General features: G+C 43.2%; 1 protein-coding gene across 3 annotated transcripts; it reads left to right on the forward strand.

Annotated features, from left to right (window-relative positions):
* Window positions 1-22,948: 22,948 nt before the first annotated feature.
* Window positions 22,949-59,494, forward strand: LOC147889413 (uncharacterized). Of its 3 annotated transcripts, none has more exons than XM_087391440.1 (9): window positions 22,949-23,450; window positions 23,854-24,027; window positions 24,217-24,646; window positions 24,785-25,050; window positions 25,193-25,261; window positions 30,381-30,437; window positions 30,572-30,624; window positions 30,703-30,778; window positions 58,017-59,494. In XM_087391440.1, exons 1-9 carry the CDS (start codon window positions 23,410-23,412, stop codon window positions 59,272-59,274), a joined length of 2,424 nt encoding a protein of 807 aa, XP_087247566.1. In that variant the 5' UTR covers window positions 22,949-23,409; the 3' UTR covers window positions 59,275-59,494. The 3 variants fall into 3 exon arrangements, with proteins under 3 accessions (XP_087247566.1, XP_087247567.1, XP_087247568.1); XM_087391441.1 differs by lacking the exon at window positions 58,017-59,494 and adding an exon at window positions 54,861-55,275; XM_087391442.1 differs by lacking the exon at window positions 58,017-59,494 and adding an exon at window positions 54,878-54,978.
* Window positions 59,495-62,130: the final 2,636 nt, after the last annotated feature.

Consider the following 62,130-nt stretch of genomic DNA (forward strand, 5'->3'; position numbering starts at 1 on the left):
GTTGTCTTACTGACTAGGAGAGTACGATCCTCACTTTGTCATGGTATCAGAGCTTAGGTCTAGTTCTCCTAGATTAGTTTCAGAATGTTAGATTAGTTTTAGATCTAGAGAGTTCTTTAGAGTGTTTCTTGAGTTGTGAGAGAGATCTAGATTCATTCTTCTTGTGAAAGAATTCCGTCCATTGGGTGTTTGAGAGAGAGAGAGAGATTATCCTTGTTTAATTTTTGGTGGAGTATGAGAGAATGTGAGTGGTTTGTGAGCATTCTGTTGTGAGTTAACAGAGAGCTTGGCTCTCCCTTCTCTGAAAGTGGCTGCCGACTCTATCAACAAGCCTCCAAGCTTGAGTCTTTGTTACAAGACAGGATGGGAGGTAACGTTCCACTGCTCATGGCGGCTCTCTCCAACAGTAGCAAGCGGCTGCTCTACACTTGCATCTTCAGCAGCACAGCTACAGCCTCTAGCGCATAGGTGGTTCCTTCTTCTTCTGCCTCCATTGAGGACAAACCTCCTTCAGTGCAGTTAGCAAGCTTCTTCCACCGACGGACTGCACTTAGCTACGGGCTAGCTCCAAGGCCACGACGAATTGTGATCTACAAGCTCCTATAAGTCTGTCATGGCTCTAAGCCTAGGCAGCCTCGGCCTTCATGCACGCTGACCAACAACGCCTCATCTCGCTGCTGCTATAGATCTAAACGGTTGCCACGAGCTGCCTCTATTGTAGTTGACGAATAAGGCCCACCGTCCTCCACACAACCAGTCGAGCGCCTTTGGACAGGAGTGATCCAACCGAAGGCCAGCAGACGAGCAGCTCTCAACCATTCGACGTAAGCTTCTCCATCCACAGCATTCGGGCTTCCGTGAGCACCATGCAACGACCACTGAAGCCGATGAAGACACTCCAAGCCTGAGAGGCCTTGCAATTTTCGGCGCCTCGAACTGTCGACCAGCCTTGCTCCTGAGCTCCTCCGTCGCCATCGTCGCAGAAGGCTCCATGCTCTTCTTTCTTTCTTCTCCAAGGTCTCACCACAAAATGACATGTGGCAAGTAGAAACTAACCATGGTTGAGTGTCTATAACCTTGGTTGAGTACGTCTGGTTATGTTAACTCACTAGTCAAGTTTTTTTTAAGCTAGGTTAAGTCAATGGTTTAGTCAACACAGTGCCACCTAAGCATTGAGCCCCTGCTAAGCACAGTATGGAATTCTGCATGTGAATCCCTGTGCCACATTAGCAAAGGCCCCCCTCCTCTTCACAAAAGCTTCAACAAGCCATAACTTCCAATCCAGGAAGAATTTGTACACGCTCCAAAAAGGAAAAGTGATCGTCTTTTTGAGCTCTACGCGCCTGTCATGTCAGAATCATTGTATGCAATTAGACACTGCCAGATTTGAATATATCTTCAACTGGTAAGACCTTTGCAATGGCAATCCGCACACCAACTGTTGAGAAGTTCACCGGGGATGGATTTCACACATGGTCTACACAAATGAGATATCTTTTGATGCACCAAAAGCTTTGGAAGATTGTAAAAGAAGACATACCCACTGCACAAAATGATGCTTGGAAGGAAAAAGATGAAGCAGCACTATCACTCATCGGATTGCACTTGGGTCCAAACATAATTCATCATATAGACTCTAAAGATCATGCCAAGGATGCATGGGATGAGTTGAACACAGTGTTTGGTGCAAAAGCCAAAAACCAAGAAATCCATCTTAAGATTGAATTCTATGGTATGCACATGGGCTTCAATGAATCCATGGCACAATTTGTCAACAAAATCAAAAGCATTATGACTCAACTAGAGGGCATAAATGCAAAAGTAGGAGAGAAAGATGCACTTGCAATTCTCCTTAAAAGCATGCCTGCAGAGTATAGTGCATTGACAACCACTTTGAAGAATTTGCCAGATCCAAAGTTTGAAGAATGTGTATCCTCTCTTCTCGAAAAAGAAAGAGAGTTGAAGGCATCGACATCAACATCGACATCAACACACAATAGCTATAATGAAGAACAAGCACTATTCAGTAAAACATCAGTGAAATGCTACCATTGCGAAAGGATGGGTCACTATCAAAGTGACTGCAGATTGAAGAACAAACCAAAGTGTCACCATTGCAAGAAGCTGGGACACAAGGAAGAAGATTGCAGATTGAAGAATCAACAAGTCAACTACGTGGAGTCATCATCAAGCCATGAGCCAAAAGGTGACATCAATGGAATGTATTGAGAAACAAAGAAAACCTTGCCAACCTTGCCTATATTTTGTAATCAAACCTGACCACCTGAGAGTAGCTATGAAAGCACCCAGGGGAGGTATTGACATGTAAAAACCACACTTGACCACCTTAAGTAACAATGCATGCACTAAGGGGAGGTGATGGATTTGTAACTCACATCTGACCACCTTGCAGTAGCCAAAGGATCATGGCACCAAGGGGAGGTGTTGAGATATGGTGCCATGAGCACTTGTAGAGCAAAGGTATGGGCAAAGGATAAGCTGCCACATGGCATGGAGGAGATATCCCACATGTGAGCAAGCAAATGGATGTAAGTACCCTCACCTATAAAAGGGAGGTTCATTTGAAGTAATATCAATCAAGCACTTTGCACTATCTCAAGATTCTCTTTATGAGTCCAAGCTAATCTATCTTGGAACCTAATTGACTTGAGATACATGTCATGAGCACTCTCTTCATCATCTTTGCACTTAGGTTGCATCCTCCTTAGATAAGTGTTGTATTAGAATGTTGTCTTAGTGACTAGGAGAGTACGATCCTCACTTTGTCACACTCTCCTATCAACAACACCAAAGATTTCAGTCTCAAGATCCAAATAGCTAGGCCGCCCACTTAGTTTCTTGTAGTTGCAGGTAAGCAAGCAAAAACTACTAGGTGCAAAATACCAGCAATAACATAAAAGGTTCTCATTATATAACCAATTGCAAAATAAAATACACTCAAACTATTCCTATGGACTCATGAATTTATGCAATGCTAATTAAACTGAATAAGTAGAGACAAAACCTCCTCTATCAAAAATTCTTCCTTCTTTTGGGATGGCCCTTAAGATGTCCTTGGAAGAGGGTGAGATTTTGGGTAATCGTTCACATGGAGGCTCAAAAGAAGCTCTGCCCCCATGATTACCTCGGCCTTCACAGGCGTGTGCTTTTGGGACCACAACCAAAAATTTGGGTGGCCCCTCCAAGATCTTGTCCATTCAAATTATTGCCACTACTTAGACTAAACCCTCTTTGTAGATGTCTTTCTACCTCATCCACTCTTACTTGTAGCTACACCTCTCTTTCCACCATGACTAATTTATGGCATGCGTGACAACACTCTTTCTTCTTAGATGACAATGGAGTGTAAAAATAAAAAAACTACAGTAAAAAGTAGATTCTACAACTCTCGTGTTGTGAGCATGGCTGCAAATTTTGAAGCAAACTGTAATATCTTAGAAAATTCTCGTGCTATTGTGAGCATGGTTGCAAATTCTAAAGCAAATTTGTAAAACCCTAGAAAACTCATCATCCAATAAAGCCTCTATCAACTTGCAAAAGTATTTGGCAGACTTTGAGTGGATTTCTCTAGTATGAGAACTTATCAAAGCTCATTGGATTTATGATATGCCACTTGCTCATTGGTGGGGCAATAAATGAAGCCAGTTTCTGTAATAAGTATCTTCTCCGATGATTCACCTCTATTTGTTTGGTGTGAATGAAAAATAGGCTTTCTAGACATGTGTATGTGTTCATGTTGGAATAATATATGGAGTTGGATTCCCATCAAACAAGTCTAACAAGAGTCTTTAGAGGCAATACAACTTCATAAGTTGTGTTTATTGTAGCATGACAGTTTCTATAGAGGACAAAGAACTGCGGGCTGCTTCTTACTTTGCCATAAGATAGCTACAGAAGCAAAGAGAATGTAAAACCCTTGGTAGATCTTCTATCATCAATGCTACTAGCCCGATCAACATTTATGAATGCTAAAAGCTTAAGTGTGTAGCTCTCATACTTCAATCCATAGTATATGGTTCCTTTCACATATTTGAGTACTCTACATGTTGCATTATGATAACTCTTGGATTTCTCGATGTACCCATTGATTATCATTAGCATAACTAAGATCAATTCTTGTGATTATCAACTAGATGAGACTTGATTCTACATTCCATTGGAGTCTGAAAGGATGCTTGGCATCTGTCATATAGACCTAGTGTAAAATTTTCTTGGCATACTTGGATTGTCAATATAATCTAAGAATACAATCTCTAGATTTCAATGGCAAGAAAGTATTGCAAGTGAAATAAAATTTTCACAAGGATTTGAATTGTCATGATCATCAAGTTGGGCATAATCTCTTGATTGATTGATTGATTGATTGGATTTATGTCCCTATGATAAGTCTCTTTGCCTCTTTCAACATTTGGTTCCCAATGTCCAAGGACTCTAATGTAGTTGCGATTCCCTAACCTCCTTGTTGGTGCATTTGCATTGATGTTCAAGTTTCTAAAATTAATTCCCAATTGGCTATTTCTCATGGCATTATTTCTTTCTTGATTGTTCCATGCATTCCTAGGCACGTCCTATCAGTTTTGTTGACCAAAGGTCTCTTATTGAAATTCAGCCTCTCGTTATCTTGGTCTTAGCCTCTCTTAGAATTGATGGCTGATTGTAATCTCTTGCATATCTTATGCCTCTTTAGGCATTAAACTTGCTTTCTCCTTCTTTGACAACCATAGCCTCTAGTTACAAAAGCATCTTCATGGATTTTATTGCTATTAGAGATATCAATACGAATTTTCTCCTACATAAGTACATTGTCCATTATCTCAAATATTGGGGGTTTCTCCATTGTATTCTCTACCCAATCCATTTAAATAAATTTGCACAAGCCTTATATTGTCAAAATTTGTCACTTGTTTCTTGTTGGTTTGCTAGATCGTTCAACTTTAGCGAGTCATTTGAGGTACTGGACAATATACTTATGTAGGAGAAAAGTTGTATGAAACTCTTTTGCAATATTCTATTTGTTCTTTAAGCAAGATAATCCTTCACATATTTTTAGCTGCAAATCTATTGGCAAGTGAATTCCAAGATTCAATTAGGAATTTTCTTGTCCCAAATGATGGGAATAATCTCATCGTTCACATTAACTTTGTTCATGTGTAGAGCATGATCTGCTTTTTCATCTCATCATCATCAATGGCACGACATGCAACAATGCCATTACCAATGCCCCGAAGTGTGTTGACAATTATATTTTCCATTTTAAACTTCTAAGTATCAAAGTTGTTGTCATCCAACTTACTTTTGTGGTTAAGGAAGATTATGTCATCATGTTCAATATACTACTATCGGCTTAACTATTACTTGATGAACAATCTTATGGAGTTTTCAACGAAAGCAACCAATTCATTCAGCTTATAGTGCTATATTTGCCCTTTGATGTCGTTCAATTCCAAGTTGTAAATAGAAAACCACCTATTTGAAACTTAACACTTCATTTCCATGAGGATCCTGATGTTGACTTTCATAATTTTTGACCCATGTATTATTTGGATGAGTTTAGAATTTTACCTCGAATTCTCATTGTGGCCTTGAAATTTGCAAATTATTACCGAAATGCATGTTCTAAAAATCCAAGTTTGGGAGAAATTAGAGGGTACCTTGATTATTGCTTTCCAAATCTTTGACTTTGCAGTTTTAAAATTGCCTAGGAGAGTTTGAAATTAAGCTACTCAAATTCTATAAATTTTATCTTTGACCTTTTTTAGTTTTGACACTCATTTGCAGTTTAAAATTAAGGCCTTCTAGTTCTTGGAGATTCCATGTGTTAGTTGAAACTTACTGATGTGCTCCCATGTGGATGCATGAGCTAGGATGAAGTGGCAATGTTGATGTGGATGTTGATTTGATAACTAACCTACACATAAGATCTTAACCAAAATATTTGCTTTTTGCTAGACTCCCACAAAATACACATACGCTAGGCTTAACCACACAACGAACTCACATTGGCATCTAATGTGTAAAAGGCAATATAGCCTTAATTGTAGCAAATTACCACATGTTGTGTCTATGCTCTCCTTCCTTATCACCTTCATACTTGTTTGCTTAGAGCTTGTTTGAGCTAAACTAATGTCTTCTAAGGTGTCAATTGCTTTTTGGGGAAGTTGTCCTTGCTATTTCTTATTACTCATTTCCTCTGAGACTATGCAAGGTGTCAAATGGCCATTGGTTGAGCAATGCAACCTCTATAGAATGCTTGATCTTGTTTCTTTTTCTAAAAAAGGCTTGAAATCCCTAAGAGCTATGGTGAGGCTACTATGAGCATGTAGATGCTTATTGCAAGTCATAGTGAAGACCATAAGCATTCTATCCCCTCTTAAACCTATGGAAAGCTCATGAAAGTAACTCATCTTAACTGACACAAAACTCACAAAAAAAGAGGGGTTGACACAAAAATGTAGACTAGCAAAGAAAATTCAAAGTATTGGCACAACTGATAGAGCCTCTCACAAAAAACTTCACACCTCAAACTTGTAAACACTTAGAATTACCACACTTAGAGTACACTTTCTTCCACACTTAGAATTGGAAATTCTAACCTAACATAACTTAAGCTGCAAGACTCCATTTGAGGAGCACAAATACTAAAATGTTTAGGAAAAATAGATCTACTATAGATAAGTACACTTAGCAAGCAGCTATTGCTTGAAAATTAGCAAACCAATGTTAGCTATCGAGGGTAAAGTGGTAAAGAGATAATCATGGCACTATGATACCATGTCAAGAGAATTGAGTGATTCATTCATTCCTAGTGATGGGAGCACACCCGGTTCCACTTGCGGCCAATCAAGTCACCATCTGGTAGGACATCTATACCTTCTGTGCCACATGGGAGTGCAAGACATTTGATTCTAAAGTGACCATCAAAAGGTGGGAATGTTTCTGCAAGGCTTGGCCTACATGCAATTTTCGTACTATACACAACGAGGGATTTGCTGGCTATATAGTCCTCCTTGGTTGTTTGCCCTTGTTCCAGAGATACCCTAGGTAGTGAGTTGGGTTCTTTGGTGACAAGGTGGTTTTCTTTCAACCACTTTTTCTGTTTGTATTTCCCATGGTCAGCACCCTAGGGATGATTGACTTGTATGGTTGATTTCTCCAAGCATGAATAGAAAGTTTCTTTTTTTGTAAAAACAAAAAAGCATAAAGTTAGGGTGTGGGAGAGAAGAGGATGGAGGAGAGCATAAGTAACCTCCAGAGAAATTCCTATTAATTAGTTGTGGAGTAAAGAAGAGGGGTGAAAAGGAAGAGAGCAAGGCCATGATTAACCTAAGGGATAAAGGGAGGAGGGAAGGAGTTCAATTAAACAATAATGGAGGGTAGGGGGCATGCTTTCTTGATCCCAAAAGTGTTCTTGATGCTTGAAGTTTTTTAAAAAATGCTTGATGAGGTTATAAATTGCACTATATGCATTAGGGGAAGTTTTTATATGAGAATGTTAAAAATGGTTATGCTCCAAATGTAAAGAACGATTGTAAACTCCCTAATAGGGTTTTCTAATTAAGGTTATGTATATAAACTTCTTTTTTGAACTGAGAAGTTTACTTTTTCCAACATCGTGGTGGGGACACTCTCCACTAGCTCTTGTTAGCGAAGCATGTGGGTCCCAAAATTTTTATGGCTATAGAGCAAGTGATAGCTAGTGCTTCATTCATTCCTAATTTCTACACAAAAAGCACAACCAAGCTATTTAGATGCAACTATCAAGGCCTAGTTTCAAATCTTCATAAAACCATTGTCGTATCACATGTGATAAAAAAAGGAAAAGGGAAAGGCTAGTTCTATTTGGTGAAAGCTTCATATTAAGAATGCATTTAGGCATTAGTAAGGAGCACCTGACAACCCAGATCTGCAATAGAATCACCACCATTTTTTGATGCCTTTTTGGAAAAATCTATTGTTGATTTGTTTCTTGGAGGCCACATAGATCTGCCATGACAAGTTATGCATGTACGATGCCCGTTTTGCTACCTGCTGCTTACTGCTATCCCATTCTTGGCATCTCCCAGTGTTGATGAGTGCTAACTCCCCTGTCCATTAGTGTTCATAGTTCATTTAGAAACAATTCCCATCACAAGCAATCGAATCAATACTACTCGAAGCTTAGAGTGGCCACTTGATTGCCATGGTTGGAATGTCTTTGCCCCCTGCTAATGTTTGGATTGCTCAACATCTGCCAATGGTTTTCTATCATTTATACTGTCTATTGCTGAATTTTTCCCTACTTTCATTCAGCCTCCTTCCCCTCTCCTTACACTCTGCATAAGGATTCCTATTGCTAGAGGACCTATGTACCTACTTCAAAGGGTGTTGCTTTATAGCCATAGAAACTTTCTTTTTGTTTGAGGCATAACCTGTTGAGCAATTTTGTCTATATTCTAGTTTGACATCAAGCATTGTTACATAAAACCCCACGCCAAATTACATAGCGGCTTCACGCCAACCCAAGCCAAAAATAAATTGGTTGTTGGTGGGTGCTGATGCATGCACTCTTCTAGCAAGTGGGTAGTAGCATTTTGATTGTGTGGCATCACATTGTGAGTTCAAGCCCCACATGTAGCATTCACATTTATTTTTGGGTGAGAAGAAACTCCCCACCCAAGTGTTTGGGTAGGGGGTCTTGCCCGCCCAAGCTTGGGCAGGATGTGAAAATCATGCATTCAATGGTGCCTCACCATGTGCAAGCTTGCCATAAATTTTGCAAGCTTGGGCAGGCAAAGCTTCGGTGTGTAAACGGCCCCACTTGCAACTTGTTTGCATTATAAGTCTTAATATATTCAGTCTTAAGCCTAATAAGCCTTACATATAATGCTTATTAAAGCCTTTGCAACTGTAAAGCTTCAATTTAAATACAAAAATACAAAATAAAAAGTTAGTACAACCCTCAAATTGGAGTTTTTTGAGTTAAAAGCAACGAATGGGCCTCAAATGTACATTCTTGAGAGTCATAAGCTAATGCCCCAAATTGTTGTTCCCATGGACTTCACTGACATTATCCTTTATGAGACATTCTTTCTAAGTTTCACCAATACATTCATAAAAAAAGTAGGAATGTGCACACTTAGTGCAAAGATTTTATGCTAGAATCAACTTCCAACTTGGGAGATCTTTTCTACAATGGTATGTTTTAGTCAATGAGGGTCCTTTGCCTTGGGTTGTCCCCCTAAAATGATTGTATTTTTTATTTATTGTATGAGACACTTTGTTCCATGCTTCTAAAAAACCTCATATTCATAGTAGATGACCATTTTTTATTGTTGGGTTTACTTCATTAAAGGGAATTTAGATGTATTTTAGAAGTGTAGAGAATATTCAAGGCCACAGTGCAATAGTAGGCACCAAGATGCTAAGATCTAATAGAGATCACAAGTCCATGTCATTAGAGAGAATAAATACAAGGTATTTCACATATGCAAATACACCATAGCAAAAAGGGAGTACAAGACACTAGCAAGAAATTGGTAGAGTAGTGCTGAATTAGAAGCATCTACTAAATATTGGTTGGAAGCCATAGACACTATCAATTATTTGTTGAATATATTACCAACCAAAACCAATTCATGGTATGACCCATATGAGGCATTCAATAAATACATATACAAAAATAGACATCTCACAATTTGTGAGAGCATATTGCCCATGAGTGACAACCATAGAAGAAAGTTAGTTCAAGAAAATGCATAATGTTAGGAAATCCTACATTGTAATTTGTATGACACAATATGAGGTATTCAATAACTACAAACTAAACATTGGAGAGCCCACAGTTCTTGTAAGCATAGCATATGCTCATGAGAGTGATGATCAAAGAAGAAAGATAATTCAAGAAAATGCACTACAATAGGTTGCAATTATATGTCTTTTAGTCTTTACAAAGCCACTTGGGCTTATTTTATCCAAAAATGGTCTATGTATATTTTGCCCAAGCTTTTACAATACAAAATTTGCTCTTGGCCATATAATATGCATAGTGTGAAACCTCAATTGGTACCCTTCCAATAACTCCAATCCTCGTCATTAGCTCCATCACCTCTACTCAAGCTGCCAATTACATAAGCTATTCACAACCAATCAAGCAATATATAGATAGATAGATAGATAGATAGATCGATACATATATATATATATATATAGACAAAGAGAGAGAGAGAGGGAGATTCATACATACATACATACATCCATGCATATATACATACATGTGTGTGTGTGCGCGCATGCGTGCATGCATGCGTGTGTGTGTGTGTGTGGGTGTGCGTGCATGCTTGCATGTGCATGCATGAATTTCAAGTATTATTCATGATCCCACACTAATCACAAGGGTGCAAAGTTTCCAAATATAATACATAAAGAGAGATGAGAAAATATAGCAACAATTTGCACAAAATTTCACATGGAAAGAAATCATGAACAAACTTGCATATTAATTCTTGTATGGTGCATAGTAATTCTTATATGGTACACCATATAAGAATTAATATGCAAGTTCTTTCATTATTGCCTTCATGTAGTTATTGGTGGCAAATTTTATAGTGTGACATTTTGTGCAAGTTTTTACTATATTTTGCAACCTCATTGTGCATGTAATATATGAAAACTTTCCACCATTGGGATCACGGAAAAGACTTGAAACCATAAGATTCATCAATAAGTCGCACTTTGCATCTCACCTTGCTTATAACATAGAAGTAATGGCACCCTTGGATTTCATGGAGTTGTGAGTTGTTGTTGAGCAGCATCATTTATGTGTGCCCAAGGTAGCCTAGCATTACTTGAGAAACTACTACAACTCAACAAGCTTTAAGCCAACCAAATTTTCCCCCATAGGTAATCAAGCAACAATGAAAGGAATGATATGCTCATTATCTTATACGTAAACAATGGATTAATAAATTTTGATCCCTTTGTATAAATTTTTATTAGTAAAATTTTTTCCTTCTTTTGTATAATTTTTTACTATCTTTGAAAGCCCCAAACTTAAGATGGATAGAATGTTTGCTATCAAGTTCTCAATCTTCACAAATGGGATGTTGTAGCTCAAAGACCTTCAAAATGATCTCTTAGGTGAGTTGGTAATGCTAGCAAAGTCAAGGTTACTGACTTGGTTGCCATCTCATCATCTCATTACATCCATCATTTCACACCCAAGCTGAGATATGCAAGCCATAAATAGATTCTAAATGTCTGGATTGCATGTATGATGATGTGATCTTCTTTACTAGATAATAAAGTTATAGGAAATTAGAATCCACCACAAAGCTACACCCAGGCTACACATGAACATAAGTTGGATCTAATTATGTAAAACTTGCCATTATATGGGACTTTGATGCTACATGTGTGCATTCCATGCATGATGATATGGCATTCTTTAAATCGTAGCACACTCAAACCCAACGAAGCTACACCCATAATAATATTTGTAACTTTGATACTTTGATGCATATGGGTGATCTTCGTGTAGAGAATAAGGCTATTTATACATTGCATTATACTTCAATGTACACTTTAGTGTAGCACTTAGTGGCACTTTGCATGTTCAAAATTTCTCCTTAATCGTTACAAATACTCTATCTCCTTGCCATTGACCAAATACAAATTGTCCCCAAGCATTGTTCCTCTATAGTCACCATAGCAGCTTGATAACCCCTTGGGAAGAAGCCATGTAGCCCTAAGATACAAGCTCCATGAAAATAAATTAGAGAGCAAAATAAGGGAATTTAGGAAAAAATTAGGGAGTGTTTGTGAGAGAAAAGCATAAAGAATTAGGAAAGGGAGAGAGGAAAAAACCCTGGAGGGAAAGAAGGCAAATAGGAAAAAAGGAGAATAATTAGGGACAACTAGGGAAGATAGATAGGAAAATAAAGGAAATGTAGAGGAAAAATAGGGGGGAGGGGGGTTTAGAGAATAGTAGGTCTTCTTTAGATGGACTCCCTAATGTTTCTTTAAAATGTACAGTTCTAAGGCTTCAACATGGTAGAGTCATAAAAGATAATTGATAGACATGATAGTAACTGCAACACAAATATGTATCCAAGGGAAGAAGGTAACCTTACCCTAGTCCTTTAGGTGTATCTCAAATTCTACATTGTAGGCTAAAAATGTTTGTCAACCCTATGTCAACAAGGGCTAGAAGTGCAGTCTAGAGCAACAACGATGAGATCATTGTAAAAAGATAGTATGATGAATCTTAAAGGATGAGGATATCCAAAATGCTCTCTAGAAAAGATCCAGTCATACTTGCAAAATCAAGATTTAGAGAGATAAAGACTAAATATAGAGAGAGAAATACTAAAAGTCTACACTTTTTGAGGTCCCCCCAATTTGTGAAGCGACCCAAAAGGTCCCCCCACTTTGTGTAGAGACCCAAAAGATCCCCCCACTTTTATGTAGAGACTTAAAGGTCCCCCCACTTTGTGTAGAGACCCAAAAGGTCATCTGAAAAAGTGGAGGGAGTCTTGTCCAAAAGGTCTCCTACAAAGAGGTCCCACCATGGAGGTACCTACGGATTGTGTAGAGACCAACATGTATAAATATGTCTCAATGGAATGAAGCTCCCACTCTTTGGGATTCAGTGTTAAATCTCACTATTGTGTCCATGTGATTTATCTCCATTGCATCCATGCTCTCTTATAATATCGTGTTCTAGCATGCCCTTATCTTTGCACTCCCTACCCTTGTACTCCCTCCTCCTCCTCTGTCCTCCTCCTCCTCCTCCTCCTCCTCCTCTTTCCCCCTCCCCCCTCCTCCCTCCTCCTCTTCCCTCCTCCCTTGTCCCTCCTCCTCAACCCTTACCCCTCGAAGTCACAAAGGAGACTAGCTCTCCACTCAAGACTCCTCCTAAACCCTGCAACCCTCTCTAAACCCTGGAACTCCTAGATAGCTCTCTCAACACTATCCCCTTTCAAACCGTGCAACCTCCTTCTAAACCCTTGCACTACTATGGAGGCAAGAGCCTCCATCCATCGTTGCGATCAAGCCTGCTTTCTCACCCACGTGCGCATGAGATCTGCTTTCCACGCTTTAGCCTAAACCTCTCATTGGAATATGACCTGAGGACCTATGCTACACTTGTGTACACCTATGCTACAATGAGCAATGACATGACTGTAGGTGACCAACACCCTCAAAACCTACACTTGGGAGAGACAAAGACAAAAATGTTGCAAATTTGTTCTACCTGTTTGCAAGGAAAGGGCATGGTTGGACTTTTAGAGTGGTACAAGTTCATGTGTGGCCTATTCTATAGAGTGGCCCAAGCTCAGCCAAGCTACCTCTCAAGAAAATATAAGGCATGATGCATCCCCTCAAGGACACTCCACCCTAGTTTCCATCTTGCCATCCTAGTTACCATCTTTTGTCCAAGGATAAATTACCGATAAGGAAATTTATTTCCCTAACAAATACATTGACATCATCTACAACAACAAAAAAGGCTTCAAATTTAGACAAAAAGACTTTTGCTAGATTGGCTAAGAGGCTAGCCTTTGCTTCTACAAAAGACTCACCTGTTGTTGAGGATTCTCCAGTCAATATTACTTCCCAATCCAAGAAAATTGATAGTCCCAAGTCACTTTCCCTTTCCTGGCTTGTCTCCAGTAGTATATTTCTAAGTCTTATTTTCCTAGCTTATAAACAAGGTCCCAATGGAAATAGATGCATAGATGCAAATAATTGAGCATGCACTTGTGGTGGTAAGCATGCCAAGTCAAAATGGAAACCCATCACAAAGAAAAAGTGACTCTTAATGTTACTAACATGTTAGAAAAGAATGAAGTAGGCCAAGAAAATGAGCCCATATTGCCTATGTTTTTTACCTTCTCATCATAAAGGACTATACATGATGATTTTTGTAGCAAGGTGTCGCTTGAAGGGATGTGTATAGGTTTTTTCGACTGAGGTGCAATACAAAAAATCTGGGGTGATGTGTAGTTTAAAACGAATAAATCCCTCTTAGTCATATAGCACATCATTGAAAATTAATTGCCTTAACATGTCACCAAGTACAAGGATGCTTGAGCTAATCACCATGAAACTAAGCTCAAGAACCTTGGATATCAAAATTATTTGCCTTAACAAGTCACCAACGATGTGAGGGGTGCATCATTTATACGAGCAAAAACCTATGAGCAGGTTGTCTGATCGTGTTTTTCAAGAGATTTTAAAAAAATGGTATTTCTTTAGGAAACATGGTTTTCACACTTTTAAAGTTCACTAGAAATAGATCTCTTTATCATAAAAATATACAAAATAGTCACTCATTCACTTTCACATAACACAAATTTTCTTGTTCATAGACATCCTTTGTACCTATATTATTACCTGAAAAGAGCATTGAAAAATAATTTCTTTAAGAAGCATCCCTCATAGTCACTCTCAATGTGATAATATTATACATATATAATTACTTAGTTATCAACACATTTATATCAATATGACAAGAGGTTTCTAATGTTTTTCTAGCATAAATAACAAGACATTTATGGATATATTTCTAAAGAAGTTAAAATTACTGTAAGTACGTACTAACTTGGGCTTACATATCTACTCTCATTAAATACATGTAGGATTTAAAACCATATATGTAAGATTTTGTAAAATATAACCATGTAAATGTGCTCAAATAGCCTTTTCCTGAGTGGCAGAATGATTATATTTGGACATCTTATTGAAAGTAGACACTTTTAAAAGTGTTATCTAAGGTAGTTTTACCAGTGAAACTACCTTAAAAGACCTACTTTGAAGGGGTTTTGCTAGTGAAACTACCCTCTATGGCTTGCTTCAATGAGGTTTCTTTGGAAAAACCCTTTCATGAAGATCGATTGAGAGAGGCTTTTCAATTTCACCCCCTATTAAGCAAAAGTTGTAAAAAGGATGATAAGGAAATTTTCATGGAGAAATCTACTCTACATGTGGGTTTCCTCAAAAGCCATCCCATTATGTTATTCACCATCCCAAAGATTCATGTAAAGATTTGTGTATGAAATAGGAATTCCTATAATACTTTGCATATTTCTAAGTGAAACTATGTTTTCTTCTGATCCATTTTTGCCATATTTTTACATAGTTGGAAGCTTTTTTCTTCCTTTGCTCGGACGCTTGGAAGGTTTCGCTCAAAAAATGCTCATCCCTGATGCTTGAGCATACCACCATGAAACTAAGATCAAGGACCAATTCCAAGGCCTATTACATAGACGTAAATAATAATATGAATCGCTTAAGTAGGTTTATAATAGTTACATCCCAACTTGAAACATGAATAGCATAGTACAAGGCCCTCAATTTGAGCTCAAGGAAAAAAAACTCAATGCCTTTTGATGGATGTTAGAGCTTGATGTGGTGAGAAAAGACCATGAGAACTCTACTAAACTAGTTTTGTAGGTTAATTTATGAGTTACACAAATATTGCAAGAGGTGCTAAATGAAAAGCTCAAATAACCCAAACTTGATTCAATAATCCAAAAGGATATCACAAGCGAGGGTAGATAGCCTCTGATTCAGATTCCTAGATTTCTATGCAAAGCCCTCCACCAATAGGTCTTTTTATTTTATAGTATGAAGCTTCTTTAGAACTACTTATGGCATTGCATATTGCATAAACCAAGTCATTGCCTCCAAGATTCATTTCTTCTAAATCATCTTCTTTTACTCTTGCACTCCTTTTCATATGCTCTTCAAACCCCTCTCCTTTGCTACACCTATTCTCTACACCCATTGATGTCATGTAAGTTAATGGAACACATACATCTGTGCTTGTAACATGTAGATCGCATTACTTTTAGCATAACATTCGCATTCATTACTCCTATTCTCCTCGAAGAGAGTTGGCCACCAGAGGCCTACCTATAGCACCTTACGTGCAGTAATGTCAGCGGCGGTGTGGCATGATGAAGTGACCACCTGCTATCCCTAAATGGGGGCTTCTTTGAGCATGTCGATATATTCATGGTCACACACATGCCGCGCATGATGCCATCCTTGCCCATGATATAGACTTGGCTTAAAATTAGTTGGTACAGCGCTACATCTTTAATGAGATCAACAAAAAAGACGAACTTGTTGGCTAGCAAGTAATGCTGAACTTCTTAACTACATAGACCATGGCCAGGCCTTCCCTCTCTGTTGTAGTGTAATTAACCTCGGCATCATGGTTGATCACAAAATCTGAGCTCTCACCTGATTGATCCATGATGGACCCAATTGCAATTGTGGATGCATTGACATGTACATGGAAGATCAAATTCTAGTCAGGCTTTCGGTGGATTGGGACTTTTATTTCCATCTTCTGCATGATTTGGAATGCTTCACTTCCATTGGCTTTGGTCCACTTAAAATTTGTATTTTCTCTTATTATTTGATGAAATGTTTTGGCTACTCCTATGACTTTTTGAACCTTGTATTCCAACATCATGTCTCAATGTACACCATGGGCCAATATTGACCCAAAGGCATACCCATTCCACTTGCTTCTTTTCAAAAGCTCCTAGGAAAATATTGAACTATTTGGTAAGATCTAGTCTAGCCATCCACAACATGTATCCCCATGTCTAGCTCCACATCATCCTTTAACATTGGAACCAAACTAGAACATAGGTACAAACATAATATCACTCTTGAAAGGCACTAAGGTCAACCAAATAGCAAGAGGCTAAAAAAGTGTTCCTTTGTCTAAATGCATAAATTAATTGTATCCTCTTTTGGGACTAGCCCTCCTTTTGCTTTGATCATACTTTTTCTTTAGACAATCCTTCAATGGATGTCTATACATTTTGCAATAGTAGCACACATTGTTCTTCTTCTTACTTTCCCCATTAGAAGAATGCCTATCCTTTGAAGCTTGTTGATTTGCTTTTTTTTGCTTGCCCTTACCTTACCTTTACCTTTACCATTGATAAATCCATTGAAGCTCTTTGGTCATGTACTGAGTAGGCCAATTTTATATTATCCACTTTCTAACCACACCTTCTGACCGATAATGGCCAATACCAAATATTCATTTACTTGACCACCTGCCTCCATCTTCAATGTGGAGATATGATTTTGTAGCTCCACTATATGTGCTATATTAGTTGCCTTTTAAATTGGCCACGCCTTGAACGCTTAAGGCTTGGACAAAATCACCAATGACATATGTGAAAGCATTAAATTTGTAGATGTTCCTATTGAGAATCTTTAAGCACCCACTCTTTGATTGCATTAGGTCTATAGCTTTAATAACCCTACCTATCACATCCATAAGATCTATAGGCTTCTTTACCACTCTTTTAGGATCTCCCATAATGTGTGTGGAACTAGGTGGATTCGGATCTTGATTTTCTAGATCAGATAGTTCATTTATAGGCTTCCTTACCCATCTAACATACCAATCTGGCCAAATTTTGAGATTAGCATGCAACATGCCATATCACATTATGAGATTTAATTTTAACAAGAATGAGATAAGCAGATGCATGAGATTTCTAGGAGCAGGTGGAAAGTGGTTGGGATTTTTAAGAGGAAGTCAACAAGACCAATGAGATGCTAACAAAGGAAAATGATGATGGCTTAAAGAACTTCCCTTGCCTTCCCATCTGGTGAAAGATGTGATAAGACCCTTTTAGTTATTCATAATAAGAGGAGACTTTTCCAAGTTAGGAATGCTTTTGTCCATGCTAAGAGCCCCAACCCCAGGGCCAAAAAGGGGCCAAAGAAGCATGGTAAGTAAGGCTCTCTCTTTCCTCGTACTCAACTTGATGCTTTCTAGAGGTGACCTCAAAAGGCAAGAGTAGGCTAGACTCCATGATGGCAAGGTTTACTTTAGGAATTAGTGGGCAGCTAAGATGGATAGGCCAATAAAGGAGGTTTTAAAACTCATTACAAGGAAGAGGGAGAATGAATAGATTCCTCTACTTGATGTTGGGGATAAGTTGTGGAACTCTAATGAGAAGGACTACCAGAAATACATTGCTAAGCATTTTCAAACTCTCCTTTCCTCTTCAATTCAGATGAATGAGGAGGTGAGATAGGCAAGGAATACTTGCTGCATAGTAAGGAGGAAATCTGTCCAAATTTTTTATAAGTTCTTTTTGGAAGTACCTCTTACTCTCAGGGAACTCAAGGAGGCTATTGTAGTCAAGGAAAGACTCTAGGAGAAGATAGCGTGCCTGTGGTGTTCTACAAAGTGTTTTGGGATGTCATGGGACCTAGATTCTTGGCTATGTGGGAAGAAAGTGTTCAAGCCTAACGGCTCCCTGCCCATATAAATGGAGGCATCATCAAGCTCATTCCTAAAGAGGGTAGAAAGAATATTTTAAAGTCTTTGGGCTTTATATTGACAAGATCACAACATTCATTACACTTAGAAAGATGTCGGGGGTGTTTTGGAGTGCCTGGATTTTTTTTGTAAAGCCTTGGGGTCACAAATTATGTACTTGAAAATTGGGTATGCTACTCTGAGTGTTGGAGTAGCTAGGCTACCCCCAAAAAATCCTAAGTGTACTATTTTCAGACTCCTAGGTATACCTATGGGCTTTGACATATCTATGATGGACAAGTGAGACTGGGTGATGGAGAGATTTAAAAAAACGCTTGGCAGAGATGAAGAGGATTCTAAGAAAATTTGGTAGGCAGGAAGATGGTACTTAATCACTGCCTTTACCCCATTGTTATTTTTTACTTGTCATGTTGGCATCCCTACAAAACTAGCTTGGACAAATTCATTTCCTAATGTAGATCTGGGGAGGCAACAAGAGAATTTCCAAGGTAAGATGAAGCTTTTGCACAAGGCCCAAGCGAGGAGGGCTAGGGGTAATAGATGTGAAATAGGGTGCTACTAAATTGGTTGCCTCTTGAATGATCAAAGTTCTTCTTAAACCAGAGCTGGACTAGGCCTATATCCTCTTCTCTAGAAACTTTATGCATAGCAGATCCATCAGGGCTGTCAAGTGGAGAGGATATCCCAATCTCTCATCCATTTTTTGCCCTGAGCCTTGCTGCACCAAAGGTAGTCAGCATTTGGAAGTCCCTTTGGATAGCTTTTGAGACTTTTAAAAGTCAACTTATCTTCTCTAGGAAAGGAGCTATTATGTGTTTGGACTCCATATGGATTTCTATTATCCAAAAGAATTTCCCTTTAAATGATACTGACTTCATTGTTGCTAGTATTCTACATAAGAAGGTATGTAGACTTGGGGCGAACTATGGATTAAAGATCAAGTAAGGTGGATAACTTGGTTAGAGATTAGAATGGAATGTATTCTCTCTAATCAAGTTACTGATATGATAAAATCAAGATTAGCTTTGTGGGAAGGAAGTTTTCAATGGGTAGGGAGGATCAACTTTAAACTATGCAATGGAGTTCAATTGGGCGAATTCCTCTCACTTGCTTTGCATTCCTACTCCCACGGATGATATTAGAGAGATCATGAGGGTCTTTAATATTAGATGGAATCAAAGGGACAGTCTCCCATGGTGGAAGGACATATTTGGTAGAATCTGGGCTAAAGCAATTCTAGAAAAAATGGCCACGCTTCTCGTGTAATTTTACATAAGGCTGTTTGGACAAATGCGAGGGGTCACAAAATTGGTAAGGACGGGCACTACAAATGTTGTCCTAGCCAAAATGAAGACATCTTTCACCTCTTTGTTGCATGCCCTTATGCTATGAGAGACTAAAAACTAGCACAACTCTAACTAGGGGAACCTCCGTACTGGAAGTCTTACTTGGGGGGTCTTCTAATGTGAAATAAGTTGTCTGGACACTTGCTAGAGCACATGCAATTTGGTTTATCTAGATCTTTAGTAATGCTGTCCAATTCAATAGGACTGTTACTAATGCTAAATCTCTTTTTCTGTACTAGTTATCAGGATCATCATAGACTTGCTCATGTCACCAGGACTTACAACAACAAGGACCACGATTAGCTCTTCAAGGAGATTCAAGACCATGAGTCAGATTACTAGATGAAGAATAACAAGGAGACTATCTAGCTTATTTACTGATGATATGTCTATGCAAACTTCCAATCTCATACTAGAGCTTATTAGGATTGTTCAAAAATGACTTTTTTGAGTCTCTCTTTGTTATAAACTAAGGATGAAATGTATTGGAACAGAACTATGTATCTTTTGTTCAAGTAATACAAAACTATACTATGTCACCCCCCAAAAAAAAGAAATTTTGAAGTCACATGCTTTAGTTACCTCCTCCTCATTAAGTAAAAGGGGACCTACTCTTTCAGTTGGTGAAGTTGATCTCTAACTTGGTAGAGAAGTTCACATAGGCATACACATCTTGGGTTTAGATCTCACCTCCTTCTAGATCCATGGCTCTTGGATTCACTTCCTTAGCTCTCATATCATGTTGGAGAGTCTAGGCATGTACCACTATCAACCTTGATACCGGCGGCTAGACCTAAAAGGGGATTGCTAAATGATGGCTTAATTCTACATAGTGGAAGAATATAAACCAAAGGAAGAACTTTGAACTAATATGGACCCATGTGCGGGGATTACATGGCTCACAATGATAGGGGATTTTAAAACCTTAGCCATAGGATGGCCACCACCTACTACTGATAGAGTATATAAGCTGGTTGGTGGGGTCAAACAACAAAGCCTAACTAGTAGACTTGCTCTGTGGCAAATTGATAGTCCAGTTGATTTGTTAATAGACTAGGTTGGTAGTATAGAGGACTTGTTAATAGACCACGTTGCTCTCTAGTCAACTAGATTTTGGGGGGGGGTACTTCCCTTTTAATAGCGCCGCTTGGGGCATTCACTTGAGGCAACTTAAGGTCACTGAGTAGTACATAGCTAGGGAGAGTGCAAGGCAGAAGTTTTGGTATATCAAACACTTTGAGGAGTATACTTTCACTATTTTGGATGTTCTTACATACTTCATGCCATGGTAGTGTCCCATTCCCTCCAATCCTATACAAGTGTCATGTCTCGTTGCTTTCGTCATACAAGGACTTACAAGTGGGACAATGGACTGCGTATTCCAACATGTGAGATGTGATAGGTGCAATAGCTGAGAGCTATTATACAAACATGCAGATATCGCCCATCAAAGATCTAGAATATTGATGCGGCACTGTGTGTGGTTGTATAAGACAAGAGGATACACATCCTTGCTGAAAAGGTCACATGCACCATCTATGGTTAACAAGTCACATGCATATCCTTACTTAAAAGGTCACATCCACCATCTCTGGTTTATTGCCCCTTTATCGTGTAAAGGCCAATGGTTCTGCTAAGGCACGAGATTTGCAAGACTATGCATAATCCAAAATTACTTTGGTCAATTCAAGGATGGAGTTATCATGTACATGCGAAACAAGCCATGGATGAGAAGGTGGATTTTTGCAGCATGGCTTTAGCACATTCAAATTACTAATTCACAAGATGTTACCTAGTAATTTGCATCCCCTTTGCATCATCCATTATTGGAGTCACATTCAATTGGATGTGCTCTCTAAGAACGGAGGGGCTAGACACAACAACCCCTCACATGTTGCGATGATTGAAAGTTTCAATTATAGTATAATTAAATGTTTCAATACAGCCAGTCTCCACTGCTCGAAGTGTGTAATCTATAGGTTTCTAACAACAAACTCATTTAAGGTTAGATGCATGTGCAAGTAGAGGATGTGCATGTAGGGTAGTTGAAATCTAGAGGCTAAATTAGCTTAGTAGTGGCTAGAATAGCTCCTACTTTCACAAGGGGGGGGCATGTCTAACCATGTAAGAAAAGAGTTTTTATGGAAAAAGTTGATTCCCCATGTTACATCAAGGTGGCACAACCACTGAGTCCCTGTATTAAAAGAATGTAAAGTTGTAGAAATTGAGAATAAAACAAAATCTAAAGGGAAAGACCACCCGGGTAATTTGGAGAGAGAGAAAGCAATTGAAAGTAAAATACAAATGGGGAGAGGAAGATGAATGAAAAGGGAGGAAGAGGGGGAAGGGCCGATAAATGTAGCGGGACCATATAATGGAACCCATGTAATACATTTAAAAAACCTTAACCTCTCATCTAAAGCAACATTAAATCCTATATGAATCTTAATCTTAAGTATAATTAAGGTAGTCCAAACCACTTTTAATAGGGTCAGCTTGACCCAATACTATGAATCCATAGACCCTTATGGGGACAAAAGTGTTTGGGGGAGATGTGAATGTTATGTTATTTTCAACCCTCAAATGCTTCAAAAAAGTCTTTTTTCCTACATAAAAACCATGGAATTGAAGATCTGAGGGAGAAAAATGGGAAAAGAAGCGAGCCAAGGGAGAAAAATTGGGAAAAAAGATCTGGGGGAATCACATGCCACCTTGGCATTGAATTTCCCATTTTCTAGGAGGCTTTCACAACGGATTTACCTCAACGTAACGGGGGAGCAGAATGCTGCAATCTCTGCAACAATTTTCAGGAGGCTTCTGCCATCTTCGCTCCCAGCAATGCTTTTCATTTGTAGCCCTTCCCGATTCACCTGAATGCTTCGAAACCTCAACAAAGCCTATTTTTTTCGCGTAACGTCGATCGATTTCGCGATATTACAGTGGGACGAGGCTGTGCGGTCAAGTATTGTAGGCGGAATTCTAGGAATGAACTATATGTATATATTTTTGCCTCTGCGACGGAGGAGGAGTACTCTCTATGGGGGGGGATGGGGCCAAGGGAGGGAGGGGGCTGCCTAGTCAGATTATCCGAAGGGGGAGGGGACACGTGGAGGGGCCAGGTGGAAGGGGGGGCAGGAACGGGGGCGAATGGGAAGGGGACAAGTGGAAGGGTGGGAAGGCCAAAAGCCAAGATGCTGACGTCAAAATGACATCATCATCATCATCATCATCATCATCTTCTACGTCGTGTACTTTTCTGTTCATCCCTGTAAGCGTTTGAGGCCTGTTGCTTTTTTGCCCTAATCTGCAGCTGATTTGATCCTTCCTTCCATAGTTTTCTTCTTAGCATCCTGCATACAATCTCCCTTCTTCCCTTAACTTTACCGTTTTCATTTTCATCAATCGTTGCTCAATCGCAGAACTTACGCAAGATTCCGCCTTGGCTTCCATTCAGGCATCCTCCCCCTTTTTGGCCCTTCTCTCATCTCCTCTTTTCTAGCATTTTTCACTTCAGAGGTCGGACACTTTTGTGTCCTTGCTAATTTGACCCTCCACAAAAGACTTCCTTTAAGCTCGCCCGACAATCGCTTGTTCAGAAGAGCTCCAATCTCACTTAAGCTTTACAGCAACACGCAAGACTACCATTTTGATGGGCGCAATCAATTATCGATTTCGTTTGTGGTGCTCGTAAACTTTAACTGGAAGTGCGATAGTTGACGTCCGCCACTTTGATTCACGATGCAAAGATTTGTGGATAGCGTGTTGGGGGTCGCAAAAGAGTGAGTTTTCTGAGCCCCGTCGCCTGCTGTTGCAGTTTGAGTTGAGAAATTGCCCATGTTAGGTTTCTCTCAGGACGGGAGGAGGCCTTTTTTGATTGTGCTACGCCAAATACATGTTTATGAGGCACGCAAAATACATGTTAAGCTCATCGAGTTTATACAGGCACATTTTACTTTTCATGACATAAATTATTTGACTTGTATTCCTTCTGCAGACTTATGTAGTATACATGAGGGGTTGCTTAAAGAGCATAATGGCATATGAACCCAAGTGGACGTTGCCTTTGTTTTATAGCCTTCTGCCCATCATACCTTCTTCTTCTTTTTGAAATTGGGTTTCTTAAAGGCATTTGACTGCGTCCTACCTACCTGTTTATTAACTTTTCTTGTTTTCCCTTGTCAGGTCAATAAAGACTTTTAGCCAGGAGTCATTCAACAATACTGTAAAGATGATTAACGGCATTTCAGCCCTGATTCTTGCCATCTTACCTGGAAAGGCGACCATTCTGGAAGGAATACAGGGATGGGAATTGCGTCCTACTTTTAGAGCTCCGCGTCTACCTCGATGGATGGAAGAGTATGTGCTGCTCTTCTATATTATTGGATTTAGGGTTGGTGCTGGAACTTGTTGGCTTTTTGTACTTTAATTATTAATTGTTCAGATCTGAACATCTAAGATTGTGTATCGTTTAGAATGAAAAACACATGCCTGCATATTTTCATATACTGACAATGCAGAAACTGATGTAACTCATGCTTGCTGCAGAGGGGTTTCTTCTTTCAATGAATTTATTCATGAGTATGCTGCTGATTCAGATGGAGACACAGGGTCTGAATATGAATCTGGACCAGAAGACAATGATAGTGTTGCTCCATCTTCGCCGTGTTCCCAAACATCCCAGCTGTCGAAAGCTAGCTCTTTTATGTTTGAGAAGAGAGATGCACCCAACTTCTCCTTTCGAACTTTCTTGACTGGCATTCCAGATTCTTTGAAGCATCTGTTCGGCATGGGTCAAGCTAACCCTACTTTAGTCAGAGGATCATTCAGAAAGTCTGGTTCTGGTTTAGATCAGTCTAGGCGCAATGGCTCCTCTGGAAGTTTATCTCGCATGTATGGCATAGCGAGTAAAGGCTTTACCAGTGTGAAAGATTATGTAATATATCACTCAACTGATAGGAGGCGTGGAATTATTGAGGTATTTGCCAAGACGGCCCTTTTAAGTTCTTGCCCTTTTAAGTTCTTTTGATTTTTTGATATTTTCTTGGTGGAGGCTTGTCTATGTTGCATCCTAAATTTGGTCATACAATTTACTCCTATGTTTTTTGAGTAACAGGATCTACAGCTCGCTGTGGAGCTTTTTATTGAAAGGGTGTTTGATGTAGTGCGGAAAGTACTATTGTACACCCTGTCGCCTTCTCAAACTCTCAAGCTTCTCATAGAGAAGTTTCACCCTCATAGAAATGACGATACAGCCACGGTGACTGTTCAGACAGCCACCCTCGGTGATTCAGATCCAGCTCCTTCAATTCAAAAGTCGAGGCTCCAGCCAGCAATGAATACTGATGCACGTACATGTGAAGATGTTATAACGGATCTTGGGTATGCTTACTATCTATTTCCAAATATACACCCCCCATCAAAAGAGTGGCAACAAAACATAGAATTGGCTTGATAAACTGAGATTAGGGCAGGGTAGCATATATATCTCAAGGGATGCAATCTGAAACATATTGTTTTTCAGGTATCCATATGATGCCATTCGGGTTGTTACTGAGGATGGCTACGTGCTTTTGATGGAAAGGATCCCAAGGTAATTTTTTCTCGGGGTGGTCCATCTGCTATCCTAAAACAAATCCATCTGGAATGCTTGTCTCAAAGAATGAGAATGGTGGCTTAGTTTTTGAGATGCATACTTTTAAAAGAAAATGCATAGACATAATAAAGAAAGAGAAACAGTTTACTTAAAAATAGTGATTGTTGAGGTGAGCCTTAGCTTCTGCTTAAATTCACCTCAAATCAAATCTCTCAGCACCTGTACTAGTGAGTGAAAGTAAGATTTAGCTCCTGTTGTAGTTGAATCGAAGTTTGTGGGCTGCCTGCAATTAGTTTTGGGTACGAATGCCATGACATAGTATGAAGTATATCCTTTACATGGTGAAGTTCTGCCGTGAAGCGGCGTCTGCCAAAGGCAGATTATTTCCATTGTTTGAATGTTTACAATGCTAAGGCAGAAAGAAATTGCTAGCTTTATATCACTACATTTGGTTGAATCTTCTAGTAGTTGAAATTGTGTTGGAGCTTTTAGGCATGAGGAAGAGTCTAAGCATCTATCAATCGATACATGGAGGCGCACTTGCACGTGGACAAAGACACTCGCTCATGGACATGCACACATGTTCATCCATTTTGCGTTGCTTTGTGACAGGGTAATGATCAATGGGAGTATTTGCATTCTCCTTAAACTTTGCTTTTTGCCTACACTCGTCTACCAAATTAACGGCCTTAGAGAGAGATTTTATTCCTGTTTTTTGGAAGATTTTGTTTCTTGACTTGCTTAGTCACCTTCTTCCTTTCTTCTTTATTTCTTGTTTTCTTTCTCTCTCTCTCTCTCTCTCTCTCTCTCTCTTTTTTTGGGACGTATTTTAGTAAGCACTGGGTTTGCCCAAGAGACTCCGCGGGTCTTTAAAAACCCAGTATAGTTGCTTATGCTTGGGCACTGATGACGACATAAGTGTTGCTTTGCTTGCTGAGTATGTCTTCCTTTTGTTTTTCATTAAAGTTTTTGTTTACCTCTATTTTTTCTGCTCTTTCGTTTTCTCTTTTATTTTCTGTGTAGATTTTTGGTCTTTAGAACAACAAAAAATCTAAATTTGTATGATTGGACAGATTCTAGTCTTACGAAGGTATATATAAAGGCCTTAGAGATGAAATGTCCAAAGAGGCTAATTTTGAATGAGAAGGACTGGAATTGACAAGTGGTGGCTGTTAAGAAGATTGTGCCTGCCACGGCTGAAACTGCCCAGCCATCGCTAGAGGCTGCTGAAGGGTGAGGCGATGGCTGGAGGATGACAAGGGGACTCATCGACTCAAGGGAATGGAATTCAAAAGAGATGCCATTGAAGAATGTGCATTCACAAAATGTGGTTGGTTCTGCAAGGTGGGACTTTCCCTTCTTTTACCCAAATGTAAGAAGTAGAGAGTCATGGCAAAGTGGTTGGGTCTGCAATGTGGGACGTTCCCTTCCTTCTTTACCCATGCATCTCTAAGGGCTTAAAGAAAGTTGCCTTGATATGGGCACACCATCATTGGTATCCCTCGCTTTGAGAAATCATCCCTTCTTGAAGTTTTACTTCTTGGTCTGCTATGTTAGAATCTTAGGCAAAGCCTGTGCATTTGCAAGCTGGGCTTTATGCTCATCGATTTCTCTAGGCCCTGTCCTTAGCCATTGTTATCAAATAGACTCCTTTTCAAATTTAAACAGGCATCAAACATCCATAAACTATAATGGAAAGTTGTACTTGCCCTTGGGGGCAGCAAAGGAACAGTGACATTCTCTAGAACCTTCACTTTAGGATGTGTGTTAACCCAGCATCCGCTGAAGGCTTTGACCTCACCCTTGAGCTACTGTTTCCCCACATCAGTGGATGAATAGATTGAATATTTTGTGAAGTTCTATTTGCTGTTATATCTCCTGCATATCTTAGTTACTGTGGGTTCATGTACTTCATACTGCCAGGTGTGTTTTGGAAATTGTCCACGTTCGTTTTCCGCTGCATACAAGTGCTACACCGAGCAGTTGATCTCTGACAAGATGAAGGGCGTTGTGGAAAGGGGGGGATGCATGCAGGAAGTATAGGCTAGGGCAAGCAATGGAGGCTCAAGAAAAGAGGCAATGGAAGCAAAAACGAGATGCTGAAGTGTATTGCTGTAATGAATGAACTAGTATAAAGTACACCCAATATAACAAAACCCTAGGATGTGGTCCTAACTGGTACATGTACTAATTGTACCCCGATCCGTCACTCAACATAATAGTGCTGCAGATTTGTGGAGAGGAAAAGCGACAAGTGTCCTAACTGCTAGCCCATAGATGGCCTACAAACCCCCCTCCATGGTATGGGCTGAAGTATTCTGGACACGTCTCGGAATACTGGATTCCGTGCAACAGCCTAAGTACTCTGACTATTAGTGAAGATGATGGTAGGAGCAGTCTGACATGCATGAAGATATGCAAGTAACTTCCGGAGCCAAACACACTCTACTGTATCTGTAAAAGCTGCTCTGCACTCAGCCTCACAGCTAGAATTAGCAAATGTAGTCTGCTTTTTACTAAATCAAGAGATGCATGAAGTACCAATGAAACAGTTGCCACTATGTGACACATGGGTGTCGGAACAGCCAGCCCAATCACTATCAGTGAATCCATGCATGACAAGTGAAGAATTGGCCTCATAAAGAAGGCCCAAATGCTGAGTGCCTTTGAGGTACGTAAAGACACGCTTCACGGCCTGCCAATAGTGTGTAGAGGGGCTGTGCATATATCTGCTCAAGTGTGAGACAGCATACTGAAGATCAGGTCTGGTATGGCATAAATAAATCAAACAACCAATTGCCTGTTGATAAATCTCAAACTGAAAACGCTACAAAAGTTGTCCAATATACTTGGATTGTGACATCAAAATACCCCCCTCACTGCTAGCAAATTGAATGGCCAGATAGTAATGCAAAAGACCAAGATCAGACATAGCAAATGTCTTCTGCAAGTCAAGCTTAAAAGCTGCAATTTGCTCAGCATGTGTCCCAGTCATAAGCATGTCATCCACATAGAGTACCGCAATCAGCACTCTTACGGATGTAAAGGGTAGCCTCTGTAGGGCTATTTTGAAAGCCAAGACTAAGTAAATGAGCATGTATCCTGGAATACGAAGCCCAAGGTGCCTGTTTCAATCCATAGAGGGCTTTCTTTAACCTGCATACCTTCCTTTCAGAACCGGCAACCTCAAAGCCAAGAGGTTGGGTAACATAGACTTCCTCTTGCAAAAGTGCCCATGAAGAAAAGCTGTCTTAGTATCAAGCTGATGTACCTCCCAATGAAAGTGGGCAGCAAAGGCAATAATAATCCTGATAGTAGTGTGTTGGAAAGTAGAGGATAGAATCACTCACTCCTCACACTCCCAATCGCAGCTCAAACATCACTCAAATAGATAGAGAGAGAAAGATAGCAAAACTCAGATATATTCTTCCACAATAGTGGGCTGACAATAGCTCAAGAGATGAGCATATAACCAGCAAAGAGATGCTGGACCAAAACCCTGAGTCTACTCCTCTCTCTACACGCTCGCCGATGCAAGGCTTGTCTGTGTAGGTGATGAGAACTGAGGGGGGGTGGGGGGCTTTTTATAGGAGGGCTTGGAGCCGTCAAACTGGCCGACCTGGCCAGTCGGCTTCAGCCAACTGCACCGACCAGGTCTCCTTTTGGGGCTGAATATTGGCCGACCAGACCATGCTGGTCTGGCCTATAAATAGGCCCCCTCTGTGGGCCTTTTGGGCTGCTGATGCCAGGCCCCCAAGTGGACTCCATGCTGCTCCAACCTCTCTTGTGTTTGTTGGCGGGGGCTCACAGGTGGGGCAGTGACATTTCTAACACCCCCTCTCAATGACACAACTGTGGGCCGATCCCCATGCGTCGAATGAGGTGTTCCATCTGCTCCTGGGAAGCGCCTTCATGAAGACATCCGAGATGTCGTCGTCGGTCGGGCAGTACATCAACTCTATGACATCTTCGTCGATGAGTTCATGAACAATGTATCAATCGTTTCCAGTCGTATTTGTTGTCCATGTTAGAGAAACTATGGGATGGTTGTGGTTGTTGTGCTAGAGCCTCCAAATACACTACATGGGCAATTTAGTAGTGTTAAATGAGCGATTATATGCTTATTAGTGGCCCTTTTTTATGTTAACAAGTGATTTAGGGTATGAGGTGGCCTTTATGTATGATAGGGTATGTAGATGTATGACAATGGGTACAACTTTCCCCTTACATTTATTGGTCCCGTTGTCATACATCTACATACCCGTTGTCATATGTAAATGTCTCCTCTAATCCTTTTGCACACATCTCCCCATATGCTGTCACTGGCACTCACTTTTCTTGCCTCTCCTGGTTGTGTCCCTCTCTTTCTTTTACTAACTATTGGAGGATTTTATTTTATTCTTTGTTTTTGTGCTACTTTATATTATCTCTGACGGGGTTTGTGGCACCTTGTTTAAAGATGCGCAAGGCTCTCTTGAGCTCAACGCGGCAAGTAGATGGATAGGCATATGCAAGTTGTCCTTGATGTATAGGTCGTGTTGTCAATGAAATATTTTTCCCATTTTTTGGTTGGTCCCTTGTCAGGACACATTGTTATGAACAAAATCTGACTCTGAAAGTGATTAAGCTATTTTGGGTTCTGGAAGTGCAATCTAAAGGTGCAGTAGCCTTTGGCTAGAATGCAAAATCTTGTCAACCACCCTCAAAGCAGGTTGAGTCTATTGTGACATGTTTGGGAAATGAGGGGGAGGAGAAACGAGATTGCATAAAAAACCAATAATCTCCATCTGGAATTGCTTTTCGAATTTTGCTCCAGTACTATCATAGGAATAATTGCTGTTACTTGTTGTTAGGGGGTGTATTCTGAAATTTTGTTCCAGTAGTACCGTAGGAAAGAGACTGAATTAGTATCTACAATTTCTCCCTGGAAGCGCTCTGGAAATTATTTAATCCCAGTCTTGTCATAGAGAGTTTAGAATTGATAAGCTTCTGACAGTAGCTTGATGAATTATCCCAGAAATATAACATTTTAGTTTATTGCCCCTACTATATGTCTACTGGATGAATATTGTACATGGCTTCGGCTTTTTGGATGATGGTTGGATATATGGTACAGGCGTGACTCACAAAAGGTGCTGTATTTGCAACATGGGCTGCTTGATAGTTCCCTGGGGTAAGCTACACGAAGTGCAGAGGTTTTGTTTCTTCTCTAGCTCATTGATTAGAAGCCTTAAACTTCGATTTTGAAGCAGTGCTTGCAGATGTGGTCTGGTTTTGAAGACACGAGTGTTTTGTATGCTTATGCAGATGGGTCTCAAATGGAGTTGTTGGTTCACAAGCCTTTGCAGCACATGATCAAGGTATGTATAGAGTTTTGAACATGTGATTTTGTGGCAGATTTTTTTTTTCTTTCCCTTACTTTCAGATTTCCATTTCAGGATATGACGTATTCCTTGGAAATTTTCGAGGGCTTGCATCTAGAGAACATACAGACAAAAAGATCTCATCTCAAAGGTGTGTGCTCTTCTGTGTATGAGAGAGAGAGAGAGAGAGAGACAGAGAGAGAGTTGTATTAATGTCTTTGGAAGGCCTTGCGGGCCTATGAGACAAAGTACAAGCAAGAAAGTAACTCATACAAGCCACTGTGGGCTGAAGCAAAGGGCTCGCTAAGGCCCTTGCTGTAGCGGGAGATGGACTGACTCACTCTCACTTCTGATCAACACTAACTGAAAAGTGATAGATGTTGCACTCAATACACAATGATGCTGTGGATGTGAGTGAGAGAACCAGAGGGAGTGAATATAGTGGGCCTCCGAAGAGGAATAAATAACTGAAAGGTATGAATGCCCGAAGGGCTGAATACAACTGTATGGAGCGGCTGAAACCGTCACTGCAAAACTGGAAAGAACTAGACTACCTAGGGGTGGTGAATCCTCACTAGATCTCTGAAGAGGTTGAGGCACCCTACTGGGCTTCTGCGGGGAGGCCTAGGTGCTGCTTCACTAAAGCTAGAAGGCCTGAGGTGGAATGAAGAATGAGGGCCAAGGGGGCTGCTTTTATAGGCCCCCCTTGGGCCCTAAAATACCAATCAGCCAGCAGTAGGCTGACTGACCAGCATCCTCCTGTTTACCAACCTTTTCTTGCAGGCCGACTTGCTGATGTGGCAGCTGACCCTGCCACATGGCACTGACATCATCACTGCCATGTGGCAGCCTGCAACTGCTCCTCGAGTGCTCCTGCGCTGCTGTTGACGTCTGCATCTTGCTGGCTGACTGCATGGCAATCCCACGTGGCAGCTGCTGACGTGACTGCCTGTGTGGTAGGCCACATGGCTGCCTACGTGGACTGCTGCTGAGCTGCTTGCCTGCGTGGCAGTACAGCATGGCCATGGGCTGTGGATGCCCATGACACTTGCTGAGTGCTAAGCTAATAATATCAAAACTCAAACATGCAAAGCTAGTGCTCCAAATACATATCCGGGTGCCACGGTGGCTCTCCGAAGATGTCTCGTATTTGTGTCTGTTGAGTTGTCTCTTGCTGTGGTGGGGGCCATGGTCTATGCGATCTCTGTATCCGGTGGGCCATATGTCTCTCTAACGAGAGCATTGATGGGATGAATCTCTATTGTGCATGCTCTAGTCAGCCTCCCTCTCCATTGTGCGTGGTCTCTATGTGTCTAGCTCCACCGCTCTGCGCCGTCTCTTCCTGCTGATCCATGCTGCCCGCATGTTAGCCATCTCCTCCTCCTATGTCGTGGGGACTGACTTGAAGGCATATGAGAGAGAGAGAGAGAGAGAGAGAGAGAGAGAGAGAGAGAGATTTTACAGTTTTTGAAAGGCCTCGGCCCTCACATGCCTATGAGGCCAAAATATACATCCAAAGTCGATCCAAGTACATGCTATCATGGGACCCTGGTGCAAATGTACACTAAGGCCTTGGAGTTGGACATCACATATCAAAGAGAGATATAGATATAGAAGTGGGGAATAGCTTTGCTTATTACTAAGTTATTATTATTTTTAATTCTTTTGATTTACTCATAATTTTGTCTAAAATAACCTTTCTTTGCTTTGTTCTTTCACTCGTTCTATTAAAAAAACAATTTGTAGGATAGGATATATTCTAGTGTTATGAAGGTATATATATAGGTATAGAAGTGGGGAGTATTCTAGGTAAATATAGGTATATATAGCAGAGGAGCCCCTCTCGGTGCACACAACTATACCATGGTGATGAGGTCCTCTGATGTGATGTGAGGACATCACGGATCTCTTAGTGTTGAGTTGTCTCTCGGCATTTGCAGGCATGGTCTTGGCGTTCTCTATATGCGTCGAGCTATGTCAATGGTGACTACTTGTGTCTAGCGGTCACCACTAAGTAAAGCCAAGATAGACTGAACCTGTGTCATATGTGCTTTGGTCCGTCTCTTGCTGTCGGTCTTTGCAATTCTTGCTTCATTCTTCTGGCTGCCTCCTCCTACTGATCTACTTTGCCCTCATCTCATCCATCACCATCCTTCTCTCCCTCCTTGTGGCTCAGCTCTAACTCAAACTCATAGAAGTTTGTGAGATGCATTTGTATCCAGCTCATCACTATCTTAATTGTTGCCGTCTCCTCCTGCTGTTTGATCCACCTTAGTAGGGCCTCTCTGTAGCTTCATTAGGTATAGGTCGGTTAGGAAAATGAATTGTTTGGGCAAGTGGCTGCCCTCCTTTAAAAAGTATTAATATCATTGTAGTAGACCGGGCATCTACACATAAATGCTCCTCCATCTCCACCTCCCCGAATGTGCATAGTTTGCATGTCCTCTAGTCTCTAGGTATGCTTGCTTTCCTCTGTGCTTGGACTCCCAATTGATGGGAAGATACCCGCAATTGTCCAATGGCAATCCTCAATGCATTTGAAATACCTCTATCCCCCAGGATCTGGGCCGGACAATCACTCCATCCTTAGAGAGTGATTGGGATAAAACTGGAGCTTGGTGGCAAATTCCCCTCCTTCCCACCCTAAAAAAATAAAAATAAAAAGTCCGTGTGATATGAAGCTGGAGTAGATCCACCCGTATGATACGATTGATCTCATCCTATGGTATCCTGGGAGAGATGGAGCCTTTAGACTATAACAAAAGGTAGGAGTCGCGGTCTATTCGAATACCTTGGCTGGAGAACCATTGCGATACACGTGCTTACCAAGCTGTATGGACTCCTTTGTTTGCTGTCTCATGGATGGTTCCAAAGCTAGTCTGAAAGGTCTCTACCTAGGCATAGCCCGTACATGGTGCAAATACGTTACTTTTTGATATAGCATCATAGCAAATGCTACTTGTACTATCTCATGGGGGAATGACTCCGAATTATTTTGGATGCCAAAATCACCTATAGCCTCTCAAAGCTTCTCCCGCAAAAAGGCACTACATACATGACCATTAGTCTCACTAGGGTATCAAACAACCACTCTGTTGTCAGGGGATCGTGTACAAGCATCTCTAGGCATGCGAAAGCTCCCCGGCCGTGTGTGAATCAGCCTTGGTTGCATGAAGCATCATGAATATTGGCCCAACAAACCCTACCCCAAAGTAAGTATGCTTGTCCAATCTCCATCTTTTCTCCTTAGTGTGTGAAATTGGTTGAAATTGGTTGTGAGGTGTTAAAGATCATAGCCTTAGTCTTCCCAAGGTTAATAGTCAGGTCTCTCTCCCTACACAACACCCTCAGGGCCTCTAGGTGCCTCTGTAAACTTGTTGTAAGGGGGATAAGAGAACAACAAAAAAAATCTAAATTTGTATGATTGGACATGTTCTAGTCTTACAAAGGTATATATAACAATATCATTTGCATATAAGAGTATTGATATCATCACGTTTGGCAACAGTGACCCATTGCCTCCAAGCTAGCAATAAAGGTCGTGATCTTGTTGATATAAAGCCTAAAAAGTGTTGGTGATAGAGGAAATCCTTGCTTCATATTGATTGTGCTCTCAATTCTGTCTCTGCCATACCGCCTAGGTTCATACCATCCCTCTGACTGACTCATATAATGTCACCACCTCTCAGATTATGGTTCTTAGGATCCTCAACTCTTGGAGCCTCCTGATCTTGCGTGCTCATGGGGCTGTGTCATAGGACCCTTTTGAAAGTCTAGGAAGCAAGGATAGGCTTTTTGAGATCTTGATTGCACCTCCTCAATGAAGAGAGATAGAGAGAAAGAAAGAAAGAATATAGTAATGTCTGTGGGAGGCCTTGCGGGCCTATGGGACAAAGTGCAGAATACACGAAAGTGAAAAACTCATACAAGCCACAAAGGGCTGGAGCAAAGGGCGCGCTAAGGCCCTTGTTGAGTGCTATGCTGAAATAAAGAGCTAAAAAGCTCAAGCAAAATCAAGTACAAACATATCATATCATATCATATCATGTACAATTTGAAGTAGGATGAGAGCTGGAGATGGAACTAGAAGTGGAACTCAGAATCCGAAACCCGGCACTGTGGTGGCTTGTCTATGAGCTACGAAAATGTCTTGGATCTGCGTCTGTCTGGCTGTCTCATGCTGTGGTGGTTGAGGGGGGTGTGGTCTCCTCGATCTCCGAACCCGTTGAGCTATGTTCAAAGTGATCCCTCGTCTCGAGCAGTCTCCGATGAGAAAAGTTGTGATAGGTCGGACCTCAATGGAGTGTGCTTTGGTCGCTATGTGTGTAACGGGTGGCCGCTGCAATCCTCTCTCGGCAATCCATACTGGTTGCATATCAGCTAGCTTCTCCTCCACCCCACTGTGTTCTGGAGATGACTCAAATGCATAGAAATCTGTGACATGCCGTTGTGTCTGGTCAGCCTCTGTGTCCTGTGGTCTGCTCACCTCCTGCTGCTGTCCAATCTATCGTAGTAGTATATCCTTGTGTAGTCGCATCTCAAGCAGATAGAGCCCAATGCAGATAAGTGGATCAATCGTGATAGTGGGACGAACCCACTCCCATCCTGATAGAGACAGTGGTATCGCCTCCGGATCTCGTAGTAGGTTGGATAGGCGCAGAGAAAGTGCTCCTTTGTCTCAATCACTCCTAGTGTGCATAGCATGCAGATCTGCTGCTCTTTGGGTATACATGCTACTCTCCTTGTCTCAATCCTCAGTTGATGGGATGAAACTCGCATCTGCCCAATGGCGATCCTCAGTGCATGTGAGACTTCTTTGTCCTCGAGATACTGGGGTCTGATAATGAAACCCTTCTCCGAGACTCTCAGGTAGTGGTCGCGGTAGAGTTGAGTCTTGGTAGGGGAGTTCCTGATCTCCCCCCCAAGTACGAGCTGTGTGGAGCTGGAGGAGGTCTAGCCGTATGATATGGTTAATCTCATCTCGTGGGATCGACTCATCAAGGGGTGCATCCACACTGTATTGAAAGGGAGGGAGCCTATCCATTTGAAATCTGTAGCTCCTGTAGTATCCTAATCATGCGGGACCGTGGGACTGTGTTAAAAGCCTTTTGAATGTCTACAAAGCATGTGTAGACCTTCTGATGTCTTGACCTTGCCTCTTCAATGATAGCCCTTAGAGTGAAAATGTGATCTAGTGTTGAATGCTTTCTTCGGAATGCTGTCTGTCCTATTGCCCGTTGGCTGCGAGCCTCTGTATGACTGTTGAGCTCCCTATCTAAAATTGAACCATAAATCTTGGACAGAGTGTGGCCAATCATGAGGGTACGGTAGTTCCCAGTCTCCAGCTTTGTGTATCGATACAATAGTGGTAATGCTTCAAGCCGGTGGGAAGCCGTGGCACATAGCCCGGTTGAACAACTGTGGTAGGGCTGGAGCTAGGATCTCCTATCCATGTGCAAAGTGCTTAGTCCGTAGCCCCTGACGGTCCTTTGCTCTCCGATTGTGTAATCGTTGAAGTACAGCCAGTACATTCTGTTTGGCAAACAAGTGGCAAGTGGTGGATCTAGGCATAGAGGACATATCCAGTGGTCTCTGCATTTGGGCATCATAGAGGAGCATGCATACGTGTGCCACACTTTTGGGTCGGTGATGGGAATAGGTGGCTTCCCCTCAAATAGAAACCCCCATTTAGTGGTCGGGTCTCCTTCTCGAAAAGAGGTGACAATCTCTTCCATCCTATGTGTGAGGAAGGCCCGCCTCTTACGACGTGTCAACCGTCGAAAGATCCTCTGTGCCTCAGATGGCGAGCAGCATCCTGTACCACGGAGACCAGGGTGTTGGAGGCACTGGCGAGGTCTATATCATCTCCAAGTAGAGCCAGGAGCTCCTTGGCTAAGTGACTCACGAACACTGGGTCAAGGGCACGTTCAAAATGGATCTGGATGTGTGTAGGCGTGGGGACTCTCCCTATGGCTGGCATAGTGGTAGAGATATGGAAGGCCAAGTATGAGTGGTCAGCTCCAAGTGGGGGGGGGGGTATGGCAAAGTCGTGTATCCGTGAGACAAAGTCTAGTGGGCCTAGTAGATAGTCCATGTACTAGACCCACTGCTAAAAGGGAACCAGCAAGAAAGGCACACCTGCCCCTAAAAAAGAGAAAATCTCCGAAGCACTCGAAGAGTAAAAGAGAAGGATCAGCAAAGCGCTAAATGTCTTGGTGAGGGGTCTTGCAATGGGAGACACTCCAATGGCAGATGCCAAGATACTATTCACCAAAATGGGAGTCAACCTCACTTGTGAGACAACCGGGAGGGTAGGTAAACCTGAGGCAATCACAAAACCACTAGTGCTGAAGTTCCGGATAGCCATGGACAGAAAAATCCTCATGAGCACAAGAGCGACTTTGAAGGGGACTAGGATCTACCTGGATGATGACCTCACACTTCTATAACAGGAGCAACGAAGGGAAGGTATGGTACGAGTAATGGCAGCAAGGGAAGCATGGAAATGGGCTGCAAATTTTATAATCTGAAATTTTATGATCTGCAAGTTTTTTTGAAGCTCAAATTTTATGCTCTGAAAATGGAAGAGAGTGATGAGTTGAGTGATCATCTAGCCAGGTTTCAATCTCTTGTTCAACAACTCTCAATTTTGAAAAGTGTCCTTGATGATGAAGATAAGATGGCCGTCCTTATGAAGGGTATGCATGGAATTTCTCGCTTTGAGCACACGCTTGAGATCCTTCGTCTTGCCACTACCATGTTTGATGATATGGTGGCACTCCTCATTGAGAAGGACCGTCCCACAGCCATGGACAGAAAAATCCTCATGAGCACAAGAGCGACTTTGAAGGGGACTAGGATCTACCTGGATGATGACCTCACACTTCTATAACAGGAGCAACGAAGGGAAGGTATGGTACGAGTAATGGCAGCAAGGGAAGCATGGAAATGGGCTGCAAATTTTATAATCTGAAATTTTATGATCTGCAAGTTTTTTTGAAGCTCAAATTTTATGCTCTGAAAATGGAAGAGAGTGATGAGTTGAGTGATCATCTAGCCAGGTTTCAATATCTTGTTCAACAACTCTCAATTTTGAAAAGTGTCCTTGATGATGAAGATAAGATGGCCGTCCTTATGAAGGGTATGCATGGAATTTCTCGCTTTGAGCACACGCTTGAGGTCCTTCGTCTTGCCACTACCATGTTTGATGATATGGTGGCACTTTTCATTGAGAAGGACCGTCCCAATAAGAAAGCCGCTCTTGCCTCTTCTGTTGATCATGCATTTGCTTCCACAAGCAAAAGGAAGACCAACAAGAACATTATTTGCAGGTTTGCAAGAGGAAAGGACACATTGAAGCCCATTGCTTCAAGAAGAAAGCACATGAACAAGAGCAGCATCATGCCAATCTTTTGGCTGCAGAACTTGCTGAACTGGAAGAGCCCCCGGAGGAGATACAAGCAGCTACAATAGAGGTTCACGGCCTCTCTCTTGACGACGAGGATCCATTTGACCAGGGTTGGGCTTTCTAGGCCCCTATGCTATATGTGTTTGTGATGAGTCAAATAAAGGTTCTCATCCTAGAGTTGTCCCTCTAAAGTGAATGTATTTGGAGTTAATAAGAGGCCCCAAAAAATGAATGTATTGTCTTTTACTTGGTTGATGGTATTGACCACCTAGTTCAGAGTAAGGGGGGATGACGAGTGATGGTTTGCCCTTGCTGGTCTCAAGCTGACTAAGAAGTCACTATCACATAGGAGGTGCTGGATAGTTGGACTTGCTCTTTGCAGTATTGCGGTGGAGGGGGGATCGGTCTACTCTTTGTGTGTTGGGTCTCACACTCTTTGCTCTGAAGGGGGGTGTTGGAGATATCATAGTCAAAGAGTGTGTTGGTGTGAAGTGTTGGTGTGCAATATTAGGTGATCTAGTACTAGTCTATGTGTGTGAGTGCCACGTGTCATCATGGAACTTATCCCATATGCACTAGGTGCTAGTGTGTGAGTGAGTAGCCTATATAAGGCTTGTACTTCACTTGTCATGATATACGTGATGAATGAATGAGAGCTTTTTTGGAACACCAAATCTGGTAACAATATTATGGTATAGAAAATGTGCAATTGTTCTAGCTTTACATGTTTTGAGTGCAAAAGCCTCTACCCAGTTTGTGCAATAATCAGTAGCACCAAGTATATATTGATTACCAAAATATTTTGCTGGAGGCTTGATTGGTCCAATAAAGTCCACCAATCCCCACTTTTGAAATGGACCCAATGCGAGGATGGGTTGGTGTGGCATCTTGTCACTATCCATTGGTCTATTATCTCTTTGGCAAGGTAGGCATGATTGTGCATATTTGTGGGCATCCTTTAACACTGTGGGCCACCATAATCTAGCCTACAAGATTTTCTTGCCTGTGATCTCTCCTGAGAAGTGACCTCCTGCTGTACCTCCATGTGCTTCTGTTAATATAGCTTTTTGCTCATGGTCCTGGACACATCTCCTGATGACCTGATCAATGCCCCTTCTATACAACACTCCAGCAATGATAAGAAAAGGTCTGCTTTGCAACACTAATTTCTTTCTTTGATCTTGATTCATTGTCTCTTTTCTAAAACGACTCAAGAATGCTACTTTTAATGTGTCATAGTCAGCAAAATGAGCAACAACGTACTGCATAAACCAGTTCATTGCTTTACCATTGAAGGTAGCTGCAAATTGTTCTTTCTTGGTAGCATCTGGCAATTGTCCAAATCCACTAGTTGTCCTGGGGACAATCCACAACCTGATCATCTATAATGGTCTCCATGGATGGCCATCTTGACCATATCCTTCCATTCCAACATCTTGGCTTCCCTCATACTGATTGGGGAAGGAGAGAGGAGGAAGGAGAGGAGAAGGAGAGGGGGAGGGAGTGGAGGAGTGGAAGGAAGGTGGGGGAGGAGCGCCTACGGAGGGAGGAAGGGGGCGGAGAAGAGGGCGGGAGAGGCGGGGGAAGCGGAGGAGAAAGATGGAGGGGGGAGGTGGAATGGCGGGGGGAGGCATGTTGGCGGAAGAGGCAGGGAGTCGGGGGGAGGTGTGAGGCGGGCGAGATAGGAGGCGGGGAGGCGAGAAGGCGAGGAGAAGGAAGGGTGGAGCGGGGGCGGCGGAGCAGCAAGGGGCGGGAGAGCGAGATGGCGGGGGAGGCAGGGCGGAGCTGTTGAGAATATACATCTCCAGGAGTGGCTGGCCGACCAGCCCCCACGCAGAAAAGGGGGCCAGAGGGGGTAGGCTGGCCGACCAGCTGGTCGGCCCAGTTGGCCTGACCGACCAGGCTGGTCGGTCCAGGCAAACTGGCCGACTCCCCCCTTGGCCTGCCCTATAAAAGGGACTCCTTCCCTTCACTTCATCTATCACTTCTTGCAGCTCCTCAAGGCTCCAGCATACAGCCTGCTCCTGATCATCCCCTCAGTGCCCCCTCTCAGCTGCTCAGTTGGCTGCCCACACTCCTGCAGCAGATCTTGCCTCTTCAGGGCTCTTGCCTCCTCAGTCCATGCCTCTACAGTTCCCTTGTTCCAAGGTTCATGCCTCTTCACCCAGGCTCCTTCAGCCTCCTCTTCTCTAGGCTCTTGCCTCCTCAGTTCAGGCTCCTCTAGCCTCTTCACTCCAGGCCCCTGCCTCTTCGTTTCAGGCTTCTCCTGCCTCCGTGCTCTCAGGCTTCAGCTTTCTTGTGTCCCCCCTTTTTCTCTGCTTCAGTTCAGCCTCTCCTGCAGCTCCTGTTTTCTTATCTTATTCAAGATATCTTGTATTTCAGTTGCTGCCCTGGTTTAAGGGCTGATTTACAGCAGATCAGTTGTGGCACATTTTGTTATCTCTAGTGTTCTCTGTATGGCTCTATAGTTTCAGTTTTGTTTGCATCTTCCGCTGCCATTTTAATATGGTATCAGAGCACCAGGTTACTCTCTGATCTGGGAACTTATATATTGATGAAGTTGAAGAAGTTTGTCCTCGTCAGCAACTCTCCTTCCCACTGACTACAGAACTCTCTTCTCCCCTCCCTATATATATTTTTTTGCTGCCTGTCGGCAGCCCTGTTCTAGACCTTGATCTTTTCCTCAGCCTCTTGTTGCTGTCCATTCCCTGGTTTCAGTTATGGCTGATGAAACAAAGGATTCTACTCCGGATCTTCGCGTATCCCCTATGTCCAGTTTCTTTCAAGAGTCTGACAAGCCTGTACGTATTCCCACTCTTCCTACATTTCCAGATACTCGGCAGTTAGATGGGACCAATTATTCTCTTTGGAAAATTCAGATGGCGTCTGTATTGGAATCTTATGATCTTGCTGAGCTTGTTGATCCCGGGATCCCTCGTCCGTCACCTGAGGAGGAGCCACATGCTTCTCTTATCTGGGATAAATTGAATGCTCGTGTACGCTCGTTCATCTTTCTCAATTGTCAACCAGGGGTTCTCAATCATATCAAGCATCTTACTTCTGCACGTGCTATTTTGGAATTTCTTGATGGCATGTATCTTCGCGTCACTCCCATGAAACGTATTTCCTTGGAAGCTCAGCTTCGTCGCCTCGATCCGACTACTTCCCCTTCCATACGGGACCACATCAACAAAATGCAGAGCATGCATCAGGACATCCTCCATGCAGGCAAGGCTATCTCCTCCGAAGATATGGCTATTACTCTCTTATCTCATGTTATTACTGACAGTCGATATGCAGCATTCTATTCTTCTCTTATTACCTCTGGCCGCCTCAGCACCATCACTTGGGAGGAACTTGTCCCCATGATGATGGATCAGGAGGAACAGTTCACTAAAACCTCTGATGGTTCTTTTGAGGCTCTTGTGGCCCATCGTCCCAAATCACGATCCAAGAATGCCCCGTCCTCTGCCAATAACTCATCTCCTTCAGATCCCTCCAGTGACCGTCCTGCTCCCAAAGGTAATTGCAATCACTGTGGCACTCCTGGCCATTATTGGCGCAATTGTCCCTACCGCAAACACAAACGAGCTGGCGCACCTCTGGCCGCTGCAGCTGATGCTTCCCTTACCCCTACTCCTGCATTTGTTCACCTTGAGCTCTTGAATTCGGTCCCCCTTCCTGCAGCAGAGTCATTGGCTCTCCATAGCTCCGACGCTCGTGAATGGATTGTTGATAGTGGGGCCTCTCGGCATATGACCCCCTCCTCCTCACTGCTCCAGGATCTTACTCCTCATTCTGGTCGTGTTTGCATCGGCGATAAGCACTCTATTCCTGTTCATTCAGAGGGCTCTCTTGATATTATTTCTGATGGCAAAGGGGGTAAACACTCTTCTCGTGTTCTGTATGTTCCGTCTCTCGGCTTTCATCTCCTTTCGGTTCATCAGATTTGTCAAAACAATATGAAAGTTGAGTTTGAAGCAGCTTCTGTCACCATCCGCGATCGTGCCACCGGACAGCCGGTTTGGACCGGCCATTCTACTAATGGTATCTACAAGCTTGTCGCCCTTCCCTCCCTTACAGGAACCTCTCTTGGCGACCTTTGGCATTATCGGTTTGGTCATTTACACATTGATGCTCTCCATCGTGCTTTCCGTGATCAGCTTGTCCTCGGCCTCCCTAACGTCGGCACTCGCCAAGGTCTCTGTCCCTCTTGCATATTGGGCAAACAACATCGCGAGTCGTTCGCTCATCATGCCTCTCGCCGTGCCACTGTCCCGCTTGGTCTTGTTTACCTCGACCTATGTGGCCCTATGCAGATTATGTCCCTTGGGGGAGCCTCGTACTACATGCTCCTTGTTGATGATTTCAGTCGCTACTCTTGGATCTATTTTCTTTCCCACAAGGATCTGGCTTTCAGTTGTTTCCAGATCTGGCTAGCCATGGTGGAAAAAGAATCCAATCACTCCCTCAAAATTCTTCGTGCTGATAAAGGTGGTGAATTCACCTCTCTCGAGTTTGATCGGTTCTTGAGTAGTCATGGTGTCAAACGGGAATTTGCCAACACAGGTACCCCTTCTGATAATGGTGTGGTTGAACGTAAACATCGTACCGGTGTTGAAATGGCTCAGACCATGCTCACTCACAGTCAACTCCCTCAGTCTCTCTGGGCCGAGGCCATGATGACCGCCATCCATACTCTTAACCGCTCTCCGACATCAGCAGTCCCAGGCATGACCCCTTATCAGGCTTACTATGGATCTAAGCCCGATGTTTCCCACTTTCGGGTATTTGGCTGTGATGCTTATGTTCATATTCCTAAATCTGATCGTGGCAAGCTTGATCCTAAGTCCCACAAGCTCTTGTTCGTAGGCTACAACTCCGTCTCCACTGGCTATCGCCTCTATGATCCTTGCCGCCGCATTATCTCCGTGAGCAGGGATGTCCTTTTCGACGAGCAGGTCCTTCCGCCATCCTCCGACTCTCCTCCTGTTCTTGGAGATCCGTCCGATGCCCCGGAGCCCTCACTCCCTCCACCTGCCTCGTCTCCCGGTACATCGCCTCCTATTCTCTCTCCTCCGCCTCCTTCTCCGGCTCCACCCTCGTCTGCTCCTCCTTTGGAACCCCGCTCGGTACGTGTTCCGCGATGGCTCATTGATACTCTCCGCTCCTCCGGTCTTGAGGATCCCTACTCCGAACCACCCCCTGATGATGGGCCTCGTCGCTCTCATCGCCATCTCCCATCGTCCTCTTCAGATCCCCTTCATGTCAATTACGCCCTTATGTCTCGCATCCTCGCCACTCGTGAGCCCACTACCGTTCCTCAGGCTCTGGCCCAGCCTCATTGGAAACAGGCTATGGAAGCGGAAATTCATGCTCTTCTTCGGAACCACACCTGGGACCTTGTCCCTCGTCCCTCACATCGTTCCGTCATTGGTGTCCGGTGGATTTTCAAAACAAAATACGCCTCTGATGGTTCTGTCGACAAGTATAAAGCTCGGCTGGTGGCTAAAGGCTATGCCCAACGACCCGGCATCGACTATGGGGAGACCTTTGCACCTACCGCCCGGATGAGCACCATCCGCACGATCCTCGCTCTTGCAGCCCACCATCAGTGGCCCATCTTTCAAATGGACGTCAAATCTGCATTTTTGAATGGTGATCTTCATGAAGAGGTATATGTGGATCAGCCACCCGGCTTCATTAATTCTCGTTCTCCTTTCATGGTCTGTCGCCTTCGCAAGGCTCTCTACGGTCTCAAGCAAGCTCCTCGGGCCTGGAATCAGCGTATTGATACCTTCTTCTGCCGCCAAGGACTTCTTCGCTCTCTGGCTGATCCCAATCTTTATCTTTTTCATGAAGGACAGCTTCATACCTTCATCATTCTTTATGTGGATGATTTAATCCTCACCGGGAGTCATACCAATCATATCCTTGCCATTAAAGTTGCTCTTCAAACTGAATTTGAGATGACGGATATGGGCCTTCTCCATTTTTTCTTGGGTCTTGAGATTTGGCAGACTAAGAGGGGGTATTTTGTCTCTCAGCAACGCTATGTTCACGAGCTCCTCGAAACTTTCCACATGGCTGACTGTCGGCCCATCACCTCTCCCATGGATCCCAACGCTAAACTCTCTGCTTCTGGGTCCACTGCTTATCCTGATGCCTCCCTCTACCGCCAGCTTGTTGGTATTAAAATGGCAGCGGAAGATGCAAACAAACTGAAATTATAGAGCCACACAGAGAACACTAGAGATAACAAAATGTACCACCACTGATCTGCTGTAAATCAGCCCTTAAACCAGGGCAGCAACTGAGATACAAGATATCTTGAATAAGATAGAAAACAGGAGCTGCAGGAGAGGCTGAACTGAAGTAGAGAAAAAGGGGGGGAACACAAGAAAGCTGAAGCCTGAGAGCACGGAGGCAGGAGAAGCCTGAAACGAAGAGGCAGGGGCCTGGAGTGAAGAGGCTAGAGGAGCCTGAACTGAGGAGGCAAGAGCCTAGAGAAGAGGAGGCTGAAGGAGCCTGGGTGAAGAGGCAGGAACCTTGGAACAAGGGAACTGTAGAGGCTTGGAGCGGGGAGGCAAGAGCCCTGAAGAGGCAAGATCTGCTGCGGGAGTGTGGGCAGCCAACTGAGCAGCTGAGAGGGGGCTCTGAGGGGATGGTCAGGAGCAGGCTGTATGCTGGAGCCTTGAGGAGCTGCAAGAAGTGATGGAGGAAATGAAGGGAAGGAGGCCCTTTTATAGGGCAGGCCAAGGGAGGGGAGTCGGCCAGTTTGGCTGGACCGACCAGCCTGGTCGGTCAGGCCAACTGGGCCGACCCGACCAGCTGGTCGGCCAGCCTACCCCCTCTGGCCCCCCTTGCTGCATGGGGGCTGGTCGGCTGGCCACGCCTGGAGATGCTGAATTCAACACCCCCTCTCAGCTCCAGGGTGTGGCACAAGACCCAGAGAGCTGGTATGACGTTGGAGAAGGGGAGGAGAAACAGATTTGGTAAATATGTCGGCGATGTTGTCGGAAGTGGTGCTGAAGAGGAGCACAATGGTATCGTCAAGAACCTTCTCTCGCGTGTAGTGGTACTGAATTTCAATGTGTTTTGTCCGAGCATGAAAGACCGGATTGCGAGCAAGGGCAATACAGCTTTGATTGTCACAAAAAAGTGTGGTAGAAGTGGATTGCTGAAAACCACAATCGAGAAGAAGGCGCCGAAGCCACACAGCCTCACAGGTGGCACTACACATAGCCCGATACTCAGCCTCGGTGGAAGATAGGGCGACCGTGGGTTGGCGTTTACTGGACCAGGAGATAGCCGCCGAGCCAAAGGAGAAAACATAGCCCGTGGTAGAGCGGCGAGAATCGGGGTCGCCAGCCCAATCGGAGTCACTCCAACCTCGGAGAGTGAGCGGGGAAGGAGAGGAACCACCGGCAGCATAAAAGAGCCCGAAAGTAGAGGTCCCCTGAAGATAGCGGAGGAGACGTCGAGCAGCTTGCCAATGAGAAAGCGAAGGGGTTTGCATGAAGGTACTGAGGGTGCCAACAGAGAAGCCGAGATCCAGTCGAGTGTTAAGTAGCCAAAGAAGAGATCCAACAAGCTGGCAGTAGAGGGAGGCATCAGGATAAGCAGTGGACCCAGAAGCGCGTCAGCTCGTTTGTGTTTGCGGTAGGGACAATTGCGCCAATAATGGCCAGGAGTGCCACAGTGATTGCAATTACCTTTGGGAGCAGGACGGTCACTGGAGGGATCTGAAGGAGATGAGTTATTGGCAGAGGACGGGGCATTCTTGGATCGTGATTTGGGACGATGGGCCACAAGAGCCTCAGAAGAACCATTAGAGGTTTTAGTGAACTGTTCCTCCTGATCCATCATCATGGGGACAAGTTCCTCCCAAGTGATGGTGCTGAGGCGGCCAGAGGTAATAAGAGAAGAATAGAATGCTGCATATCGACTGTCAGTAATAAGATGAGATAAGAGAGTAATAGCCATATCTTCGGAGGAGATAGCCTTGCCTGCATGGAGGATGTCCTGATGCAGGCTCTGCATTTTGTTGATGTGGTCCCGTATGGAAGGAGAAGTAGTTGGATCGAGGCGACGAAGCTGAACTTCCAAGGAAATACGTTTCATGGGAGTGACGCGAAGATACATGCCATCAAGAAATTCCCAAATAGCACGTGCAGAAGTAAGATGCTTGATATGATTGAGAACCCCTGGTTGACAATTGAGAAAGATGAACGAGCGTACACGAGCATTCAATTTATCCCAGATAAGAGAAGCATGTGGCTCCTCCTCAGGTGACGGACGAGGGATCCCGGGATCAACAAACTCAGCAAGATCATAAGATTCCAATACAGACGCCATCTGAATTTTCCAAAGAGGATAATTGGTCCCATCTAACTGCCGAGCATCTGGAAATGTAGGAAGAGTGGGAATACGTACAGGCTTGTCAGACTCTTGAAAGAAACTGGACATAGGGGATACGCGAAGATCCGGAGTAAAATCCTTTGTTTCATCAGCCATAACTGAAAACAGGGAATGGACAGCAACAAGGGGCTGAAGAGAACGGGGCTGGTGAAAAGATCAAGGTCTAGAACAGGGCCAATCTCAACAATCGAACCCAAAGATCAAGAGCCAATAAGTTCTGCCAGAAACCCCTGAATAAAGTCGTACGGGTGAAGACGGGAGCCGACCCGATGCGCGATGAAGGAAGGGGGGGAGAGGCTCTTGATGAAGCAGTAGGCTGCTATTGATAGCCCGCAGTACATGGAAAAAAAACCAAAAAATATATATATATATATATATACGGAGGGGAGAAGAGAGCTCTGTAGTCAGTGGGAAGGAGAGTTGCTGACGAGGACAAACTTCATCAACTTCATCATATAGAAGTTCCCAGATCAGAGAGTAACCTGGTGCTCTGATACCATATTAAAATGGCAGCGGAAGATGCAAACAAACTGAAATTATAGAGCCACACAGAGAACACTAGAGATAACAAAATGTACCACCACTGATCTGCTGTAAATCAGCCCTTAAACCAGGGCAGCAACTGAGATACAAGATATCTTGAATAAGATAGAAAACAGGAGCTGTAGGAGAGGCTGAACTGAAGCAGAGAAAAAGGGGGGGAACACAAGAAAGCTGAAGCCTGAGAGCACGGAGGCAGGAGAAGCCTGAAACGAAGAGGCAGGGGCCTGGAGTGAAGAGGCTAGAGGAGCCTGAACTGAGGAGGCAAGAGCCTAGAGAAGAGGAGGCTGAAGGAGCCTGGGTGAAGAGGTAGGAACCTTGGAACAAGGGAACTGTAGAGGCCTGGAGCGGGGAGGCAAGAGCCCTGAAGAGGCAAGATCTGCTGCGGGAGTGAGGGCAGCCAACTGAGCAGCTGAGAGGGGGCTCTGAGGGGATGGTCAGGAGCAGGCTGTATGCTGGAGCCTTGAGGAGCTGCAAGAAGTGATGGAGGAAATGAAGGGAAGGAGGCCCTTTTATAGGGCAGGCCAAGGGGGGGGAGTCGGCCAGTTTGGCTGGACCGACCAGCCTGGTCGGTCAGGCCAACTGGGCCGACCAGCTGGTCGGCCAGCCTACCCCCTCTGGCCCCCCTTGCTGCATGGGGGCTGGTCGGCTGGCTACGCCTGGAGATGCTGAATCTCAACAGTTGGATCTCTTCTTTGGCTACTTAACACTCGACTGGATCTCGGCTTCTCTGTCGGCACCCTCAGTACCTTCATGCAAACCCCTTCGCTTTCTCATTGGCAAGCTGCTCGACGTCTCCTCCGCTATCTTCAGGGGACCTCTACTTTCGGGCTCTTTTATGCTGCCGGTGGTTCCTCTCCTTCCCCGCTCACTCTCCGAGGTTGGAGTGACTCCGACTGGGCTGGCGACCCCGATTCTCGCCGCTCTACCACGGGCTATGTTTTCTCCTTTGGCTCTGCGGCTATCTCTTGGTCCAGTAAACGCCAACCCACGGTCGCCCTATCTTCCACCGAGGCTGAGTATCGGGCTATGTGTAGTGCCACCTGTGAGGCTGTGTGGCTTCGGCGCCTTCTTCTCGATTGTGGTTTTCAGCAACCCACTTCTACCACACTTTTTTGTGACAATCAAAGTTGTATTGCCCTTGCTCGCAATCCGGTTTTCCATGCTCGGACAAAACACATTGAAATTCAGTACCACTACACGCGAGAGAAGGTTCTTGACGGTACCATTGTGCTCCTATTCAGCACCACTTCCGACAACGTCGGCGACATATTTACTAAATCTGTTTCTCCTCCCCTTCTCCAACGTCATACCAGCTCTCTGGGTCTTGTGCCACACCCTGGAGCTGAGAGGGGATGTTGAGAATATACATCTCCAGGAGTGGCTGGCCGACCAGCCCCCACGCAGAAAAGGGGGCCAGAGGGGGTAGGCTGGCCGACCAGCTGGTCGGCCCAGTTGGCCTGACCGACCAGGCTGGTCGGTCCAGGCAAACTGGCCGACTCCCCCCTTGGCCTGCCCTATAAAAGGGACTCCTTCCCTTCACTTCATCTATCACTTCTTGCAGCTCCTCAAGGCTCCAGCATACAGCTTGCTCCTGATCATCCCCTCAGAGCCCCCTCTCAGCTGCTCAGTTGGCTGCCCACACTCCCGCAGCAGATCTTGCCTCTTCAGGGCTCTTGCCTCCTCAGTCCAGGCCTCTACAGTTCCCTTGTTCCAAGGTTCCTGCCTCTTCACCCAGGCTCCTTCAGCCTCCTCTTCTCTAGGCTCTTGCCTCCTCAGTTCAGGCTCCTCTAGCCTCTTCACTCCAGGCCCCTGCCTCTTCGTTTCAGGCTTCTCCTGCCTCCGTGCTCTCAGGCTTCAGCTTTCTTGTGTCCCCCCTTTTTCTCTGCTTCAGTTCAGCCTCTCCTGCAGCTCCTGTTTTCTTATCTTATTCAAGATATCTTGTATTTCAGTTGCTGCCCTGGTTTAAGGGCTGATTTACAGCAGATCAGTTGTGGCACATTTTGTTATCTCTAGTGTTCTCTGTATGGCTCTATAGTTTCAGTTTTGTTTGCATCTTCCGCTGCCATTTTAATAGGAGCGGGGGTGGAGAAGTGAGGTGGAAGGGAGGCTAGGAGGAGCGGCGGGCAGCAGAGCAGCTAGGAGCAGCGGGCAGCGGGGCAGCAGGTGGCGTGTTTCCCTTGCATTGTGGCCTGTATAGCTGCAATATCTTTCTTGAGGTTGGCATTCTCTGCTTTGAGCTCTTCCATCGGCTTGCATGTCTCTACCGGGACCCCATTCATTTCTTTTATTTGATGTACTTCGATTTCCAATGTATGTACTTTACCTTGGAGGCTGGTATTGGCGGCTACCCATTCCTGTTTGTCTTTTTCCCATTCCTCTCTTCTAGATTTCTCTTTCTTCCACTCTTCTTGCATCTTTCCACCTTGTTTCTTCATTTCACTAAGTACCTTATCCACTAGTGGTTTCTCAGCCAATAAGGCTACATTTGTAGCTTCCAGATTATCTATCTTCTCAATGAGGGCTGTGCATACCTTATGGAGGCATCCCTGATGAGTAAGTTGCCATGGCAACATCTAGGGCCTGTTTTCCCCATTTATGCTAAGCACAACCACGTGTAGGCATATTGCAAGCTCACTGTTTGACTCTTTTGCTCGCAGAAGTGTGATAGTGCAGGAAAGAAGATATTTCTTACATCCTTTGCTGAGCGGCCTTCATGCGTGCTGGTATGTCCCTTTTTTTTGCTTTCCCCTGTCTATTGTCTAGTGTCTCAGTGCTGCATTGCGTCTCTTGATTCAATCCTTCAGTTTTCTTGATCTTCTTGGTTTCTTGCAGGTCTTGAAGCAGGCTGTGGATGAAGGGGTCTGTTTCTTTCGTGGACTAGGCCCGGAGTGAGGGCAGAGAGGTCTTTTGTGAGGCTTGAGGGCAGTCCAAGGAGGTGGCGCGGGATCCGAGCCTACTGGGGCGTGATTGGAGCTAGTTGGAACGGGGGCAGTAGGTGCGGGAACAGCAGCAGCCCCCAATGGTGCACTATTAGAGAGGCGCAGCCAATGGTGTCACGGGAGCCCCAGAGCCGACGGATATGGGCTGGAGGGTGTCACGGGACCCCTCAACAGACAGGCGTGGGCTGATAGGTTGCGCTGGAGCCCCGAGCAGGACCCTCCGAACTAGTTGGCGGGTGGCAAGTGGTGTCGAGGGAGGGTTGAGGATGGCGAGGGGGAGAGAGAGTGGTGGGTGGCGAGAGAGAGAGAGAAAGAGAGAGAGAGAGAGAGAGAGAGAGAGAGAGTCTCCTAAGTCAGAGATCACAAGTTACCCCTAGGTGAGAATGCAAATTGCATGGCAACCTTGTGGAGATATTGGAGAAATAAAGAGATATTATCGTCGTTGGAAGGCCTTGTGGGCCTATGAGACAAAGCACAATCCAAGGCTAACTCATACAAGCCACTGTGGGCTGAAGCAAAGGGCTCGCTAAGGCCCTTGCTGAGTGCTATGCTAAACTCAAAACTCAAAACTAGTGCTCATTCTCAAAATCAAAGTCAAAATACATAGCCAGGTGCCATGGTGGCTCTCTTGTGAGCTGCGAAGATATCTCATATCTATGTTTGTTTGTCTCTCAGTGTGGCGGGGGGTGTGGTCTCCGTGATCTCTGTATCCAGTGGGCCATATCGAGAGTGAAGTTAGGATTGTAGTCATCTCTTTGGCCCCAGCTAACAAGTATCTACATAAGCTCAGCGTCTATTAGTTCAAAGGGGTAATTCACACTCTAGCAATGTCGTTTCTATGTTCTAATGTCTTTTTTAATGTTATGATCTTTGTGTGATTTAATGAAAGTTAATATTGCTAACTAATTTCATTATATGGTATTTAAATCTAGGTGTGAACTAAATAATCATTGTAAACTTGCCTCTACTCTAATAGGTATTAGAGCTTGCTTTGGAACGATTTATTGGATTGGCCTTGGAATAATAGCCTTATGTCAGCCTAGGTTCACTTATGTTGTAAACGTGTAGGCAAGTGTGAGTCAATCTTATCCTTGTTTCCAGCCATGGTGATACCGAAGCTGTAATGCCAGGGGTGCAAGGAAGGCATTTCTTGCACCTACAAATCCGATTCCATCAAAGATGAACAAATCAATGTGATTTGTAGATTGAATGTCTCTTGCTGATTCGGATCCAGAGGAAGAAGAAGTGCTTTTGAGAAGGAGTCAGATGTCTCGTTTTACCTCTTTGATTCTCTCAAGACTAAATTCAGTAAAATTTGAAGAGGAAGTTTTTAGGATGGGGTCAGATTTTCAGAAGGCAATATGAAAGTTAGATAAGAGCAAAAATTAAGATCAGATTTCAGCAAAGGGAAAGGAGTAGACGAAATCGAAGATGGGCAAGAGGCATATCAAGAAGAAAGATAGTGCAGCCCTGAAGGTTTTAGAGATGTTGGAAGAGGATGATGAGGATGTGGAGAATTATATAGAAGAGGATGGCCTTATAGACCATGATGAGGAAAAGCGGGAGAGGAGTGCAAAAATTGTCCAAGAAGGTGAAGCTACATGGAAGAAAGTACAAGTTCGTGCCATCAGATGATTCTAATTCTTCATTGGATCATGATGACTGTTCTTGATGTCATAGATAGTGGATTGGATTAAGCTTGGAGAGAAGGTGACAAACTATGGTGACCACAATGCTCGAGATACTTCTAGTATGGATGAGGGATGGATAAAGAGCTTGGACACTTTGCACCCGAGGAATCTATAGAATGAGCAAAGCTGAACTTTGCGACTAGTTAGCTGATTGAAACTGCACTATGTTGTGTTTTAGAGGATGAGTTTGGGAATGTTTATGGTCTAGGTATATTTGCGACTAGTTAGCTGATTGAGGATGCTATTCTGCATATGATTAGAGTGGTTGGCTCCAGTGATGGCGGATGGTTCATAGACATTTGACTTGTTTGTCATTGGGTTATCCATGGCATCTTTGGCTCTATGGTAGATGCCCACTTTAGCACCCGTTGTGGGAGCTTGGAGAGTGGCAATAGGATTGATTTGGCATCTCCCTATAGGACACATTCTTTCTTCGACTACGTACTAACAAATGCTAGACAAGGCCAACTTCAAAGCTTACAGTGGATATGCATCTAGAGAGCACATTGTGAGACCAATGTTGAATGGCATCACCTTGTCCGTACTGACTCATTTTTGGAGATGACTTTGGAGTCGTGTTGGAAGAGATTTTTTTGGCCCTTACTCACGGTCAATATTTGGAGATAAACCTTTGGTATAGATCCAAGATGTCCGAGATGCCTCACAACCTCCATTCAGTATTGCGTTGGGGATTGCAGAGAGACACAGAGGGTTCTGAAAGGGCATTGTGTACTTGCTTGCTTGTTACATCACTTGGGAATCCATGGTTTGGCTCATAAGTCTAGTCCTCAGATATTCTATTAGGGAGCAAACTCAGACAGGGCCCATCTCATCGTTATACAAGTCCCTCCAGTGTATCACTTTAGATATAGTACTTGTTTCTTTTAATAGACCTTGTTAGAAATTGCCTAACAGAGGGTACACATAGCGGAAGACTTATAGTAATGCCCAGGAGCTCACACAGTGTGGGTGTGGGGTGTGGAATCACAAACTTCTTAACTTATGTGCATAAAATAGATGTGCAGACTCATCAATAGACAATGAACCAGCCAGATAGAGAAACCACCAAAATAATATATTTCTGTCCAAAACTATGGACACAATACAAAAGAGATCGATCCAAAGTCCCACCAATGGTGTGGTCCTCTGATCTTACCACAAGGTCCTTCTCCTATCTGCTGCCTATCTCTAGACTCGAGCCCGCGTGCTCCACCTCGAGCGTCTGTAGACTTTCTGTCCAGTGTGTTCTTCTCCACCTTATTGCCTGTGAATCAGCCTAGGTGGGCGGCCCTTGCCAAGCTTTGTCTGCGGCACACAGGTCCCCTTGGTCCTCCTGAACGTAGGCCCCAAGATAGCTGTTCCACTGCTCCAACCTGCTTGTGAATGGCTGCTCCAGAAGGTATGATGATCACAACACCTTGCTGCCCTAGAAGACAGCCAAGGTCCAGCCTCTAGGGAACTCAGTTTGCAGCACACCTTCAACTCTCCTTCACCTCCAAGATGAGGCCCAAGGGAATGTCTTCAGGCTGCTCCTGTCTGCTCCTCTTTCTGCTGAGCTGTTGGATGATGAATGAGGGCTGGAGGCCCTCCTTTTATAGGGCACAAGGCCTGCCCCAAAAAACCGACCAGCAGACCCCTTCCTGGCCGACTTTTGTCTGCCCTAAAAACCGACCTGGTTGGCTGCCCCTACCAGCCCAACCAGGGCCCTATATAAGGGTCTTTTCTAGGCCCTTTTTCAGCCTTTGTTCCAGGGATTCAGTCCCGCTGGCCAGCCCATCTCCAGGCCTGATTTGCTGGCTCCAACCAGACCCACCAGCCTCAGCCAATGGCTGACCCAGGTGCTGCTGCTCCCTTCCATGGTTGCACCACCTGTAGGCTCTATCGCAGGCTGTCCATCTGCACACAGATGCCCTCCACATAGGCGCCTTTGTTTGTGCAATCCCGCGCCATGTCTACTGCCCCTGACTGATCTCCTGCCAGGTTAGATCCAGGACTTGCTGTCCCCGCCTTCTGCTCCTTCCACAGGTTCCGTCCGTTGCAGCCATGCTGGTCTCTTTGATGTGAGGTGCTGCCCATGTGGCAACCCCCTCTCTTTCTTTTCTCTTGGGCACATCCTGCCCTAGGTCTCCCTCCCCCATGCTCTCCTCATATGGGGGCTTACAGATGGGGAGGTGACCATTCCAACAGACCTCAGTCTCCTTCTATAGACTTGTCTTCATAGAGGTTCTAGATGGGACTTAGACCTATGCCTTTCAGTCACTCTGTGATTTGGGAGGGTATTGTATACATCTTCATGGCCATTGAGCAGGATTCAGGGTTCCTCACATGCCACAATGGCTATGAGAGCTTCTTTCATGAGAGAGTGGGATCATGGTTTATTCTAAACATATACAAGCACAGGGCCTACATGGCACTTCCACTCTTCGGATTGGTTACAATGGCATGCATTTTTTCTCTGCATGATTTGTATGAATCTTATCTCGATTCCATGTATTTTGGACACACTTAATAGAAGTTCACTTTTTTTGCACAAAGGAAAGAGAGAAAAAAGACTAGAGAGCACCTTCTTTCTATGATTTTGAATGAGATATGTATTTAGAGAGAGAGAGCTTCAAGCAAGTGTAACCAAAAAATACGTTTCGTCCAAGCAAAACGCTTAGAAAGCTTTCTAGGTGAAACGTTTCGACGTTTTGCCAAAACGGGCGAAACGCCATTGCATTGGGCGAAATGCCCTGGTACAGGTTGTCACCTGTGTCTTGACTCTTTTGAAGGTGCTCAGTGTGTATATGTGTATTTGACAGCTCTTTCCAGAGGGAGAGAATCTGGATATAGTTATTTATGTTATATATATAATTCATATGAAATACATTTTTAAAACCCATTTCTAGATGAAACGCATGGCAAAATCTAGAAACACGTTTCTAGAAACATTTCTTGTGACACTGCTTCAAGCAAAGGCTGGGTGAGTCCATGAGGGAGTATGCATATCTTCCTTGTGCTATTTCGTTGAAAGTTCAGATTACTAATGCTTTACCTTAGAATGAGCAATCCTGAAAGTTTTTGAGTTGGTTCTTTTAAGAGTAATTAGAAATAGGTGACTTGCTTTGATGTGATGAATCTCAAAAGGATGATTGCTTCAGCAAATAAGATTGAGGATAATGGAGGGAGTTTTGACTTAGGACATGACAGACTTGAGCAAAGGAAAGACTGAGATAAATTTTAGTTTAACAGGTCTCGATCGTTTTCAGCGGGACAAACTGAATTGTTATCAAGGAGGAGACAGTGGAATGTGACTACAGAACACTTCAGCTCTATTTTCAAAGAGCAAGGTTCTAACTGGAACTCAGACCTATGCCTTTCAGTCACTCTTTGTGATTTGGCAGGATATCATATAGATCCTCATGGCCATTGGGCAGGATTCAGGGTTCCTCATATGCCGCAATGGCCAGGATAGCTTCTTTCATGAGAGAGTGGGATCATGGTTTATTCTTGACATATACAAGCATAGGGCCGCGGGCGTTATGGCACTTCCACTCTTCAGATTGGTTCCGGATTGGTTATGATAGCTTTATTTTTCCTCTACATGATTTTGTATGAATCTTATCTCCGTTCCATGTATTTTGGACACACTTAATAGAAGTTCACTTTTTTTGCCCAAAGGAAGAAATAAAAAAGACTAGAGAGCACTTTGTTCCTCTGATTTTGAATGAGATATGCATTTAGAGAGAGATAGCTTCAAGCAAAGTATGGGTGAGTCCATGAGGTAGATTTTGGGCTATTTTGTTGAAAGTTCAGATTACCCATTTACCTGTGAATGAGCAGTGTGGAAAAGTTTTCGAGTGGGTTGTTGATAAGAGTATTTATAAATAGGTGACATGCTTTGATGTGATGAATCTAAAAGGATGATTGCTTTGGCAAATATGATCGAGGATAAGAGAAGTGATGGAGGGAGACTCGATTTAGGATGTGACAGACTTGAGTATAGGAAAGACGGAAATTAATTCCAGTCTAAGAGATCGTAAGTGTTCTCTAGGAGGAGATGGTGGAATGCGACTACAGTACACTTCAGCTCCACCACAAAAGTAGTTAGATGATCAGACTTTTGGCAGAAGTATCAGAATGAGGGCTTCTGCAGTAGATGTGATTGTGCACACAAATTTCTAGAATCTAGATTGCCCATTTTTAAAGAATAAGGGGAATATGAAGGAGGTAGATGGTTTGACATACTTCTACATGTATGGGTCTATGTAGAGGCTTTTGAGTCTCATTTCATTTTCTTTTTTCAGCATCTCCAAAATGTGGCTGTACATAGCAGTGGTGTTTATTCTAATTGGGTTTGTTTCGACCCTTGACGACAGTATCTATTAGGGTATCCTCATTATTCATTCAGCTCTACAAGGAGTGCTATAGTATTTCCATCTAGTTTCTTTTTTCATTTCTGTTAGTGGATGAAGGGAATAGGACAGGTCTATATCCAGTTATTGTTGCTGTTTCTATGTTCCACCTCTATTTTCATGTTATTGATGAAACTTAATGTTAGTTATTTTCACTTTATGACTATATAAATTCGAAGTGTGATTAAAGAAATAATGGAAACACAGTTCCGCTATAGTGCAACTCTGATATAGACAACTTATTTCCATTAGTGAAGTCATGAGATTTACATGATGCTGACTTAAAGGAATATTCATATTAAAGCAAATCAGGCATAAGACTCTATGTTTGGTTCCATAAGCACTTAATTCCATATACCAACTGTTTGGTCCATGGCCTATTGGTATAGGTAAGAACTTTATTGTATCGGGATTCTGATGCATTCCTAGCTAATGTCTATAGTGTCCCATACCATCATAGACAACCTTCTTGGTGCCTCATCTAGCCTGGAACGTCACAGAGATCTTATCTCAAAAATTATGTTTACGAGGTCAGATAAAATTCACTTTACCTTGGGAATCCAACGATTTACTGGGCACATGGGCTATTACAGGAGGTTCATCTTGTTCTACGTGAACATAGCAGCCCACGCACTATACAAACTACTAGTATCCTTTGAGTGGACCGAGGAATGCCATAAGTCCTTTGAAACCCTCAAACTAGCTCTAGCCACTGCACCAGTGTTGAGATCACCCGACTAGAATTTAATATTCTGTTGTAAATCTAAAATTTGTGTTTGGATTCTGAAGTTTGATTTTCTCTTCTCTCTCTTTCTGAAGAACGATTGGGCTGCTAGGTGTGTACAATGGAGTCTCTCTAAATGAGACTTTAGAGAGACTCCATGTCCATTCGTTTCACATACAACATATTCCACTAGATATGCGTGCTATTGTCCACTACTAAATACTTTCATAGTCCTCACACTAGACTAGAGTTGCCAGATGTTTGAAAACGTGGACATTTCCAAATGTTTGAAAATGATTGGAGATTTGGCCAGACGTTTGGAAGCGTCTCATGTCTTTTCTTGTATAGTTAAACACCCAAAATGTACATGCTATTGACAAATGATGCTCAGAATTTTTAGTATGAGTATCTAAGATGCATGATGCATCATAATCACTAAACAATTGTAAAGTTATAATGCAAATAGCATGTAGATATCAGAAACGGAGATAGACTATGAAAAAACAGCAAACAAGTCAGAGTTTTCAAGACTCGTAAACATAGCCATCAACTGATAGTGTCAAAGATGAAACATTTCAAATTTGGTATCAAAATTTTAATTAAAAACCAGCATTTATAGTATTCCTTTGAGTTTGGAGTTGTTTTAATGTACTCCAGAGAATGATGAATCCCAAATACATCATAGGATAAACGAAAGAAGTCTTGGCAAATGTATAAACAATGTGGGAGGAAAGTGATGGCAGTTGAGTCTCCTTACTCTTTGTTGACCTATTACCGGCTGTTCCCGTGCCTTTTCCTCTTTGTTGTGAACATCTGCTCTTGACAAACTTTGTCTAGGGGGAAGACCCTCCTGATGAGTGTGTGTGTGTGTGTGTGTGTTGGGCGGGATGCGGGGGGCATGTCCATACAAGAATTGCTTGGCTTGACAGATCTCTCGCGTAAGGTTTTCTATTGTGCTGAATGCATATTGCATAGGCTTGTATTTGTTGTATTTGGAAGTATGATTGCTGGGATTTATCCTACTTGAGTTGAATCTAGCATAAATGTTGCCTTAGAGCCTTAAGATGGACCGGGGGTGACAAGCAGTTGAATTCACTTTGCTAGAAGCCTAGTGATTAAATTGCTTGCCATGTTTCATGTTTAGGCCTGTACTTTATCGCGCAATTCGTTGTGGGATTTTCCTGTCTGGTCTTCTATCGAATTTTAATTGTGTTAGAATTCCTGGTAGTTGCAAGTTTTATTGATATTCTGTTATCTGGAATTTGGCAGATATTGGAGATACTCTGTGAATGAGCATGGCACACAGGATATCCCAGCTATGATAAACAAAATTCATACAATAAAAATGGGAGAGTTAAAAAGATTGCAGATTGTCATGGATGAAGCTTCTGATTCTAGCACAACCCAACCATATACATTATGTGCAGTAGCGCACAGTCTAGGTGGAGCTGCATTGCTTATGTATGTAGTTACAAGGCGACTTGAAGGCAAAGCACATCGGTTATCCAGGCTTATTCTCCTATCACCAGCAGGCTTTCATGAGGAGGCTCCATTTTTGTGTGGCCTTGTACAATATCTTTTTCCAGTTATGGCCCCTCTTCTAGCACCCATAATGCCTGGCCTTTACATTCCTACCAAAATTTTTAGGGGACTCTTTAACAAGTTAGCCCGCGATTTTCAAAATTACCCAGCACTTGGGGGCCTTGTACAAACTCTCTGTAGTTATCTTGTTGGGGGAGATAGCTCAAATTGGGTCGAGGCGCTTGGACAAACACACTATAACATGTATGACATGCCTGGTCTGGCTTACCGTGTGGTTGTACATCTGGCACAGATGAGGCGTTCTAACCGTTTTCAAATGTATGATTTCGGGACAGCTTCTGCAAACATAGAGGCATATGGCACCCCCTACCCTTTGGACATTGGGGCTAACTATGATGTGATTGATATCCCAGTTGATGTTGTTGCTGGTAGGAAGGATAAACTTATCCCGAGGGCTATGGTAAGGAGGCATTATCAGATGCTTAAAGAGCAGGGATGCAGTGTTTCTTATGATGAATTTGAATATGCTCATTTAGATTTCACCTTTGCGCATCGAGAGGAGCTTCTTGCATATGTAATGTCTAGGTTGCTCCTTGTACCTGATCCGGGGTCAACATATTCTATCAACAAAACTAGGAGGTCAAACATTAGCCGAACAAAAGCAGAGATCAAAAGTGATTCAAAGCGGCTTAAATTTATACGAATTGGCAGGCCCTTCGATGAGAAGAAAAAGAAATGTACAAATGAGGTTGGTGCATCTGAGATTGCACAGCCTGCAAGTTTCTCCTCGTACGAGGGCCATATTGATAACAATAACATTTTAGAACATTCTACAGATGTCAGGAATTCAATTCACGATTGTTCTATTATTGATTCCTCATTCAAGGACGACTCTGCAATTTTAGGATCTACCAACTCACCATCTTTAATTTCTTCCCAGAGTGAGCAATATGACAATAAAGATGCTTTGGAAGAGCACCATTAGGTGATTTGAAGTCAGGTCGACAATTGTATGGTAGACATTTGATTTGATTTTGATGTCCCTGAGGGAGGATGGCTGTCTGGAAGTGTCAGAACCAAAGGCAGGGATGGCTGAACCTTTTTGTAATTATGGCTGTCATGGCAAATTAATGTACACTAAAATTTGTAATGTAGAGAACATTCGAAGTAAGGTGAGTATATTGCATTTTATCAATGGGAAATCATGAAGCTAGCTTCATTATTGTAAATTAACTACAAATACTTCTTACTGTTGGGACTACATTGCCGTTGTTATGGTTGTATTAGACACCATATTGTTGTTGGTCTGACTGAGTGCTTTAACCTGTGTATGTATATGATTTTTTTTTCTTTTTTTCTTTTTTTTTTTGGGGGGGGGGGAAGGGGGGGGGGTGCCTGCATGTGTGTGCACGCACCCCCTCACACACACATAGCTCAAAGACCATAATCCATTATGCTATAGATGGTTATTGTTGGAGGTAAGGGTTGATGGAGCTGGTGTCAATGTTTGAAAGGCAATGATGAAGGTGGTCTTGGATCACTAGTGGATCCACAAGTGGAGAAGTGGAGGTTGCGATTTTATGTAGGCTATTCCAATAATTTTTATTGGCTGTTCAAAAGGGGTGGAGGAACTCAAGGGACACCACAACCTGTGAATTTTTGGTATAGGTGATCTAAGCAATGGTAGCTATGGCACATTGTTTGGAATTCATTTGATGTTGTGAAGCAATGATTGCAAATAAAAAATAAGTAAAATTGGTAAGTCACTTCAGAGTAAGTGCAGGGCAAGTTCAACAAATCGATGCAGCCAGACCCACGGATTTGGTTGACATAGATGACATGCCTGTTTCTTGTACTTGGATGGGGGTTTTCAGGTTATAGCACTTGGATGGGGACTGGTATTCCAATTCAGGTCATAGATGACATGCCTGTTTCTTGTACTTGGATGGGGATTGGTATTCCAATTCAGGTCATAGCACTACAATGGTCAAATGAGGATGCCTTGATCTTCGATGGGCAAGATGTCTAGATCTACTCATGATATCCCTTTGGGAGTCCCCTTTCAGCCTGTCAAGATCTTAGATTATATGAAGCATGGCTTGGACTCACAATGTTAACTGGACCTAGACCCATTTCTTCTCTCTTTGGGCTCATGGAGGATTTTGCTATGTCGAGTCGTCCCCATAAATCTTTTACAGTGGGATCCCAGAGAGTGGGAGTGACTTGAGGTAGGGCATTGAGAGAAGACCATTCCCTTCTTTTGCTACACAGTCAGTAATGCCAAGAGATTTCAGCTCAAAGAGATTGGAGGTCCTCAAAGCTTCTCATTGGGAGAATTTTCAGATTCTAGCTGATTTGCAAAAAGTTTTTTGAAGGAGACTTTGGAAATCCCTTCAAAATATAAAATTTTTGTTGATTTGTAGAAAGTTTTTTGGAGTTCCTCAGGAATAGAAAAATCACTCTTTTCTTTTGCCTTTCTATTCATGGAAGGATTGCAGTGGACCTGTGGAGGTCTAGGTTTGGGGTAGACTCTAGTTGTCCTCGATGCCATTCAGCTGTGGAGTCTATTCAACATTATCTATGGGATTGTAGATAGGCGAAGATCATTTGGAAGGGGATTGCTAGGATTTTTTGTATGTTTGCTCAATTCCCTTTCTTTATGACCTGGGGCTCGATGGCTTGACTCCTTTCTTTTGGGGCCTTAGGCTTGAGGTCCCTTGTCACACTTTGGCCATTATTTGGACAGCTACTATTTGTAGGGTGATGGCCATGACGAACATACAGGGGACCTCTCGAGTAGCTTCTGCTAGGAAGGCTACATTCCTTCGGGAATGAGTCCACTTTAGGGTTGAGATGGCATTTTCAACCTGAGCCTTGGTTTATTTCTTGCTCGCTCAAAGGAACTTTTTATTGGCTCTTCCTAGTGAATCAGGCGAGAGAATTTCTAGCTACGAAAAGACGACAACAAAAATGTAGTAAGATCTTGACTCTTCCTTTTCATGCTTGCATGATGCATTTTCACATTGAGCTTGCTCTCACGGGTTTGTTCATACTTAGAAGTCTTTTCTTTTATGAGAGGCATGACTCTTATGGGTTGAATCGATACGATGACATTTAGTTCAGTAGTGCTCTCTAGATGATGTTTCCTTCTCACACATCATGATCATGCATACATCTATAGATTCTTCTTGGGAGATATTTGCGAGTTTTAGCATGGCATATTTAGAGAGCCAGATGCTTGAGGTCCACCCTTGTCACACATTGGCCATTATTTGGACAGGTACTATATGGCCATTTGGACGAACATGCAGGGGACCTCACGAGTAGCTTCTGCCAGGAGGGCTACATTCCTTAGGGAATGAGTCCATTGCAAGGTTGAGATGACACTTTCAACCTCAACCTTGGTTTATTTCTTAATCGCTTAGAGGAGCTTTTTATTGGATCTTTCTAGTGTACTAGGCGAGAAAATTCCTAGCTACGAAAAGAAGACAACAAAAATGTAGTAAGATCTTGACTCTTTCTTTTCATGTTTGCATGATGTATTTCCACATTGAGCTTGCTGTCACGGGTCTTGGGGGAAAAAAACAAAGGTGTTTAAGGCACAAAATCCCACCATACCTGCTACAACGCCTCAATTGAATTAACAACCAGCTTGGCTTGATGACCTTTTAATTATATTATGTAGAACACCACCATGGAGATAAACTTCAATTGTATTATGTAGAACACCATCATGGAGAATAAACTTCAATAAATAAAAGGATGATTTTGAATCTTATGCTCAAAGCAAGGAAGATGAAATAACATGTGTGGAATGGGTTGTGCTCAGGCTCGTAAGGTG

Source organism: Dipteris shenzhenensis, chromosome 20 (assembly GCF_047967505.1).
Source record: "Dipteris shenzhenensis isolate YYH24624 ecotype China chromosome 20, Dip_SZ_1.0, whole genome shotgun sequence".
Taxonomy (NCBI): Eukaryota; Viridiplantae; Streptophyta; class Polypodiopsida; order Gleicheniales; family Dipteridaceae; genus Dipteris; species Dipteris shenzhenensis.

Excerpts from the sequence above, each read along its gene's own strand:
- LOC147889413 (XM_087391440.1), top strand. The coding sequence starts at position 23,410 with ATGCAAAGATTTGTGGATAGCGTGTTGGGGGTCGCAAAAGA. Across the intron at positions 24,028-24,216 it reads CTACCTCGATGGATGGAAGA|AGGGGTTTCTTCTTTCAATG; the intron begins GTATGTGCTGCT and ends TGCTTGCTGCAG. Across the intron at positions 30,625-30,702 it reads CTTTGCAGCACATGATCAAG|GATATGACGTATTCCTTGGA; the intron begins GTATGTATAGAG and ends TTTCCATTTCAG.